The sequence below is a fragment of the Nicotiana tabacum genome, chromosome 8 (assembly GCF_000715075.1).
Source record: "Nicotiana tabacum cultivar K326 chromosome 8, ASM71507v2, whole genome shotgun sequence".
Lineage (NCBI taxonomy): Eukaryota > Viridiplantae > Streptophyta > Magnoliopsida > Solanales > Solanaceae > Nicotiana > Nicotiana tabacum.
The window spans coordinates 120,288,386-120,360,474 of record NC_134087.1 but is presented as its reverse complement, the minus strand read 5'-3'; the positions used below and the strand labels follow the sequence as shown (position 1 = coordinate 120,360,474).

The following is a 72,089-nucleotide window of genomic DNA, read 5'->3' as shown; positions in this document are numbered from 1 at the left end:
GGGCCCATGTGGGCTTAGGCCCATAGTGGGCCAGTTCCACCCTCCAGGACCGTTAAGCCCGGGACCGCTTGGGCCCGACCCGCCAGAACCTGGGACCGCTTGGCCCGACCCATTTAGCCCATTTAGGCCCGGGCCCGAACCACATAACAGCCTTAATTGGAGGTGCTCCCGGTATTTGATCGACCCTTGAGTTATATGTCTCTACCTTTTTGTCATTTTTTTCAATCTTCTTTTCTCCGGTCTCGATCCTTTTGGCGAGCTCTTCGAGCATTATCATAATTGCGGGGTCAGTCCCTAAGCCACTTTCATTGGGCCTCTCTAGCACTGGTTCAGCACGCCGAGTGTTTACTGGTTCGGCTGTGTTTGGACTTCTATTCTGACTCTGGAGTTGAGCGATGGCGACTTGTTGGGCTTGTAACATTTTGAATATTACCTGTAGGCTGACTCCTCCTTCTTCCATTCCTCGTGTTCTTTAGCCATCGGGTCGGGCTTCCCTGCGTGCATTCCCTACGGGGTCTGCACCTGAATCCGTGTTTAGAGCGTTATGCGAGTTGATATCCATCAGCTCCATATTTGGCATTTCCTCAGGGTTTATGGTTGGTGCACCGACCCCTATACCGCTATTTTCTCCAAGACCCTCATCCTCGTGAATAGGTACACTTTGTGTGCTAGACATGTTTAAGCCTGAAATCAAAGAATCTTTGACAATAAAAAGTGTGAAGAATAATGTGTGTTATCAGAAAACTAGCACTAAAATAATCGCTATTATCTTTAGCCCTACGGTAGGCGCCAAACTGTTTACCTCGAAAAATGGGTGCAATAATTAAATATGATTTGTGGTTTTAAAGATATGTGATTTATTCTAATACTAGTGAATATACAAGTAATATGAGGTTTAAGTAAGAAGAATTGATGAATCAAACCAGTGTTGCTAGAGCAATAAGGACCCCGAGCTCGATTGTATCAGAGGCCTCGAGGTGAGCTAAGAGCAATGAAATATCAACAATAATGTAAAAGCAATAATGCTGAAGAACACTTATTAAGCACGGTAAACAAGAAAAGCAGAGTAGAATATTCTATTGTAGTGAGTAATATATCTTTTACAAATGATTGAGGTCCCCTTTATATAGGAGGAGAAAACCCCAATATAGTACATTCATAATTGTGGTAAATAATTTTATTGGTACAGGTGTATAACCACCTAGTACGGACCTATAACAATTCGTACAAATCTTATACTTTGATATATGCCTTGATCCACGTATCCCTGAGAAATTCCCGCTCTTTCTTGAGTGCCTTTGAGATTGTACTACCCTCGATATAAGTCGTGCCAGGCCTCCGACCTACTCCCTCGAGTTGTGTGTCCTTCAGCCGGGTTGATCCCCGCTTCGAGTTGCCCGGGCTTGGACTCACAGCCCAATTTAAGACTTCGAAATCGGGCTCCTTGATTTTGACCGTATACACCTTTGCCTCGTAATGATCTATTTGACTAGCTTCAAGGAGCGAGGGTGTTCTCCAAGATTTATTTGAGGTCAGAGTATCACCAGTTGAAGATTAAGGACTCGAACATTCTTAAGATAGCTTTCAGGACCCATTATGGTCATTATGAGTTCCTCATGGTGTCTTTTGGGCTGACCAATGCCCCAGCAACATTCATGCATTTGATGAATAGCGTGTTTCGGCCTTATTTCGACTCGTTTGTTATTGTCTTCATTGATGATATCCTGGTGCACTCTCGTAGCCAAGAGGAGAACGCCCAGCATTTGAGGGTTGTTGTATTGTAACGGACGAGGGAGGATAAGTTTTATGCCAAGTTCTCCAAGTGTGAGTTTTGGCTCAGTTCAGTGGCGTTCTTGGGGCATGTGGTGTCTAGTGAGGGTATTTAGGTTGATCCGAAGAAGATAGAGGTGGTTCAAAGTTGGCCCAGACTGTCCTCAACCACGGTGATTCAGAGCTTTCTTGTTTTGGATAGTTATTACTGTTGGTTCGTTTAGGGTTTCTCATCCATTGCATCGCCCATGACCAAATTGACCCAAAAGGGTGCTCCTTTCAGGTGGTCGGATGAGTGTGAGGCGAGATTTCAGAAGCTCAAGACTGCCTGGACCATAGCTCCAGTATTAGTTCTGCCATCATCTTCGGGTTCCTATATAGTATATTGTGATACTTCTCGGGTCCATATTGGGTGTGTTTTGATGCAGAAGGGTAGAGTAATTATTTATGCTTCGCGCCAGTTGAAGCCCCATGAGAAGAACTACCTTGTTCATAATTTGGAGTTGGCTGCCATTGTTCACGCATTGAAGATTTGGATGCACTATCTATATGGTGTGTCTTGTGAGGTATTTACTGATTATCGGAGCCTCCAGCACTTGTTCAAGCAGAAGGATCTCAATTTGAGGCAGCGGAGATGGTTGGAGCTACTAAAGGACTATGATATTACCATTTTGTACCATCTGGGAAAGGCTAATGTGGTGGCCGATGGCTTGAGTAGAAAGGTAGTGAGTATGGGTAGTCTTGCATTCCTTCATGTTGGTGAGAGACCCCTTGCAGTTGATGTTCAGGCTTTGGCCAAACAGTTCGTAAGATTGGATATTTTGGAGCCTAGTCGGGTCCTAGCTTGTGTGGTTTCTCGGTCTTTCTTATTCGATCGCATCAGAGAGCGCCAGTATGATGATCCTTATTTGCTTGTCCTCAAGGACATGGTTTAGCACAGTGATGACAGAGATGTGACTATTGGTGATGATGGGGTATTGAGGATGCAGGGTCAGATATGTGTGCCCAATGTAGATGGGCTTCGGGAGTTGATTCTTGAGGAGGCCCACAGCTCGCAGTATTCCATTCATCCGGGTGCCGCGAAGATGTATTCGAATTTGAGACAGCACTATTGGTAGAGGAGGATGAAGAAAGATATAGTTGAGTTTGTGGCTCGGTGTCTCAACTGTCAGCAGGTGAAATATGAGCATTAGAGACCAGGTGGCTTGCTTTAGAAGGTGCATCCAGTATTTCTTGTTTATATGCTTCGGAAGTATATCGGTGATCCATCTCATGTTCTGGATTTCAGCACGGTTTAGTTGGATGGTGATTTGACTTATGATATGGAGCCGGTGGTTATTTTGGGGCGTTAGGTTCGAAAGTTGAGAACAAAGGATATAGCTTCATTGAAGATGCACTGGAGAGGTCAGCCCGTAGAGGAGGCTACTTGGGAGTCCGAGCCAGAGATGTAGAGCAGATACCCATACCTATTTTTCCAGGTACGTTTCTAGACCAGTTCGAGGACGAACGTACGTTTAAGAGGGGGATGATGTAACGACCCGACCGGTCATTTCGAGAGTTAAAACCTCGTTCCCCTATTTCCTACTTCTTTTATTTTCTACAACTATATTATGATATACCGGGTTAGTTGGTTCGGGTCTAGAGTGAATTGAGACACATAGTCTCTTAATTAAAAGTTTAAGTTGGAAAAGTTGACCGTATGTTGACTTATATGTAAACGACCTCAAATTTGAATTTTGATGTCTCTGTTAGATCCATTAGGTGATTTTGGACTTAACAGCACGTCTAGAATGTGATTTGGAGGTTCGTAGTAGAATTAGGCTTGAATTGGCAAAAATTAGAATTTTGGCGATTTTGGCCGGTAGTGGAAATTTTGATATCGAGGTCGGATTGAATTTTTGGAAGTTGGAGTAGGTTCATGGTGTCATTTCTTACTTGTGTGCAAAATTTGAGGTCATTCGGACGTGGTTTGGTAGGTTTTGGCATCATTGATGGAATTCAAAAGTTTAGAAGTTCTTTAGGCTTGAATGATTGAATCCGGGTGTAATTTGGTGTTTTGGTGTTGTTTTGAGTGATTCGAAGGTTCGACTAAGTTCGTACAATGTTATAGGACCTGTTGGTATGTTTGGTTGTGGTCCCGAGGGCCTCGGGGTGTTTTCAGGTGGTTGATGGCTTGATTTGAGTTGAGGAAATGCAACTAGAGTGTTGATGCTACTGGTGTAACCGCACCTGCGGAGTAGGAACCGCAGGTGAGAGCCCGCAGAAGCGATGAAAGGGTCGCACATGCGACTAAGGAAGATCTGGGCAGAGGACGTAGGTGCGACGGAATTCATGCACCTGCGATGGTCGTAGAAGCAGACTTCAGGGCGCAGATGTGAGCTTGGACCGCAGGTGCGATGTGACTTCTGCACCTGCGATAAGCGCAGATGCAGTCTTTTGATCGCAGAAGTGGAGGCAGTGTTTAAGTGATTCTCTGCAAAAGCGGAGCTTGGTCCGCAGATGCGGCTCCACAGATGTAGAAATTGAGCCGCAGATGCGAAAAACCTTGGCAGAGCATATAAAAACGGGACTTCAAGATATTTCACCATTTTTAACATTTTGAACTAGGGCTTAGGCGATTTTGAAGAGGATTTTCGAGGAGAATTCTGAGGTAAGTTTCTTGTGCTTGAATTTGATCATAAATCTAGTTTCCCCATTGATTTTTCCACCTAGATTGTGCGGTGTTAAGGTGAAATTTGGAAGATTGGGGCTTGAGAATTGGAGAGTGGATTTTGGGGATTTGGGTGACCAATGAGGTCGGATTTTGATAAATTTGGTATAGTTAGACTTATGAGTGAATGGACTTTCGGGTTTTGTGACTTTTGTCGGATTTCGAGACTTAGGCCGAGGGGCGAGTTTGAGTCGATTTTGGCTCTAATTTGGTAGTTTTCTTGTGGAATTGATCCCTTTAGCCTATATTAATTGTATTTTATTACTTGTTGCTAGATTCGGGATGTTTGGAGGCTAATTTGAGAGGCAAGGGCATTGCGGAGTAGGATTTTGCTCGGTTCAAGGTAAGTAACGCTTTCAAACTTAGTTCTGAGGGTTCGAAGCTCCAAATTATGTGTTATATGGATGGTATTGAGGTAACGCACTTGCCAAGTGACGAGCGTGCGAGTGTGCACCGTGAAAGTTATGACCCAGGTGATTCCATGGCACCATTTAGTGACTCTATCCTCTTGATATCCATGTTTTCATCATGTAATAAAGTAATTGAGCTATAAATCATGCTAGATAACATGTTTAGGCTTTATGCCGGTATTGTTGGGACCCTTAGTGGTTGTTTCTTGCTGTCGTCTCACTATTTTCATTGATATTCCGTACTCAGTCATGTTCATGCATTTTTATATCATGTCTCAATCTCAGTTACTTATTGATTCATCACATCATTGTTCTGGGTTTGTTTTCGTGACATTCTGAGCGCATGGGTGAGACTGGAGAGATTAATGACTGAGTGACACCGAGAGCCTGATTATGAGTGACAGTTATAGGATCGGGCTACACGCCGCAGCGGTTATATTGATGATTATGATAGCATTTGGACTGTAGGAGCCCCTCCAGAGTCTATAACATACCCCAGTGAGCGCGGATGATATTATTGAGGGATGGATTTTCTTGGACATGGATTTGACCGAAGTACTTGATACCTTGAGATGGATCTTCTCCACAGGGTTGGATTGCCCTTTTCCTCGGTATTGGATGACTTATAGTCAGTGTTGTATATATTCTGGGATGGATGTTTCCTAGGCCGGATGGCTGTATACAGTACCAAGTGGTTGAGCACTTGAGAGTGAGAGCATATGGTGTATTTCATATAGTATGTACATTGGCATATAGAGATAGTTGAGTTATATACCTTACACTGTTCAGATCTGCATTTACTGTATTGCTTTGAGCTATCTATTTAACTTGAAAGCATGCCTACGTTTCTGCACATTTATTTCTATTATATTTGCTGCAGTTGAGTTCGTCACTACCTTTCATTCCAAAGTTTGGACTTGTTACTTACTGAGTTGGTGTGCTTACATTACTCCCTACACCTCATGTGTAGATCCAGGCGACTCAATTCACGGCGGCGGTTGCTGATTGAGACCCTAGAGTTTGGAGACTATCAAGGTAGCTGCACAGTGTATGCGAGCCTTGACTCTCATCTTTTATCATTTGATGTAATTTCAGTTGTTTTCATTAGACATTGTAGTGGATTGTATTCCGAGTAGACGTTCATGTACTTAGTGACACCCCGGTTTTGGTTTGGATTATATCACACTTAGGGATTTGTTATGTTTTCAAAGGATTTCCTTTAATGTTAACTGCTTTCGTCATTATTTTCAAGGTTATTTTACTGTGTTGGGTTTTTGAGTTGAGGCAGGCCAAATTCCACGATAGGCACCATTATAATAGTTGATTTTGGGGTCATAACCGTTTTGATCACGCGAGCGAGTTCATATTATATTTTTAGACTTATATGGATGTTTGGTTTGGAGCCCCGAAGGCTCGGATGAGTTCTAGACATGTATCGCAATGGTTTTGGACTTAAAATGATCAGCTGGTGTGCTGGCGCTCTGTTATCGCAATTACGAGCACCAGCCTCGCAATTGCGAAGGTGACAGTATGGCGTCAGATGTCTCAAATGTGACTTCCCCTTCGTATTTGCGAAGGTAGTAGGACTTTAGCTTTGTTCGCAATTGCGAACAAATGTTCACTTTTGTGATGCTGGCCAGTTCACAATTGTGAAGCCTTTTCTGGAAATAATGAGGATGCATGAGACTGTCAGGGTTTGCAAATGCGAGCCCTGGTCCGCAATTGCAAGGGTTCACAAATGCAAATCTTGTGTCGCAAATGCGACATCTGCAGATGGTTGAAGGAATAGGAAACGGGACTTTTGAAAACATTCTCTCATTTTTGAACCCTAGACTCGGTAGAAGGCGACTTGGAGAGGGGAGTTTTACCTACAAACTTTGGGTGAGTGATTCTAATCTATTTGTAATCATATTCCATTAACATATCTTAGATTTTAACATCAAAATTAAGTGAATCAAAGTGAAAATTTGTGAAACCTTGTTATGTTTTTGAAAGATAAGAAATTGTGTTTTGAGAGTCAATAAGGACTTGGATTTTGAAACTAATCACATATATTAACTTGTAGGGTCATGGGTAGTCGGAATCTACCATTGGTCATAGGTTTTGACCGGGCAATCACTGAGTTGACTTTTGTTGACCTTTTGGAAAAAAGTGTAAAGATCTTAGCTTTATCTGTTGTAAATGATTTTCCTAGCATTGTTTCATGATATTAAGTCGATTTTGGTTAGATTTGAGCCGTGTGGAGGCAAATTTTAAGGAAAAAGCTATTTCTGAGTGTTGAATTGTCCTAGTTGAGGTAAGTATCTTGCCTAACTTTGTGTGGGGGAACTACCCTTTAGGATTGATATAGATTGATTCATTTGTGCTATGTGAAAGCCGTGTCCGCATGGTGATAAGTGGGTACACAGGTTGTACGTAGTATTTGAAAGGTTTAGGCTACTTAGACTTTTTCCCATGATTTAATTGAATTATAGTATCATGTTCTAAATTCTCATAGTCAATCTATTCTTTCTTGAGCTAATCTATCCTTGCATGCCTTAAATGATTTCATTAACACTTGTCCTACATCCTAATTGATAAATTGCTCTCATGCTTTAGTTGAACTTGTTGCCTCTATTATTGTCACATGTTATCTCTTTTATTGTTGATTATCATTATTTGAAATTATTGTTCGTGTTATCTCTTACATTATTGATTGTCAATACTTGAAGTTATTGTTCATGTTATCTCTTTCCTTGTTGATTTCCATTATTTAATGCCATTGTTATACATTATCTCTTCCCCTGTGAGTCATTCTTATTTAATAACGTGGTTATACATTATCTCACATTGTTGAGTTATTGGTGTTGAAGTGGTGAAAGTCCTTATCACGTTGAGGCGAAATTGTTATTGTTGAAACATCTTCCTTGTTAAGAATTTTTACATTCATTATTAGTGTTGATATTCTTGTACACATTGTGGTGGAGCCATGGGCTATTGTTGTGAAAACATTGATATTGTTGATTGTTGGCAAGTTGTGATATACGGGCACTTGTGGTGTGAGTTGTTATTGTGATATGATATTGACGCGCATGCGGCGGCATAAGGCTTGGGATTAATGTGCATGCGACGGTATAAGGTGGGACTTATGTGTTTATTGCTTATAGGGGAATACGTGAAGCCACACGGCATCATTAGGAGGGCTAAAGTGCGTGTAGCTATTTCAGAAAAATTGTTTTCAAAACCTATTTCAAATGTAAGACTCACGCGACGGTATAAGGAAAGATTGTGAATGTGAATACGAGGCAGTACCTCAGTTGTGATTCTTGATATGTATACATGGGGTGATACCTCATTGTGATTCTTGTTGTTTGTCTCATGTTGCAAAGAGTTTGGTGGGAACATTTCTTGCTGTTTTGTTCTTCCTTGTTCTAGTAGTTATTGTTTGTATATGATCATTGTGGTCCTCTTTAGTTGCTTCTTTCATGTTCTTTCCTTGTTAAATTTCTAAAATTAGTTTATGCTATTATCTTGTTTTGTATCGGTTATTTCTCCACTTTCCATTATTTGTTCTTATTACGTTTTTATACTGTTTATTTTATCCTAGTTGGTGTCTTGACTTGCCCTCGTCACTACTCTACTGAGAATAGGCTTGATACATATTGGGTATTATTGTGGTGTATTCAAACTATGTTTCCACACATTTTTGTATAGATCCAGGTACGTCCACTCGTGTCGGTCGATAGTGATCATTTGTTAGTTGCTTTACGGAGAATTCAAGGTATGTCTGCTCGATGTCCGCAGGCCTCAAAGTCACCTTCCCTTATTCTTATTTACTATTGTATTTTTTTTCAAACAGTGATGTAGTAGTTACTCTAGTTTTACTTTGTAAATCTTAGGACTATGTTCCACCGTTCTTGGGGAGTGTTTTGTTGTTGATTCTAGTTTTGGAAGTTTATATCAGATGTTCAGACTTGTTTTAGTATTCTGTTAATTATTTCTGTCAAGCTATTATTAACTATTAGGCTTACGTAGTCGTAGAGACTAGTACAGAGGGAAATTGGGGTCGTGACAAGTCGGTATCAGAGCTAGGTTCATAGGTCTTACGAGTTATAAGAAGGTTTATCAGAGTCTTGCGGATCGGTACGGAGACATCTGTACTTATCTTTGAGAGGCTACGGAACTGTTAGGAAAAACTTCACTTTTTTGATTCCTTATTGTGCGAAATGGTTGACTTTGAAAGCTAAATCTTTGACTTTTTATTTTCTCACAGTTGGTGAGAACATGCGCTACCAGACTCGACGATCAGACACTCGCGCCCCTTGCTAGATCCACGATAGGTCAGGGCCGAGGCAGAGGCCTAGGAGGGGCACGTGGTGTAGCTAGAGCACCTGCTCAAGCTGTGACCAAGAAGCCACTAGTAGCTCTAGTTGGGGGATAGGCACCCGAGGCGCCTGTTGCCACCCCAGCACTTCAAGAGACCCTCACAAGTTCTTGAGCATGTTCGGTAACTTAGCTCAAACGGGGTTGATTCCACTTGCACCGGCCATATCTTAGGCTTGGGGAGGGGCTCAGACTCTCGCGGCACGTACCCCAGAGTAGTAGGTCCAGGTTGATTTGGTCCTAGAGGTCATACCGGTACATCCTGTTGCTCCGGTTCAACTCGTGGTTAGGGCAGCAACATTAGAGGAGGAGGTGCTTAGACTTGAGAGATTCAAGAAGTACCACCCTCCTACTTTCAGTGGTTTAGCTTTAGAGGATGCACATGGTTTTCTTGAGGAATGTCACCGTATTCTCTACACCATGGATATTGTGGAGATGAGCGGAGTTGCTTTTACTACATTCTAGCTATTAGGAGCAGCATATCTGTGGTGGCACGTGTACGAAGAGGGTAAGCCCAGCCTATGCAGCTTCACATACATGGACTCGATTTAAAGAGTTGTTCTTGAGAGAGTTTGTTCCTCAGACCCTTCAGGATGCATGACATAGAGTTTGGCCAGTTGTGCCACGGGTACTATGATAGTGTTAGAGTATGTTGTCCGATTCAATGATTTGTCAAGACATGCACCTGCCTTGGTTTCTACAGTTAGAGAGCGAGTCTGTCAATTTATCGAGGGCTCAACTATGGTATTAGGTTTAGCATGGATCGAGAGTTGGAGACAGATACCCATATCAACAGGTGGTAGAGATTGCACAGAGGTTGGAGGGTATGCAGGGCCGTGAGAGAGAGAACAGGGAGGCCAAGAGGCCTTGTGGTACAGAAGGATTTAATGGTGGTCACGCTGCAGCTGCAACCCGTCATAGTAGAGGCTATGTGAGTCATCCAGTTCACTCAGTACTTCCAACTTCTAGTGGTGCTCTGGTTGTTCCGAGGTCTCAGGTTGCAAACTTTGCTCAGCCACTCTCTAGTGCACCTCCTACACAGGGTGCCTTCAATGTTCAGTCCATCCGACCAGGCCCGAGCCAGTCCTAGCAGTACTAAGAGCTTTCTTTGAGTATGGTGATACCCTTCACATGGTTAGAGACTGCCCCAAATTCAGGAGGGGTGCACCTCCACAAACAACTCAGGTTCCACGGGTTCAGTCGAGTCCATAGACTTCTCAGGCCATGATTGCTGCCCCAATTGCTGCTCCACCTGCACAGCCAGCTAGGGGTGGGGACGGGTGGGTAGAGATCACCCTAGAGGGGGAGGTCATGCCAGATTCTATTCTTTTCCAAATAGGACAAAAGCAGTTGCTTCAGACTTAGTCATTACAAGTATGGTTTCGGTTTTCCATAAAGATGCATTAGTCTTATTTGATTCGGGATCCAATTATTTGTATATATCACCTTACTTTGCTCCGTATTTGGATACATCTCGTGAATCTTTGAGTTTTCCTATCTAGGTGTCCATGCCTATAGGAGATTCTATTGTTGTGAACCGTGTGTATCGGTCGTATTTAGTTGTTATTGATAGTTTTGAGACCAGAGTTCATCTATTGTTACTTAGTATGGTATACTTTGATGTTATCTTGGGCATGGACTTGTTGTCACCCTATCATTCTATTCTAGATTGTCACGCCAAGACTGTGACGCTGGCTATGCTAGGTTTACCATAGTTAGAGTGGAGGGGTGCATTAGATTATGTTCCTGGCAGAGTTGTATCATTTCTAAAGGCTCAACAAATAGTTGAAAAGGGGTGGGATGATTATCTAGCCTTTGTGAGAGATGTCAGTGCTGATACCCCTACCGTTGAGTCTTATTAGTCGTTTTGTGTAATTGCATCCCGTTACCCTTTTTTGTGCTTCACACATGTGTGTTTATGATTTATGACTTGCGGGGTTGGTTAGTTTCATCCCGGGAAGCTTTTGGTTTCATTTGGACCCCTTGATTCTTGACTTAGAAGTTTGAATTGGAAAATGTTGACCAAACTTTGACTTTTGTGAAAATGACCTCGGAAGTATGTTTTGATGACTCCGATAGCTTCGTATCATGATTTGAACTTGGGCGTATGCCCGAACTTGATTTTGGAAGTTCGTAGGTTGATTTATGTTGATTTGCCGAAATTTAATAATTTGAATTTAAAAATTTTGACCGTAAGTTGACTTTTAGCTATCGAGCTCGAAATTTGATTTTGGGACTTCGAATAGGTCCGTTATGGTATTTGGAACTTGTCTGCAAAAATTGGTGTCGTTTGGAGTTGATTTGATAGGATTCGGACGTTTAGTTGTAATTTTAGAAATCCTTGAACTTTACTTTGAAATTCATGCATTTTAGAGTTCAATACGTAGTTTTATATGTTATTTTTGTGTTTTGATCACGCGAGCGAGTTCGTATGATGTTTTTAGACTTGTGTGGATGTTTAGTTTGGAGCCTCGAGGGTTCTGATGAGTTCCGGACATGTATTGGAATGGTTTTGGACTTAAAATGAACTGCTGGTTTATTGGTGCTCTATTATCGTAATTGCAAGCACCAACCTCACAATTGTGAAGGTGACAGTAGGGGGTCAAATGTCGCAAATGCGACTTCGCCTTTGCATTTATGAAGGCATTATGACTTTAGCTTTGTTCGCAATTGCGAACAAATGTTTGCTTTTGCGATGGTGGCAAGTTCTCAATTACGAAGCCTTTTCTCGCAACTGTGAGGCATGAGGCTGTCAGGGTTCGCAAATGCGATCCCTGACCCACAATTGCGAGGGTTCGCATGTCGCAAATGCGACATCTGCAGCTAGTTAAAGGGCTGGGAGAGGGGAGTTTTGAAAATATTCTCTCATTTTTGAATCCAAGACTCGGTAGAAGGCGATTTGGAGAGGGGATTTTCACCTACAAACCTTGGATAAGTGATTCTAATCTGTTTCTAATCATATTCCATCAACATATATAAGATTTTAACATCAAAATCATGTGAATCAAAGTGAAAATTTGATAAACCTTGTCAACTTTTTGAAAAGTAAGAAATTGTTATAAAATAACGACTGTAAAGTAAATAAACTAAAGACAAGTATAGAGAGAAACTGATAAATTATTCAACTTTCAAACTGATATCCAAAATAAACTGAAATCTTCACTATTTATAGAAGAAAAGAAGTTGTTGTGTAAGCTGCTACTGCAAGCTGTTGTGTAAGTGATAACTAGGAAATATGATGCATTTTTACATTCTTTCTTGCTAAATTTTTGACTAGAAATATGCACAAAATAGTCCCAAAGGCTCACAAGTTGTGCTTGATTGCAGTTTTGATCAACAAGGTGACAAGATGTCAAAAACCAGCTCAAAAAGGAGTGAAACTTGCATAAGTACCAAAATAAGACAAAGCTTAGTCAAACAAGGCCAGTGCGGCCGCACACCATTTTGTGCAGTCCGCACAAGTGAAGTTCAGAGAGGTTGTTACTCAGGCCAAAAGGCAATGCGGACGCAAGGGGTTTTATGCGGTCCGTATTAGGATCATTGCGGCCGCATTTGATTTAGTGCGGTTCGTGGAGCCCAGGTTCAGAGAGATAGTGTTTTGGAAGTTGAAGCTCAATGCGGTCCGCGGTCTTTTTTGTGCAAACCGCAGTGGAAGCCATCGCGGCCGTACTCGATTTCGTGCAGTCCGCATTGCCCAAGTTCAGAGAGCTGAGTATTCAAGTTCAGAGCCTTAGTGCGGCCGCACTCATTTTTGTGCGGTCCGCACTAGCCCCGTAAGGGTATTTTTGTCCAGATTTTTCAGCCTAGTATAAATAGATTCTTTTCTCATTTTTAGGTCATTAGATAGTTTGTACTGAGAGCTGCGCTCGTGACTTCGTTCCTTTTAGCTATTTTGAGTAATTTTAGCGTGATTTCAATATTGAATCTTCAAGTTTAATTTAGCAATTAATTATTATGGGTTTTTCTTCATCTATTTCCGTGTTTTCTTCTCTAATTATGAGTAGCTAGACTCATAAGCTAGGGTTGTGGCTCAACCCTACTGTGGGTAATTGATGGGTCTTATGTTTTGATGCTTGATTGTCTATGGGTGTTTGATATTTGGGGGTAATTTAGGGTTTTAATTGTGAATTAGTGGTTGCAAGCACTAGTTTATGCCTAGTAGACTTTGGCTCTTCTTGAGAAAGAGAGCCTAACTCCATGAAATTAGTCCAACAAGGAATTAGGGCATACTCAAGAGATTGATAGCCCCAATTAAAGGGTTATACCTAGATATAGTAATACCCGACTTGAACCTTGATTGCCTGCACAAATTTGCATACCCAATTGTTCTTGAGAAACAATTCGGGCAAAATCACTCGAACTACCGAGAGGTGTAGAGTGAGTAGAATCGTGCAATGGTTATATCATACTTCCCAAATGTGACAATCTAGCTTTAGACTCAAGAATCCATCAATTGACCACCTAGGCGAAAGTCGCTACCCTAGTGCCTTTTAATCATTGGAACAACTCGCAATAGTTTAACCTTAGCTTATTTTAGTTTAATTGAGCATTGTAGTTTTATAAAATTAGAATCATAATCAAAACCAAAAAATGTGTAGAAGTGCAATTTAGAGCAAATATGCAACTCCGCTTTAGATAGACACCCGACTCCAATATCTAACTCCTTGTGAAAATCGATCCCGACCTTAATCGGGTAAAAGCTGCTTCGACCTCTCTCGCTACTCAATAGTAGTGCAGGGTTGGCCTCGATCACTTTTTGGCGCCGTTATCGGGGAGCTATCGGTTTTGGCTATCTATCTAGATAGTTTTGTATATTGTTCTTATTTTCTTCTATGTTACTAATTTGTTTGTGTCGCAACTTCAGATACAAAATGGCAGCAAATTTAAACAATGCACCTCTTGGAGATCTTCCGTCGGGGGAGGAAGTAGATGACAATGTTGAAGATGAGGTCCATATTGTGCCTCGAGGACAAAGTAGAGGCCGCCAGGCCAATGATAATATTCCAGACCCTCCCCTGCCACCTCCAAGAGTGGCTCCTCGAGTGCTTCCAAACCAAGGCTATGCAAGTGCAATTGTCCCGCCCCGGATTCGGGCAGGCAATTTTCAAATTACCAATATGATGTTGACATTGCTGGAGCAGCGTGGGTATTTCAGGGCGCTGCCAATCAAAATGCTTACAAACATCTCAAGGGGTTCGTGGATACCTGTTGGGGGAACAAGCAAACTAATTTGTCCGAGGATGCACTTCGGTTGAGACTCGTCCCATTCTCACTTAAAGGGAAGGCATTGGATTGGCTTGAGCGACTTCGCAACCATTCCATCACTACTTGGGATGAGTTGGCGGACAAGTTCATTGCAAAAATTTTCTCACTGGGGCATATGACAGCATTGAGAGATAAGATATTGGCCTTTAAGCAGGAGCCTACCGAACCTTTACATGAGGTTTGGGAGCGTTATAGAATAATGGTAAAGGAATGCCCCAACAATGATATGACTGAGGCGATGAACCAACAGACTTTCTACCGGGGCATTAACACGACAAATCAATGCATAGTGAACCAACTTGCTGGAGGCAACTTTATGAAGGTCTTATGATGAGGCTTGTGACATTCTTAACGAGATGGCTGACACTTTTTCTGCTTGACAAAGGAGAGCCAATGTGCCCCAGGGTGACCCCATGGCTACTCATTTGCACAAAGAGTTACATGATCATGGGCAGGCTATAGCTGAGTTGACAACTACAATGAACCAACTAGCAAAAACACAATTTCAACAAGTCCAAAATCCTCGCCAAGTGAATGCCATGGAGGGTGTCAACATGCTTATCAACAAAAGAAGACAAAGAGGTTAACAGAACCAAGGGAATTCGAAACAATTCGACAATGATTGTGGTGGATTTCAAGATGATAGTTATGATGGATAGAGTGAAGAGGTGCAATACGTGAACAATTATCAAGTACAAAGGGAAAATTCTTCCAACCAACAACAATGGAGACCCCAAGGCAATTGGGCAATCAACAACAATAAGGCAATGGTAATTGGGGGAACAACAACCAAAATAACAACTGGGGTAATCAGAACAACAATCAAAACAATTAAGGAAATTGGAATGGTAACAATAACAATTGGGGTGGTAACAACAATTAAGGTGGATGGAATAATGGAAACCAAGGAAATCGGGGGCAAGGCTTTCAATGGCCCCCAATGTACCAACAACCGAACAATACACCCCCATTTCCATCCCAAGGTCCTAGTTCTTCTAGCAATAATATAGGTAGAATTGAAATGATGTTCGAACAAATGATGAAAAAGAATGTAGATTCTGATGCACAGTTGGCTTTCCACAATACCTCAATCAGAAACTTGGAGGTGCAGTTAGGCCAAATCTCACAGTCTTTGAATACTCATCCTAAGGGGGCTCTACCTAGTGATACAGTGGTTAACCCAAAGGGTGGGAACAATCATGTTATGGCGGTAACTACAAGAAGTGGGAGAGGCGGTGATGTGAATGCCTCCAAACAAAAGCAAATTTTGAGTGATGAAGTTGAGTTGCAAAAAGATAAAGTTCCTTTGGTGGTTGAAAATGTGATTGATGACAATGTGAACGAAGAAGTGAGGATTGATATTCAAGATGCCTAGGTGGAAACTCAAAATGACGTGAACCCGTCTAGGGAACACGTAATAGACATGCCGGAGCTGGTGGTGCCTAAAGCCAAGGTACCTTTGCCAAGGCCACCTCCACCTTATCCTCAAAGGCTCGCAAAGTAGAAAAAATGAGAATCAGTTTAAAAAGTTCATTAACATGATGAAGAGCCTAACCATTAATGTGCCTTTGGTGGAGGCACTTGAACAAATGCCAGGTTATACTAAATTCATGAAGGACTTGATGACAAAGAAGCGGTACATGGATTGTGAAACTATAAAGATGACTCACCAAGTTAGTGTAATAGTGCATTCAATGGTCCCGAAGCTTGAAGATCCCGGTGCTTTCACCATTCCTTGCACCATTGGGAGTGCGGACTTTGCTAAGGCTCTACGTGATTTGGGGGCTAGTATCAATTTGATGCCCTACTCAGTTTTTAAGACTTTGGATATTGGGCAACCAAGGCCGACTTTCATGAGATTGCATATGTTGGATTGAACGATGAAGAGACCATTGGGTATTATTGATGATGTTCTTGTCCAGGTGGACAAATTTATATTGTCAGCTGACTTTGTGATCTTGGATTGTGAGGTGGATTATGAAGTTCCTATCATTTTGGGGAGACCTTTCCTTGCTACTAGGAAGGCCTTAGTTGATGGGGAAGCAGGGGAACTCACCTTCCGGGTGGGTGATGAAAAAGTGGTCTTTCATGTGTGTAAGTCAATGAAGCAGCCCAACAGTTCCGAGGTATGCTCTTTTATGGACCTTCTCACGGCAATGATAGTTGATGACACTAGTGCAATAATCAATGTGGAGGACTCTCTTGAGGTCGTATTGTTGAATCTTGATGTCAATGATGATGAGGGCCGAGTGGAGTGTGTGAATGCTTTACATGGAATGGGATCTTACTCTTATGAGCCTAGGAAACTCTCTTTGGACCTTGAAAATAGGAAGACTCCACCAACAAAACCTTCAATTGAGGAGTCTCCAGTGTTGGAGTTGAAACCACTGCCTCCACACCTCAGGTATGAGTTCTTAGGCCCTAGTTCTACTTTGCCAGTTATTCTTTCCTCTTGTCTTACTAACATGCAGGTTGATGCCACATTGGCGGTGCTTCAAAAGTGAAAAAAGGTAATTGGATGGACTTTAGCTGATATTCGGGGAATAAGCCCCGCATTCTGTATGAACAAGATTATTCTGGAAGATGATGCAAAGCCCTCCTTGGACCATCAAAGGAGGTTGAACGAGGCAATGCAAGAAGTTGTGAAAAAGGAGGTGATCAAGTGGTTGGATATCGGGGTTGTGTACCCCATCTCTGATAGCTCTTGGACTTCACCGGTGCAATGTGTACCGAAGAAGGGTGGCATGACTGTGGTTGCAAATTCACAAAATAAGTTGATTCCCACCAGAATCGTCACTGGTTGGAGGGTATGCATGGACTACCGCAAGTTGAATAAAGTGACCCGTAAGGATCACTTTCCATTGCCTTTTCTTGATCAGATGTTAGATCGACTTGCTGGGCGTGCCTTCTACTATTTCTTGGATGGGTATTCTGGGTACAACCAAATCTTGATTGCTCCGGAAGATCAAGAAAAGACCACATTCACTTGTCCATATGGCACTTTTGCCTTTTCTAGGATGCCTTTTGGGCTGTGTAATGCACCGGCTACATTCTAGCGGTGTATGATGGCCATTTTCACCAATATAGTGGAAGACATTTTGGAGGTGTTCATGGACGACTTTAGTGTTGTGGGTGATTCATTTGATGAGTGCTTGAAGAATCTTGATAGAGTTTTGGCCCGTTGTGAAGAAACCAATCTTGTTCTCAATTGAGAGAAATGCCATTTTATGGTGGAAGTGGGCATAGTTCTTGGGCATAAAATTTCAAAGCATGGTATTGAGGTAGACAAAGCAAAAATTGATGTGATTTCAGGGCTCCCTCCCCCTACCTCTGTCAAGGGAGTTAGAAGTTTTCTTGGGTATGCGGGGTTCTACTGGAGATTTATCAAAGACTTTTCGAAGGTAGTGAATCCTTTATGCAAGCTATTGGAAAAAGATGCCAAGTTCATGTTTGATGAAAAATGTATACAAACCTTTGAACTTCTCAAGCATAAGTTGACTACCACTCCTATCATTACCGCACCTAATTGGAGCTTTCCCTTTGAGCTCATGTGTGAAGCGAGTGATGTTGCGGTTTGGGAGGTTTTGGGTCAAAGAGTGAACAAAATATTTCACCTGGTGTACTATGCGAGCAAGACAATGAATGATGCTCAAGTGAACTACACAGTGACCGAGAAAGAACTTTTGGCTATTGTGTTTGCAATGGAGAAATTTTGGTCGTATCTCATGGGTGCCAAGGTCATAATCCATACCGACCATGCCGCACTCCGGTTCTTTATGATTAAGAAGGATTCCAAAGCTAGACTGATTTGATGGGTCTTGTTACTTCAAGCATTTGATTTGGAGATAGTGGACCGGAAGGGTAGTGAAAATCAAGTGACAGACCACTTGTCCCGCTTGGAGGAAGCGGGAAGGCCTCGTGATGGCCTAGATATCAATGATTCATTTCCCGACGAACAACTCCTTTTGACGTCGGTGAATGGTATGCCATGGTTTGCGGATGTTGCTAATTTCCGTGTGAGCTCTCTTCTAACCAAAGGAAGAAGCTCAAACGGGGTAGTTTGGATTTCTATTGGGATGAGCCGTACTTGTTCAAGATTTGCACAGATGGTGTGATCCGAAGGTGTGTCCCGGAGGAAGAGCAATTGAGTATCTTGGAGGTCTATCATTCCTCTCCCTATGGTGGCCATCACGGCGGGGCGAGGACGGCTTCCAAAGTTCTTAGTTACGGATTTTATTGGCCAACTTTGTACAAAGATGCAAGTGAACTAGTGAAGAGGTGTGATAAATGTCAAAGAGCGGGTGGAATTTCGAAGAAAGATGAGATGCCTCTCAATACCATTCTTGAGGTTGATATTTTTGATGTATGGGGCATTGATTTTATGGGCCCGTTTATTAGCTCGTGTGGGAACACATACATTCTTGTGGCATTGATGTATGTGGGTTGATATTTTTGATGTATGGGGCATTGATTTTATGGGCCCGTTTGTTAGCTCGTGTGGGAACACATACATTCTTGTGGCGGTGGACTATGTTTCAAAGTGGGTTGAAGCCGTGGCTTTGCCCAACAATGAATCCCGGAGTGTTGTTGCATTTCTCAAGAAGAGAATTTTTACAAGGTTTGGTACTCTTCGTGCGATAATAAGTGATGGGGGGTCTCATTTTTGCAATAGAGCTTTTGACACTTTGCTTGCAAAGTATGGTGTCAATCATAAAGTTTCTACTCCCTATCATCCTCAAGCAAGTGGTCAAGTTGAAGTCTCCAATAGGGAAATCAAGAGCATATTGTCAAAGACGGTCGATGCTAATAGGACCGATTGGTCAAAGAAGTTGGATGACGCTCTATGAGCTTATAGGACGGCTTACAAGACTCTGATTGGTATGTCTCCGTATCGGTTGGTGTTTGGGAAAGCTTGCCATCTATCGGTTGAGTTAGAGTACAAGGCCATGTGGGCTTTGAGAAAGTTGAATCTTGAATGGGATTGGCAGCAAATCTTTGTGTGGAGCAGCTTAATGAACTTGATGAATTCTGATTCTATGCCTACTCCAGTTCGTCCTTGTACAAGGACAAGATAAAGTACCTTTATGATAAATATGCTTGTAGAAAGGAGTTCAAAGTGGGTGATTTGGTTCTCTTGTTCAACTCTCGGTTACGTCTGTTTTCAGGAAAGCTTAAGTCAAAATGGAGTGGACCTTTTGAAGTGGTGTTTGTGACCCCGTTTGGTGCACTTGATTTGAAGAACAAAAATGGGAAAGTTTTCAGAGTGAATGAGCATAGGGTCAAGCCCTACTTGGGAAAATTGATGACCGCCACGTGGTGGCACTTCTTCATCTCAAATGATTTGATGATAACCTGTGTCGTGCCGCGACGTTAAATCAGGCGCTTCTTGGGAGGCAACCCATGTGTTCTTCTTCTTCTTATTTTTCTTTGATTTTCATTGTAGTATAGGATTTATTTTTGGACTAAATGGTTGTGAGATGCTACAGGATTATGTTGATGCAGTGCAGGACAAAGTTGAAAAAAATTGTTCAAGTCTCTGAAGTTTGCAATGCGGACCGCACTACATTTTGTGCGACCGCAAGGAACTTAGTGCAGGGGCACAAAATCAGTGCAGACCGCACTGATGATAGATGTAAAAACCAACTCTCTAAAGTTTGCCACCGCGACCACATTACATTTTGTGCGGTCCACGGTGGACCACTGCGGTCGTGAAGCATTTTGTGCGGACCGTAGTGGTTGCCTTCTCAAACTTGTATAAATTTCGTGTGGTGCGGACCGCACTGCATTTTGTGCAGTCCGCGGTGGGTAGGTAAGCTGGGCCCCAAGACTTTTTCTATAAATAGTACATGAGGCCCACCGGTTGAACTTTTCGATCCTTTACTCTCAAAGCCCTAGAAATCACTGTTCATCAGTAAAATTGCATGAATTCATCTGCATAGTCTCGATTAATCTTCAGTACTTCTCACATCTTGTAACTTTAACTTCTTTTTAGTTATTTAATTTATTTAGTTTCTGTTTTTCTTGTGTTTTCTTCTTGCCTTTCTTGTATTTCTTTCGATTTGGTAGCATAGGTTAGTTTATTTCTTGTTTAAATTAGGATTAGGTAGTTAAAACATGGGGCAAACACTTAGGGACTCTTTAATTAGTGAAAATTGGAATTAAATTGAACATTTCATGAACCCTAGTTGATGCTATGCTTTGGTACTCAGTGCGGACTGCAGTGGAATTTAGTGCGGTCCGCGGTGCCCTTGTGCGGTCCGCAATGGTATTTTGTGCGGACCGCATAGATAAAAGTTATGATACCTGATCATTGAGGACCGCGACCGCATTGCATTTTATGCGGTCCGCGGTGCCTCAATGTGGGCATTGCCATTTTGTGCGGTCCGCGGTGCATTTATTCAGGGAGTGGGTAGTCTGAACCCCACCTCTGTGCGGACCGCGATGCCATTTTGTGCGGTCCGCATTGGCCTCTCTGCGGCCGCACTACATTTTGTGCGGTCCACACTCTGCAAGTTTGAACTATCTGCAATATGTTTCTGCAACTGTGAATCACAATGCTTTTCTAGATACTAACAAGTCTAATGAATGTCGTTTGCATACAAAGGTGAGACAAAGAGGCAAGGGTGCTAAACAAGCAGGTAGAGGAGAGTCCTCCCGGGTTGGGAAACAAAAGATGATAAAGTTGACCCCCCAAGCCCGACAAAACATAAAAACACAAGTAAACTCATCAGAGCTGCTAATAGGGCTATTGGTCAGTTGAGGAGTGAGTACGAGCCCTCCCAGGAGGCCTCATTAGATTCAGTGCCAGAGTACATTGCTGACTGGCCAGAGAGAAACAGACTGAGAGACACTCCTCCACCTTCCCCCACTGCCCAAGCTTCAGTGCGTGTATCTTCTGAGTCGTCTGAGGGCTCAGCTACTGGTAGTGGAAATGAATACTCCACCTCTCCCACAGCTTCATTATCCGGAGATGGTGCAGAAAGAGAAGAAGAGGCAGTAGGAAATGAAGAGACAGTAGGAGAAGGGGGTGAACCTCAGGTGGGAGGAATAGCGAGAACTAGAAACCCGGAGGTGTGGCAAGATCATTTTGTGAGTGAGATGGCCTACCATAAGTTCAGAGAATGGTGGCTTGTGAGGAAATTGATTCCGGAGAGAAGTTTTGTGGATAGAGACCTCTTGCCTCACAACCCCAATGTGAGAAGATAGTTTAGAAGGAGAGTGGGACGGGAGTACTTCTTAAGCAACTGTGTGGATGCAAACGAGCACCTGGTTAAGAAATTCTACACCAATGCTGCCCACATCAAGAAGGGCACCAAAGTGACCAAGGTGCAGAATTTGAAAGTGTTATTTGATGGGAAAGCAATAAATGACTACTTGGGCTTCAATGATGAGGATGAATCATTGTATCTAGAGAAGATGACATTAGATGAGGCGGCCCGTCCTTGGTTAGCACAGTACTTGGCAATCCCAGGTACCACCCCCGATTGGTTGAATGCGGGAGTGAAGATCTTAAGGAGAAGTTTGAATTTCGAGGCTAAGGGGTGGGAGACATTCGTGTGCAGCAGACTGAACCCCACTACCCACAACAACTCACTCCCTCTTCACCAGGCGGTACTGGTAGCATCAATTATGGCGGGGTACCCGATTAACATCGGGAATGTGATGTCTCGGGTTATTACGGAGGTAGTGAGTGAAGGTGACAGAAACTACCCCTTCCCCAGCTTCTTAACCATGTACTTCAGGGACCTAGAGGTAGAAAAGAGGAAATTTGATGTCGAAGTGAAAGCAAAGGCACCGTTCTCATGGTACATCATGCAGGGTGATGATAACCCTAAAAGCAAGAACTACAAGAGAATAGCCACTACTTCAACTGGCCAGTCTGAAAATCCAGTAGTGGTAGTGGCTCCTACTCATCCTTCTTCCACCTCAGCGGACATGCCCCCCGGTCCATCCACTTCGGCAGTTCCAGACATACCCTCCACCCCGGCCTACCTAGTGACTGCCCACCGTCTAAGCTAGGCCCTTCTCAGCATCAACAACTGGATGCAGACAACTTCCTCTAAGTTGTTTGTCCTTACGTCTACCATGGCAGCTCAGTTGGCACCTCCGCCTCCACAGGTCCCACAGGCTATTGAGGACGCCCTCAAGGATATTCTGAACAACCAGAAGAAAATCCTTGACACTCAGAAAGTGCTTACAGAGGCTGTGGATTCTCATGGGAAAGCTCTCAAGGAGATTGCTAGGGAGGCCAAGAAGATGAGGAAGACGCGGGATTCCAAGGAGTCCGCGAAGGAGTTACGAGTTGAGGTTGACAGGTTGAAGGCAGATCACCTGCCTTTGGATTTATTGCTAGATGACCCGGTGCCAGTAGCCTGTCCCCAGCCAGTGCAGTCGAAGAGGCCTCCCAAGAGGAAGAGGGTGATTCCCCGTGCAGATGACGCAGTCATACAGTTGGAGGACCCCTAGGGAGATTCCTCCAACCAGCCCCAGGAGTTAGCCTAGGCCTCAGTCCAGGTCTAGGCACAGGTCCCAGCAGAGCCACAGGTCATAGGGAGCCAGTCTCAGGTTCCCGAGCTTACAGAGGACCCAGGGACCACTTAGGATCCCATACAGGCAGACGGGCCATAGGGAGTTTCTGTATCCTCTTCCCTTTATTTATGGTGCTTATTTTGCTTAGTAAGGACAATGCCAACTTTCATTTGAGGGGGTAGGCCCTACTTTGATTTGTCGGATGACTGTATATATATGACAAATTTTATTATCTCTTTCTTTCCTTTTTCATCTTTGGTATGTATGTAATTTAAACACTTCATTACATTTTTCGTACTTTTCATTTTGGGTTTGTATATAAAAGTTATGTTACATTGTATATATTCATCCCCCTTATTGTATATTCGATCAAACCCCTCTTGTATATATTCATTTTACTTTCCGAAAATATTCTTTCTTTGCTTCTTATTTGTGTTCGTAGCTTCTTGTTTTGGATTTTTGCAATAAGCCTTTGATTTTCTTAATGCCAAGGTTCTTTCCAAAGGTGGAATTTGTGTGAACCGGGTGGCTCTTCCCGATGATGGACGGCATGACTACTTTCTTAAGGGTTTGAGTCTGTTTTTCCTTTTTTTTGCTTTTTAGTAGTTAGTGGTTAAGAGTGCCTCAAGCAAAACTTCACTTGAGCCTAGTACATTTGCCTTTGATCTTATGGTCAAAAACAAATCGTTGTGTATAGGATGGTGAAAGTTGTGACCTTGAGACTCTTATGTTGGCCGATAATCATCAAGTGGTTTTTCGGAACCATTGTGTGCTCAAATCTTATCTAATGTTGTTGTGGGCCCCCGACTCTATGTCTTTAGCTATCCCATAGCTTGTGTGGTGAGAAATTTGCATCGCAAGTCCAAGTCCCGAGCCATTGGTCTAGAACTTGCCCTGAATGTTTGTTGAGGCGAAACCCTAAGTGAATTTTGACTTGAGACATGATTATAGGCTCTACTTGATCCAAATGATAGCTTGAACACTTCCATAGCCTACCAATGATAAAATCCCTAGTCAACCCTTTTGAGCCTTAGACCTTTTTCCTTCAAGAACCAGAATACAAGCCTTTACCCGTTCTAAAAGATATCCTCTCTTGGCACCTAATCTTTTCTTAGTACATGGCAAAAGTATAAGTTTGGGAGAAGAGACTAGGATTGAAACAAAGTGGTAAAAAGGCACAAAATGAAGAAAAGGAAAGACAATGAAAAAGAAAGAAAAGCAAAAAAGACAAAAAGAATGTTCAATATAGAAATGAATAAAGGGATTCAAGAAAAGCAAAGAATGAAAGGTGTGGAAAGTTGAGAAAGGAGAAAAGATTTGAAATGAACAAGAAAGAGTGACAATGTGTCTATCTAACCCCTTAGAAAGAAGTGAAATGACTTAGAAAGTCAAGTGAATGTGTGCCAAAACGAAACAAAAGAAGTGCTTAAGGGAAGATGGAACCTACTTAGACTAAACATTTCCTACCCTGAACCAAAAACCTTCACTATGTCTCCACAAAAGCCCTATATGATCTTGAGTTGAATGAAGCTTACATTAGTGGTGACTCACATAAAGGGCAAGCATATGGTACTTAGAGCCGGATTTGTGACTTTTCCTTGAGAGAGATGAGTGAGTTTTCATTAACCTCGTTCTGAGTGCCACTATCCCAAAGGTGAGGTTTGCTTAGGGAGAGTTGAGGATTTGTGAGTTTGGGTTCCACAATGACCAAAGTAATAGAAAGAGTTCTTGGATGTGTTGAGTCAACTCTTGATGCTCTTGTGTCACACTTAATCCATGGTGGTTTAAAGAGTAAATGACGTTAATGATTCATTTGTATTGAGGGCAATTGTTAGTCCTAATTGATGCTAGATGAGGTCACTTTAGGACAACTTAATTCTCTTGGATTTTCTCTTAAGGGGTGGGTCTTATTTTGTTTGCTTAAGTACAAGCAAAATATTAAGTTTGGGGGAGTTGACAACTAGGAAATATGATGCATTTTTACACTCCTTGCTTAAGTTTTGATTAGAAATGTGCACAAAATAGTCCCAAAGGCTCACAAGTTGTGCTTGATTGCAGGTTTGATCAACAAGGTGACAAGATGTCAAAAACTAGCTCAAAAAGGAGTGAAACTTGCACAAGTACCAAAACAAGACAAAGCTCAGTCAAACAGGGCCAGTGCGGCCGCACACCATTCTGTGTGGTCCGCACAAGTGAAGTTCAGAAAGGTTGTTATTCAGGCCAAAAGGCAATGTGGCCGCAAGGGGTCTTGTGCGGTCCGCATTAGGATCATTGCGGCCGCACTCGATTTAGTGCGGTCCGTGGAGACAAGGTTCAGAGAGATGGTGTTTTGGAGGTTGAAGCTCAATGCGGTCCGCGGTCCTTTTTGTGCGGACCACAATGGAAGCCACCGCGGCCGCACTCAATTTTATGCAGTCCGCATTGCCCAAGTTCAGAGAGCTGAGTATTCAAGTTCAGAGCCTTAGTGCAGCCGCACTCATTTTTGTGCGGTCCGCACTAGCCCCGTAGGGGTATTTTTGTCCAGATTTTTCAGCCTAGTATAAATTGATTTTTTCCCCATTTTTAGGTCATTAGATAGTTTGTACTGAGAGCTGCGCTCGTGACTTCGTTCCTTTTAGCTATTTTGAGTAATTTTAGCGTGATTTCAACATTGAATCTTCAAGTTTAATTTAGCAATTAATTATTATGGGTTTTTCTTCATCTATTTCCGTGTTTTCTTCTCTAATTATGAGTAGCTAGACTCATAAGCTAGGGTTGTGGCTCAACCCTACTTTCAAACTTACTCGCATTTTAGCTTTTTTGGTAAAAGTGTTTGATATTTGGGGCTAATTTAGGGTTTTAATTGTGAATTAGTGGTTGCAAACACTAGTTTATGCCTAGTAGACTTTGGCTCTTCTTGAGAAAGAGAGCCTAAGTCCATGAAATTAGTCCAACAAGGAATTAGGGCGTACTTAAGAGATTGATAGCCACAATTAAAGGGTTATACCTAGATATATTAATACCCGACTTGAACCTTGATTGCCTGCACAAATTTGCATACCCAATTGTTCTTGAGAAAGACAATTCGGGCAAAATCACTCGAACTACCGAGAGGTGTAGAGTGAGTAGAATCGTGCAATGGTTATATCATACTCTCCAAATGTGACAATCTAGCTTTAGACTCAAGAATCCGTCAATTGACCACCTAGGCGAAAGTCGCTACCCTAGTGCCTTTTAATCATTTGAACAACTCGCAATAGTTTAACCTTAGGTTATTTTAGTTTAATTGAGCATTGTAGTTTTATAAAATTAGAATCATAATAAAAAACAAAAAATGTATAGAAGTGCAATTTAGAGCAAATACGCAACTCCGCTTTAGATAGACACCTGACTCCAATATCTAGCTCCCTGTGGAAATCGATCCCGACCTTAATCGGGTAAAAGCTGCTTTGACCTCTCTCGACACTTCTCAATAGTAGTGCAGGGTTGACCTCGATTAGTAAGTTGCATGTAAGCTGCTACTGCAAGCTACTGTGTAAGCTACTTGTAAGTTGTTTCTGCAAGCTGCTGTGTAAGCTGCTATTGTAAGCCGTTATGCAAGCTACTTGTAAGTTGCTATTGTACCATGTATCGATAATCTTCTACCGGGGATAGTATTTATCCATAACGGAGTACTAAATGAACATCCATAATATAATATATATTTATAACACTCCCCCTTGGATGTTCATTAAAAGATAATGAGCCTCATTAAAACCTTACTAGGAAAAACCCCGTGGGAAAAAATTCTAGTGAAGGAAAAAGAGTACACATATTTAGTAATATGCATTGCTAAGTGCCTCATTAAAAACCTTATAAGGAAAACCTCGTGGGAAAAACCCTTAGTAAGGAAAAAAGAGCGCATCGCGTATTTTACTCCCCCTGATGAAAACCTTGTTTCAAATATTTGAGTCTCCGCATTCCAATCTTGTATATCATCTTCTTAAAAGCTAAAGTTGGCATAGATTTAGTGAATACATCTGCTAGATTGTCACTTGAACAGATTTGCTGCACATCAATGTCACCATTTTTTCTGAAGATTGTGTGTGTAGAATAATTTTTGGTGATTCATTCTATCTCCTTTTATAAATCCTCCCTTCAATTGGGCTATGCATTCAGCATTGTCTTCGTATAAAATTGTGGGTCTTTTCTCATATTCCAAACCATATTTTTCTCGAATAAAATGAATTATTGATCTCAATCCTACGCATTCCCTACTTGCTTTATGAATAGCTATTATCTCAGCATGATTTGAAGAAGTAGCAACAATACATTGCTTTGTGGAGCGCCATGATATGATAGTACTTCCACATGTAAACACATACCGGATTGAGATCTAGCTTTATGGGGATCAAATAAATAACCTGCATCAGCATAACCAACAAGATCTGTACTATCTTTGTTGCATAAAACAAACCCATATCAAGAGTTCCCCTTAAATCGCAATATATGCTTAATCACGTTCCAATGTGCTAGTGTAGGAGAAAACTATATCTTGCTAGTAAATTAACAAAAAATGTTATATCAAGCCTCGTAGCATTAGCAAGATACATTAGTACACCAATTGCACTGAGATAGGGTACTTCGGGACCAAGGAGTTCCTCATCCTCTTCTGGAGGTCGGAACAAATCCTTAGTCACTTCAAGTGATCGAACAACCATTGATGTACTCAATGTGTGTGCTTTGTCCATGTAAAAGTGTTTTACGACCCTTTCTGTATAAGCAGATTGATGGATAAAGATCCCGTCTGCTAAATGTTCAATTTGTAGACCAAGACAAAGTTTTGTCAAGATCTTTCATCTCAAATTCTTTCTTAAGATGTTCAATTGCCTTTTGGAGCTCTTCTAGAGTTACAACAAGATTTATGTCATCAACATAAACAGCAAGTATAACAAATTATGAAGCCATTTTCTTTATAAAAATACACGGACAAATAACATCATTTATGTAACCCTCTTTTAGCAAATATTCACTGAGGCGATTATACCACATGCACCCAGATTGCTTTAAACCATACAAAGATCTTTGTAATCTGATTGAGTACATCTCCTGAGATTTTGAATATGTTTTAGGCATTTTAAATCCTTCAGGGATTTTCATGTAAATTTCATTATCAAGCGACCCGTACAGATAAGCTGTAACCACATCCATTAGATGTATTTCAAGCCTTTCACGTAAGTCTAAACAGATGAGATATTGAAATGTTATGGCATCTATAACGGGTGAATATGTTTCTTCATAATCGACTTCAGGTCGTTGTGAGAATCCTTGTGCGACAAGGCGGGCCTTGTATCTTTCAACTTCATTTTTATCATTCCTTTTTCGCACAAAACCCATTTATGACCAACTGGGTTTATACCAGCATGTGTTTGGACTACTGGTCCAAAGACCTTTTTTTAGCAAGTGACTTCAATTCTGATTGAATTGCCTCTTGCCATTTTGGCCAATCAGATCTTCGTCGATATTCTTCGACCGATCGGGGTTCAAGATCCTCAATATATTGCATAATGTTTAGTGCAACATTATATGCAAAAAATATTATCCACCACTATTTCAGATCGATTTAAATTAATCCCATCACCAGTAGAACTTATTAAAAGTTCCTCACTCACTTGAGTCTCGGGTTCATTAATTTCTTTAGGAATCTCAGAACTAATCAGATCTTGGGTCTCTTCAGGAGATCCCTTCATAGTATTATTTTGATCATTTGTTGATTTTCTTTTTCTAGGATGTCGATCCTTAGAACCCAAAGGCCTACCATGCTTCAGGCGTGCTTTGGGTTCACTAGCTCTCATGCTTAGTAGATGGTCCTACTGGGACATCAATTCAGATAGACACATTCTCTACAGGGATATGTGACTTAGTTATCCTTTTCAAATCAGTAAATGCATCTGGCATTTGATTTGCTATATTCTGTAAATGGATGATATTCTAGACCTCCTAATTACATATAGGGGTACGTGGATCAAAATGAGATAATGATGAAACTTTCCACATAATTTCTCTTTTGATTTCCTTTTTATCTCCCCCTAATTGTGGAAAATTTGTTTCATCAAATCGATAATTTGCAAATCGAGCAGTAAATAAATCTCCCGTCAATGATTCAAGATAGCGAATAATAGAGGGTGATTCAAACCCAATATATATTCTTAACCTTCTCTGTGGGTCTATCTTACTACGTTGTGGTGGTGGTACTGGCGCATATACAACACATCCAATAATTCATAGATGGGAAATATTTGGTTCATGACCAAAAACTAATTGTGATAGAGAATATTATTATAATGTGTCGGTCTGAGACGAATAAGTGATGTTGCATGCAAGATAGTGTGGCTCCAAACAGTAGTGGGCAATTTTGTTTTCATAAGTAGTGGTCTTGCTATCAATTGCAGGCGTTTAATAAATGACTCTGCAAGGCCATTTTGAGTATGAACATAAGCTACATGATGTTCAACTTTTATCCCAATTGATAGACAATAATCATCAAAAGCTTGAGATGAGAATTCTCCAGCATTATCTAGGCGCATAGCCTTTATAGGATAATCTGAAAATTGCGCCCTTAATCGAATTGTTTGGTCTAATAGCTTTGCAAACGCCAGGTTGCAAGATGATAGTAGGCACACATGAGACCATCTTGAATATGCATCTATTAGGACCATAAAATATCTAAACAACTCACTTGGTGGGTGAATAAGTCCACATATATCCCCATGTATACACTCTAAAAAGGTAGGGAATTCCATGCCAACCTTCATTGATGATGATCTAGTGATTATTTTGCCTTGATAACAAGCATCACAAGAAAATTCATCATTTATAAGAATCTTCAGGTTCTTTAGTGGATGCCCACTCGAATTTTCAATAATTCGTCTCATCATTATTGATCCAGGATGGCCCAAACGGCCATGCCAAAGCACAAAAGTATTTGAATCAGTAAACTTCTGGTTTACGATAGAGTGTGCTTCAACTGTACTAATCTTTGAATAGTATAAGCCAGAAGATAAAGTTGGTAACTTTTCTACAATGCATTTCTGGCCAGAAATATTCTTTATAATACAAAGATATTCCACGTTCATTTCATCTATTGTCTCAACATAATACCCATTTCGGTGGATATCTATAAAACTCAACAAGTTTCTTCGGGACTTGGAGGAGAATAATGCATTGTCTATAATAAATTTTGTTCCCTTAGAGAGAAATATAATGGTTCTTCCAGAGCCTTCAATCAAATTTATATTACCAGAAATTGTTGAAACATTTGCTTTTTCCTTATGCAAATAAGAAAAGTATTTCTAATTATTGAATATGGCATGAGTTGTTCCACTATCAATTTCAGAAATATCTTCATGATTGGTCTTTGATACAAACATAATTTGAGGATTATTCATATTCTTCAAAATAACATAAACAAAATAAATATTATAGTAAATATCATTATCAAAGCATAATTTTTACATAACCATACTAACTAATACAAACAACAGAAATTTAAATTTCTACAGATGCATCAGCGATCACATGACTTGTTTCTCCTTCTGGGAGTGCAAAGTAATCAGCTACATCCAAATTCATGAAGTCAACACTATCTTCAGAAATAAAATTTACTTCAGCATTTTTCTCTATCTTCTTTAGGGAGGCTTGATAAAGCTCAACCGGGTGCTTTAGCATACGACAGGTACGTGACCAGTGTCATTTTCCTCCACATCTATATCATGCATTTTCTGCATTTGTTGCTTGCACCGCTTCATGCTTTTGTTCCTTCCTTTTCCACTGTTGGTAGTTAGGAGGGTTATTTGGTGCATTATTATTACCATGATTAGATTTTCTTCCTCGAACACGGCCATGACCATGACTGGGGCCACGACCTCTTCCATGCTTAGTTTGGTGGAAGTTCGTCTCATTCACTTCAGGGAATGGACAAGAACTAGTTGGTCGGCTTTCATGGTTTTTCATTAATAGCCCATTATGTTGCTCGGCTACAAGAAGATATGAGATAAGTTCGGAATACTTTTTGAATCCCTTCTCTCAATATTGCTGCGGTAGGAGCATATTTGAGGCATGAAAAGTGGTGAAAGTTTTCTCCACCATATCATGATCAGTAATATTATCACCACATAATTTCAATTGGGAATAATTCTAAACATAGCAGAATTATACTCACTGATAGATTTAAAGTCTTGTAGCCTTAAATGGGTCCAGTCATAACGTGCCCGTGGAAGAACGACCATCTTCAGGTGGTCATCTATCTTTCAAATTATTTCACAGTATGACTGGATCTTTAACAGTAAGATATTCCATTTTCAGGCTCTCATCAAGGTGATGGCGTAGGAATATCATTGCTTTGGCATGATCTTGGTTTGATACCTGATTTTTGTCCTTGATGGTGTCTGCCAGACCCATCGCATCAAGATGAATTTTAGCATCAAGCACCCAAGACATGTAGATTTTGCCCGATATATCCAGGGCTACAAATTCAAGTTTAGAAAGCTTTGATATTATTTAGAAAAAGAAAGTTCGTACCTGTGATACTTTCAAAATATTTGCTCGAGATGACAGAGTCTCGTGCTTATAATGTGTTATAAAATAAAGACTATAAAGTAAAGACAAGTATAGAGAGAAACTGATATATTATTCGAATTCAAACTGATGTACATAATGAACTGAAATCTCTTCTATTTATAGAAGAAAGGAAGCTGCTGTGTAAGCTGCTACTGCAAGCTGCTGTGTAAGCTGCTACTATACCAGATATAGATAATCTTCTATCGGGGGTAATATTTATCCATAACGGAGTATTAAATGAACATCCATAATATAATATATATTTATAACAAAAAATGAGTTTTGAGAGTCGATTTGAACTCAGATTTTGAAACTAATCACATATATGAACTCGTGGGGTCATGGATAGTCGGAATCAACTATTGGACCCGGGTTTTGATCGGGCGAGCCCCGGGTTGACTTTTTGGGAAAAGTGTAAAGATCTTAGTTTTATTTATTGTAATTGATTTTCCTAGCATAGTTTGATGATATTAAGTCAATTGTGGTTAGATTTGAGCCGTGTGGAGGTGAATTTTATGAGAAAATTAATAACAACACAATAGGGGTCCAAGAATTACTAAAAAAATCAAGAAACGTGTGGAAGGTAAAGAAAATAAAGAAACAAAAAAGAAGGCAGAAGTTAAAGATAGGTTGAATTCAAGAAAGAGTTTCTTCTTGTGACTTAACGATTAATATATAAGGTATCTCAGAGAAATTTTGTTGTGAAACTTGTGTTAGAACAATTTGATTATTTGGTTGTCATTGATTTCCTTATTTGGTCCCATTAGTACTTTAACGGTGTTCAGATTACTTTACTATTTTATCACATGTTATTCCTTGTTTTCATTTACTGATCCTTACTTCCATTATTAGCTTCATACTGATATACTGCATAGGTCATTATGACTAGAAGGTGTCTTGACTTGTACCTCGTCACTGTTTCACCGAGGTTAGTCTTGGTACTTACTAGGTACCGACTGTGGTGTACTTATACTACATTTCTGCATATTTTTGTGCAGATTCAGGTATTGGAGATAACAGACTCAGGCAGAGTTAACTTCTTGATCACGAGGATTTAAGGTAGAACTACTTGGTCGTCGTAGTCCCTTGGGGTCATTTTCCTTTTGAATGTACTGTCAATTTGTTATCCAAACAGTATTGTATTTTAATTTTGAGATATTCAAGCCATCTAGAGTTCGTGACTCTGTATTACCTAGTCTTAAGAGGTTGTTGTGATTATAGTCATGTAGGCTTGTTTCACCTTTATTCCGGTACTTACATTAAACTCTGCTTTAAAAATATCATTGTTAAACTGGCTTAACTATTGTAAGTAATCAGCTTACCTAGTCTTAGAGACTAGGTGCCATCACGACGCCTAAGGCAGATTTAGGTCGTTACAAGTCATAAGTCGAGCAGTAGCTCTAATCAAGGTCTCATTTTTCTTGAAGATATCTTTGATAAGTTCAGGGAAATCTGAATTGCCATACTGTATAGATTCAAATCTAAAAGGCTTATCTGAGATAGTGGTGTGTCCATTCTCTAGATTTGGGAGGAGCGAGTAATGGTCAGAGTGATTGTATGGAAGGTGACTGACAGTAGACTCAGGATAGACCTCTATCCAATCATCTGCAGCAAAACAACTGTCTAGCCTTTCGAGAATGAGGTCCTTTCCTAGAGTACCTTTTGTTACTCCAAGTAAACATATTCCCTTTGAAGCCTAAATCCACAAGTTTGTACTAGTTTAGACATTTCCAGAAGTTATTTCTCCTATTGTGGTTTATTCTATTACCCCCAAACTTATCTCTAGTTTTGAATACCTCATTAAAATCACCTCCTACCAGCTAACTACCCATGAACACAAAGGCTATATCAACTAAAATGTCTCTCGATTTTATCCTATCATAATACATATTACTAGCATATATCGTGAAAAAAATCCAAGAGGTAGGAGGGAAATATACCTTAGCCATGACATGCACTCCTTGGGGGGTGGTTGAGATTTTATCTGGCTTTAGGAGGTTTTCATTCCACATTACCATAATGCCACCAGATTTACTTTGAGCAGGGATTAGATTTATGCAGAGAACTTAGCTCAGTAGTGAGATGTTTGTGGTCGGTCGTGTGTGTTCCCTGCAGAACTAGCATCACAGGATTATGGAGTTTGACCATTGATGCATAATGTCTATAGAACTCCAAGTTATTCTCTCTTTGGGAATTCTATATAGTAAAGTTCATCAAAATATTTTGTTTTGACGAGGCCTTCCTCTTGACTCCCACCCCCTTCCTCTTCAACATTGTCTTCTGAATGTCCATTCCTAGTACCAGGTCTAGGATTGCTATGAGTTCTTATTGGAAATTAGTGCGTTCAGAGCTCTAGTCTGCAACTTGAGAGTTTCTAAGGAACAGAGCAATAAGAATTTCACTGAACAGCTTGTTTAACTCTATCTATGGTGCTTTTGCATCAGTACTACCCTTGTCTTTTGTACACCTAGCTTTGCTAGTATGTTTTCGAAATCTTTGGACTCCTATAGTAAGTTCAGGGTTTGGTTTAGTACCCTCCGTTTTAGTTCCACTGAAGATATATGGTATTATTGGGGTTGCATTTTTGGTGATGGCGAGGAGGTCACTTTCGATTTCCATAATGGTGGCCAGACGACAAAGGAAGAAAACATTGGCAGAGTTGCCAGGTCCTTTTGTAGGAAAAATGGTAATGTTTGGCACACCTGACCTATCAATAGATTGAGCTCCTCAGTGGAGAGGTTCTTTTTTCCCTCTGAATATTGGGTCTAGACTAGGATGGAAAGTCATAGTTGGTGGCTAAAGTTGGCCAAGCCATGATTCATCCCTGACATTACCCATTATGCAAGATAAAAAGGATTTCGAACTCGAATGAACATTGGATGGCACCTATCATGAAATCGAATGTTTGGCATGCCTTTACATTGCCATCTCTAGCTAAGATCTCAACATATGATTGGGGGGCAGGGGAGATAATACAAGGGACAGAGGAGATAGTGCTTCTGTCGTAATTTCTTTTTTGTTGTTCCCATTATCTGATTCCTTGAGAGCTCCACTAAGAATTTTGCTTAAGGTAGTGGCTAAAGCTTTTGAATAGAGATTAAAAGATAGACCTGCCTTATTAAGGTGTGTGTTTGTGGGTACACTCTGATCCATGAATACTGGTGAAATTACTGGAAATGTCATTTTAGGGTTAGTAAAATAATGATTCTGGGGTGTATGCACTTGATTTTTCATGGATTGTGATGAAAGCCTAGCACCGAAGAGAACCCTAGAAGTAGGCATATCAGTGTCATAGGTAATGTGAGAGAGAGCCGTGTGAGTGGGGGGTAGGTATTGGGAGAAGGGCTTTATTTGGCGGTCCCACTTTAGATTTGGCCCTAGTTGACTCTATCTCTTTTCATGGATGGGCTAAGATGCTAGAGTGCGTCAGGGCATTGCATTTAGTAGGGACAAATTTTGAATTTTTGGATTGCCCCATCTTAGTAGAGATGCCCTTTTCATTAACATCTTTTGAAAAGAAATCTTCATGAATATATTGATTGGGATCATTTCGGGCGGGATCTAATTTCTTTTTGCCCTAACTCTCTGTTTGATCTTTGGATTTTTGGCTTTAGTCCTTATTTACTTTCATTCTAAACCGTATTGGGGGGATCTTTTGAATGTCCAACAGTTTAGACTTCAGACAGTCCTTCTTTCATAATTTTGTGGATTGGATTACCCTTGTGCCTGAATTTATGAGTTTCAAAGAACTTACATGTTGAGGCGTTGTACGTTTTTACCTGAGGTGGTTGTTTCATTATCAGTGGATATGACATAGGCTTTGAGTTTTCGTTACCCATGTGTTTATTTCTTTTGTTTCTAGGGAAATTGAATGTTTTCCATTTACAATATTCCTCGGAAGGTTCGACTTGTATTGGGTATTTAGAATTTCCTATTGTGGATGCAATTGTTTGATAGGTGTAATGTCTTATAACATGACCTATCTGCCCTCATCCATTTCAAAGAATTCTTTTCCTTCATATATGATTGCTTGAGTATGTAAACCTATGATTACTGAGGTTATTACTGGGGTTTTCACTAGTACTTGAATACAAATCTCTGCATATCTTCCTCTCATGGTAGATGATGTGCATGCATATATTTTTAGGAGTGTTCCCACTCTTCCCCACTTTTTCAAGGATTTCTCGATCATAAAATTTAGTGGAAAGTTGGGAAAATCTGATCCATAAGGCCGTGGAGGAAAGTTTCATTGCATCTGATACAAAATCAAGCTCTCATCTCCTAATTAAAAAGAAATGGCATGTTATAAACCATGACACTTCATATAGAGCTTTTGTCACACTTCTTCAAGGCTGAATTCGACAGTGAAAAAGTCTAAAGCCCAAATCAATAAGATCTAGTTGTTCCACTGGTTTCCACATCTCAATTAGTTTCGCTTTCAACATTTGATGTAGAATTTTCCTTTCGAGCATTTTGATGATGAGTGATTTTCCTCCATGGTTGGTATATTCTATTCTTGTCTTCATTGGACAAAGGAATGGGTACATATAGCTTGATCAGACTTGGTCTTGTGAATACTCTAGGTAGTAGATATTTGAGGTGGATAATTTTTCCAAACGAGTACTTCTAATGAGTATTTTGTGCGGGGATCCTCTTCCATTTGGTTTCCAAAATGGATCATTAGGGAACCAGGCTATTCACGAGTAAAGGAGTTATTAGGGATGGCAATTGGGGCAGGGCGAGGCAAACCTTAAACGGGGCGGGGCAAGGGTAGATTTTAATGGGGTGGGGTGGGGCAGGGCAGGGCAAAATATTATTTTTGAAATTTTTTGATAGAGCAGGGCGAGGCAGGGCAAACCACAGTTGTATAGACTATCTGGTTGATTTTAGTATTTGAACGGTTCACGGTCTTCTTTCTAGGCAATGAGAGATGTTGCCCAATTCGATTATCTACAAATTCCTGCATTTTAAAATGAATATGCATTATTTTCATTGAAAGAAAAATAATCTAACTGCTTTTGTAAAAGATAGACCGTATAATCCTTTCTTTATTGTTTATCTTAGAGAAAACGTTATTTAATATGACTATTGAGAGTGAAAAAGAAGCACAAAATGATCAACCAAAGTTAAGTCTAGCTGAATTCAACTTTGGATATCGGTTATCGACTTCTTATCCAAATTGATAGAATCATTCTTAATGTTATCCAGTTAACAATCTATCAATAAAAATAATGAATACACCATACTATATGTCACCGTTTTTGGAGTGGAATATTAATATAAGGGGAATTTAGTCTTTGATAAATTATACTATAACATTGATAAAAAATTATATTATATTCAATCAATATGCATAAACAACTAAACAATATTTTAAATATTCCAATAGAAAGTTGAAAAGGTAAAAGAAATTAAAAGCATAATGCAAAATAAAAAATAAAGAAAAAACATAAAAATGAGTCTAAAGGGAGCAGGGCAAAATTTTGACAAAAGGCTAATTGGGGCAGGGCAGGGCGGGTCAAAATTTTAGCGGGTCAAGGCTTGCCTTGTCGCGCCCTACCTTGCCCTGCCCTATTTACAATCCTAGGGGTTATTCTTTGCAAGGTGTAGTGATGAAGCCATATTACAAGTGTGTGTGTGGTTAGAGAAAATATAGAGAGTGGTTAAAACCTCTCTCTGAAGTAACTATTTCGTGCGTTATCTAGTCTCTTATATAAATAAGCTTTTAGAAATTTTAAAGCTTATCACGTCGGCATCACTGCAGGAACACATCAACATCACAGCTAGAGACTTTTGGAGGCTTTTGACATTAAGTTTTTCTTTTTTCCCTTTTAGTTTTATAGTTTATTAGTTCTGGGATTGTAGTTTATCATGAATATTGCAACAACAACAATAACTATCCAGTAAAATCTCATATAGTGGGGTCTGGGGAGGGTAATATGTACGCAGACCTTACCCCTGACGTGATACGCGGAACCTTGGTTCGTGAATTTTCCAGTTGGAATTCCTACATTTAGTATTTAGTAGTTTCATTCGACAGCTAAAATTCATGCTTTTGACGTAGCATCGGGTGTTCACTTGGAAAACCTTTCTATAGTGCCCCATTTCCTATGATATCCAAACCCGAAATATGGTGCTTTTGCTGTGCCATTGAGAAAGGAAAGCGCACTCAATCAATTACCATGTCGTGTCGTAAGACAAAAAGTCATCCGCAGGAGTGCTCAGAAAGTTATCATGAATATTGGCGTTTAATAATTATTTTTTTATTAATAAAAATTACTAGTCTTGTTTTTTTAAAATTTTGTGCATAATTACTTGAGTGTGTGACCAACAGTTAAGTTTTATTTTACTATTTATATTATGCTTGGGAAAGGCATGCGTAAATTATAGATGAATTAAAGAGAGTATATTTTTGAACTCATATCTCGAGGAATGATTTCGTGATTAGAATACGAATTTAGTGAGTGGTATCAGTTCATATTTCATTACTAGAAGCTCATGTAGAGGCACCTACGGCAGGATCGTCATTTAAAAGTCTTGCTCAATTATATGTTGTGATTTGTGCACACGAAATCATTGAAGCTGTGATTTGTGCACACTAAATAGCTCAAAAATATCCTCCGTTTGTTTTTTGTGCAAAAAATATCTCTGCCGTCTATGTTTTGGTCCAAAAATACCCCTAAACCGTTAGTTTTATCATTGAAGCTGACATGATAGTCCAACTGAATTAGAATTGCTTACATGGTCGTCCACCTAAGCAATCCATATGTGAAAATTATTTTTTCGAAAATTTTATTTTTCCAGAATTTTTTAATAAAATATAAAATTAACATTTATTCTGAAAAAAGTAAAAAAATTCGAAAAAAATATTTATTTTGGAATTTTTTAATTAAAATACAAAATTAACACTTATTCCGAAAAAAAAGTAAAAAAAATTACGAAAAAATTATTCTTGATTCGGGTTTATGAGTTTTTTAATAAAAACTCATAAACCCGAATCAAGAATAATTTTTTCGTAAATTTTTTGCTTTTTTCGGAATAAGTGTTAATTTTGTATTTTAATTAAACCCACCCTACCATTAATAAACTTGATGGAATTGCCCCTAACCCTGACGGATCTATACCGTGGGAGCTGACCCCTTCAAATTTTTCCATGTCAGCTGCCAAGTCACTCGACCCCACCAAATTAAAACTCCACGGACCCCATTACAATCTCAATTGACAAAGAATTAGGGCTCACACGACCCCAATCCTATTTTCCTCACACCCCTATGCGCATTTATAAGTAAAACTTGATTGGATGGATAGACTTCAATTAAATTATTCAGGGAAAGAATAATAGAGATGAGTTTGTCTTTGTTGTGTTTTTAGTTGTACCAATTGGTACAAATGGATTAGAAGCCAAATAAAATATTCCAACACATATACCACGAATATGAAAGAGAGATAGATTTAATTACTAGCTTTTTAACCATTTCAATTGGAATATATATTTAAATCATGTAAAATAATTGACTGCAAGTATATAAATGAAAGAGAAATCAAACATTCAGTGGCAGAGCTAAAGAACAGGAAAATTAATTAAAGTATAAAGAGATATCAGTGTATTCCATTGAAGTAAAATAAATTCTACTTATAGAGATTGTTTAACGAATTTGGGTTGTAGATTATGTATTATAATAAGTTATGTATTTATTAATAAATCCATCTGAAAATTGGGCGAAGATGGAAGCAACATCCACCGACAACGACATCATCATAAAATCAACTATTTTCTTCTTCCATCTTAAAAATCAACCATTTGCTTTTAGGAAGTAATTCTAGGGCTCAGTACTCTTAAAACCCACAAGTTTTCGCTACCCATTTTCCACATCAATCAATGGCGGCTCAGTCATTTACCAGAAAATCCCGCCGTTATTAATTCGCAACAATCGCCGGCGGATTCCAATAATAAAACCTCCCAATCAGATCTATCTCTGACACCGTTGATCCAGCCTTACTTCGATGTACCTTCGTTGTTTTTTCCTGCGGCACCGCCAACACTGGTAGTGGGTGAAAGAAATATTTTGAAGCGGGTTGATGAAGGGTCACTGGTGGGCGACGGGTGATGTAATGGGGTCTGTGGAATTTTAATTTGGTGGGGTCGAGTGACTTGGTAGCCGACATGGAAAAAATTGAAGGGGTCAGTTGCAACCGTGTAGATCCGTTAGGGTTGGAGGCAATTCTATCAAGTTTGTTAACTGTAGGGTGGGTTTTGGACGTAAAATAAAATGGAGGATAAAGTGTACTATTTACAATAGTACAGGAGTAATAATGACCTTTTTCCCTTATAAGAATTAGAAGTACACATAACGCAACCTCCTCAAATATTTGAATTTAGATTGATTGGCATAGAGAATTTAGAGTACATGGAGAAAAATATATCCAAATAAAGAATTGATTTTATATCTGTCGATGTAACTTAATATGTAGAGAAGTTTCTAATATTTCCTATGTGAAATTTTTTCGGTATAATCATATCTAACAATCCCAATTTTATTTTCTTATATTGGAAAGACAAAAGCATCATGTTTCAAAGTCTTACCAGATTATTACATTTGTGTATGGAGATGAAGAAGTTTAGACATAAACAAAAGAGAACAAACTTTTCACTTTTTAGTAAAATGTATATATTCAAGTTATCATCACGTTGATGGACACCTATACCAATTTGTATTGACACTATAAGTATGTTACAAGACTAGGAATTTAGTTTATCATTTGCTTTAGCTTATAGTATAACTTTTGTAGTTGGTATATGGATTTTAAAATATTAATCCACTCTAATAATATTTTTTAATCTAATGTATCCGAAGAGACACTATAATTTTATTTATAAGAAACAGACTTGTAAAGCAAATACTGAAAGTAAACCCAAAGAATAATGCAAGTACGACATTGGTTGTATTTCTTGTCTTTGAGCATACTCAATCTTTAAGTGAGTGAAATTTGGATTAACTACCTTACCAATTAAATAATATGGTTTGCCTAAAAACAAATGAGAATATCTTATTAAGAATTAAAAGAATATAGAATATGACTTTCTCAAGTAGATGTATTTTGGATTGATTGGCATAAAGAATTTGAGGACAACAAGGAAAAAGTTCAAAGGAAAGGCTGACTTTAATTTTTTTTTTTAAATTTTTTTTAATCATGGAAAGGCTGAATTGATATGGTGTGTCTTAACTCTTAATTAAAAAATTGTGAAACACAAGAAACTTAACATGTTTTTAAAACATAAAGCCTTTAAGGGTTGTAATATTTCTCTGTGAAAAATTTACATTGTAATATAAGCTATCAAACGACCCTTAATTTTGTGTTCTTCACTTTAAAAAACAAAAGCATCATATTTCGAATTTTTTAGCAATCATTGCAAATCTGTATAATTGGGACCATGAGCCCAAACGTGAAAAATGAAATGAAGGGTGATGAACAAGTTAGAGACAGAGACAAAAATTATTTTTTTTATAAAAAAGGCAACTTGTGATCATATTGTTGCCCTTTTATTGGAAATTTATAAAAAAAAATTATATTTCATGCTATGTTATCTCTCATACATATATCCTACTAAAAGTAATACAATAACTACTCATATTATTTACTGGTACAAATGCTTTAATTTTCAAAAACGAGTTAAATTTAGATGGAAAATGATAACATTTCTTATACTTCTCAAACTTAAATTACTTCTCTCTAATTTCTATATCTACGTTACGTATGTTCTTAAGATATCATATGAAAATAAAGTGTTAAATAATTTTTGTCTATTTATAGTAATGCGTTTGTTATCCTCTTGGAATGAAAAAATTATACTTCAAGGTTTATTGTGGGGTGCTTACTCTACTCTCCAAAAAAAAAAAAAGTTACTTTTATGCAAAAGAAAAATGAAGCAAGAAGTAATTATATTTTCTAAGTATTAATAGTATTTATATTTTAAAAGCTCAGCTTAGTGAAGATGAATGTTAGGTTCGGTGCTATATTACTGGACAAGTACGTTCACATCAAGAATTAACGCTAATCTAGCAAGGTACTTTTTGTGAACTCAACTAGCTTTATGCACCGGTTCCGAAGAATACATATAGTATTTTTTAGATCATTTTTTTTTCCAATAATAATTAATTGTGATGTTCAAATCAATTTGCATAAATTTCAACTAATTTACTTGATAAGTGCTATATCACTTAATTATCATTATCCATCAATACTTACACAAATATGAATAATACAATCGTTGTTGGAGTTTTAATTTTAGTTTTCGAAAAGTCATTTTAATTTTTCAACCATAAAGTCACTATCTTAGGAAATTTTACTTCAACTTTTATAAGTCAACCGTACAAATCGTTTTGTATTATCACATAAGTTAAAGTTAAATTACAAAATAATTATCTATAATTGATATTCATTAATTATGTAAACTAAATTAAACGGCTAGAATTGCTTAAACTACATTATTAGTATAAAATTCTATACCTATTATTACACATAGCTTCAATTTTTCTTAAAACTTCTCCTGCTCCTTCTTTATACCAGTTGCGTCGCATTTCCATAAAGTGAAAAATCATTAGCATAAAGGTAATAAAATCTTTAAAAGAAATTACATCACCAGAAAGAAAAAGAAGTAATTATAACTACTCCAATCCTAAAAATTGCCACCTTAATTTAATTTCCATTTTTTCTCCTCATCCCACTGTTACTATAGTCCAGTTCTCTATCTTCCCAAACCTACCCACCCCCCATATCTTCATTCTTCGTATCCCCCGACCTTTTTACATAGATTTAGAGAGAGAGAGAGGGAGAGAGAGTGACACTGTTTACTTACCTATACTACATATATTATATTTATATAGAACACACTCTTCAACGCCGATCGATTGTGCTTTTCACCGGTAAGTTTCTCTATTGCTGTCTGTTGAACATATTACATATGTATAATCTGTGTAATTGGAGGATTTTATACGTATTTAGGGGCATGAAATAAGGTATATGCCTTCGGTTAATTCGCCATAGGAGAGATCTTCTATGGGGCCCAAGAAGCGAACCGTCGCTCCTCGCTCCAAACCCTCAATTTCACCGGCGGCGGTTCCGTCTGTCTCCGACGATGGGTCGCCGCCGTCGGCGCTTGATGCTGAGCAAAAGCTAGTTTTAATAAATCCTTCAATTTCGAACGGATCGTTGAGTAAAAACGGTGCCGTACTGGTATTTGATTGTGAGAACAACGGCTCATCGTCGTCGGCTGCTTCTTATGCTTCGATTAAGCTTGAATGCGAGCGTGCCCTAACGTCCCTGAGACGCGGGAACCATACAAAAGCCCTAAGATTGATGAAGGACTTGTCCACTAAGCATGAAAGTTCGCCTTATTCGGCCTTGATTCACCGTGTCCAGGGCACAGTTTGTGTGAAGGTTGCCTCTATTATTGATGATCCTAATGCGAAGCAGAGGCATTTGAGGAATGCGATTGAGAGTGCTAGGAGAGCAGTGTCGCTGTCTCCGTACTCTATTGAGTTTGCGCATTTCTATGCTAATTTGTTGTATGAAGCAGCGAATGACGGGAAGGAGTACGAGGAAGTCGTGCAGGAGTGTGAAAGAGCATTGGCAATTGAAAACCCCATTGATCCTGCGAAAGAGAGCTTACAGGAGGAGAGTCAACAGAAGATCTCCCCTGCTGAAGCTCGAATATCTCATATACGCGGTGAGCTTCAAAATTTGATTCAGAAGTCAAATTTTGCTTCCATTTCTTCTTGGATGAAGAATATAGGAACTGGGGAGGAGAAATTCAGGTTAATTCCAATTAGGAGGGTGTCTGAGGACCCAATGGAATTGAGGTTGGTTCAGGCTAGAAGGCCTAATGAAATTAAGAAGGCAACTAAGACACCTGAAGAGAGGAGGAAGGAGATTGAGGTTCGGGTAGCTGCCGCTAGGCTGTTACAGCAGAAGTCAGGAACTGTCAAATCACAGAATGAGGTAGATAAAGATTTGGATTCAACAGCAGGATCTGGGCAGAGAGCAGGTGAGAGGAGGAAGAGTGGAAATGCAAGGAAGACTGCTTCTTCCACGGAGAGAAGGAATTTGGTGCAATCATATTGGAATTCCATGAGTTTGGATGTTAAGAAAGAATTGCTTAGTATTAGAATTTCAGATCTTAAGGCACATTTTAGTTCGTCTAAGGATCGTTTGGCTATTGAAGTGCTATCTGAGGCTCTTGCATTTGCCAAGACAAATAAAACTTGGAAATTCTGGACATGTTGCCGCTGCAGTGAAAAATTTGCAAACTCAGAATCACACATTCATCATGTTGTGCATGATCACATGGGTGCTTTGCTGCCTAAAATGCAATCAGTTTTGCCTCAAAGTGTGGAGAAAGAGTGGGCTGAGATGCTTCTGAACTGCTCTTGGAAACCATTAGATGTTAATGCAGCAGTGGAAATACTTGATAAACAATCAAGATCTCAGGGTCATGGTTTTCTAGATGAGTCCTATGAAAGAGATGATGGAGAGGGGTCAAAGGATGACTTTTTGGAGGCTTTCTGCCATGAAGACGAGTGGGGCACATCACCTAGAAGGAGGAAATTAGGGGATAGACCCAACAGAGATATGGTTGAGAGTAGAAAAAATGATAAGATCTCAGACATTGACTTTATGGATTGTGATGGAGAGGGTGGTCCGAAGATTCATTTACTTCCTGAAGGCTTGCCGCTGTCTGATGACCCTGAGCGAGTAAAGCTTCTTGAAAGAATCCATGCTGTGTTTGAGACTCTTATCAAAAATAAATATCTTGCTTCAAGTCACCTCAGCAAGGTTATTCACTTTGCAGTGGAAGAGCTTCAGGGTCTTGCTTTTGGCTCTAAACTTCTTAACTGCAATATTGATCAGAGTCCTTTGTGCATATGCTTTTTGGGTCCCGAAGAACTTAAAAAAATACTAAAATACTTACAAGAACTTTCTCATTCTTGTGGCTTAGGTAGATATCCTGAGAGAACTGGTTTTCTGGACGAAACAAGCAATGGTTGTCATGGATTTGACGATCTAGAGAAAATAGTTTTCAGTGAGGATGACACATGTTTGTTGTTTGATAAGCAGTTCCTGCAACACAATCTTTCTCCCAGCTCGTGTCCTAATGCAGTTTCTAATGATAGACCTGCAGCAATTTTGTCTGGTAATCAGTACCAAAATGGAGTTATAATTGATTCAGATGCATTACTGTCCTGGTTATTCACTGGTCCATCAAGTGTGGAAGCACTAGCATCATGGACACGTGCAAGAAAAGAGAAAGCTCAACAGGGTATGGAAATTCTTCGATTGCTTGAGAAGGAGTATTACGACCTACAGGGTTTGTGTGAGAGAAAATCTGAGCACCTAAGTTACGAGGAAGCACTGCAGGCAGTAGAAGATCTTTGCTTAGAAGAGGGTAAAAAAAGAGAACATGAAATAGAATTTGTCCGGCAAAGCTATGATTCTGTCTTGCGGAAGCGACGAGAGGAGCTCATAGAAAGTGACAACGAAGTTACGATTATCAGTAGGTTTGAGTTGGATGCTATATCAAATGTTCTGAAGGAAGCAGAATCTCTCAATGTAAATCAATTCGGATTCGAGGAAACATACGGTGGTGGAACATCTCAATTTTGTGACTTGGAATCTGGCGAAGAGGATGATTGGAGACTGAAAGACTATCTGCATCAGGTGGACTCTAGCGTGGAAGTTGCAATACAGAGACAGAAGGAACATGTTTCCATTGAGGTTGGTGCATCAGTTACCGTGTAGTGTTCCTTTTTCGATTTTCTGTGTTGCTTTCTTGCCTTCTGAACTTACAATTTCATGGGTGCAGTTGAGCAAAATTGATGGTCGAATCATGCGGATGGTTACAGGGATGCAACAGTTGGAAGTGAAGCTTGAGCCTGCATCTGCCCAAGATTACCGGCAGATTTTAGTGCCTCTATTGAAGTCATTTATGCGGGTATCTACTGTTTTGAAGCACTTATGCTGCTCTTAGGATCTTTTACCGCTGTTTGCCTTCCTATCCTCTTGTCGTTTAGCCTTTGTCTTTCTTCTTCTGAATTCTGATTAGGATGATTGTTTTTTCTCATTTTTAGGCACACTTGGAGGACGTGGCTGAGAAGGATGCAACTGAGAAGTCTGATGCTGCAAGGGATGCTTTTCTGGCTGAACTTGTTCGTGATTCTGCGAAGAGTTCAAGTGGGGGCAATGAGAAGTCTAAACATGCCCATGAAAAGACAAAGGACAAGAAAAAAAACAAAGAGTATCGAAGAGCAAAGGATTCAAAGGTTTGAGCTGTGGGTCAAACTTTGGTATCTGAAGCAGTTGTTTATGTATAATGCTGGGAGGAGGTATAACATGTTTCCTCTTTCTTGTGCAGCCTAACAGTGGTAACGAAACGCATGTGCTTCGCCATGAGATTGTGGAAGATGTGTATGTCTCTTTCTAAAGACCTATTTCTCCATTGACATACACTCTAGTTATGCTTCTGAGCAAACCCTCTACAACCTTTAATTCATTTCGCTGGTATGTTTTGGTGCAGCTCATTTGCTGCTCATGATGGCGATGATCAAGACAGTCAAATTCCTCAAATTGGTAATTCCTTAAATCTACAGGAGGAGGAGTACAGACGTATGATTGAGCTTGAAGCCGAGGAAAGGAAGCTTGAAGAGACTTTAGAGTATCAAAGAAGAATTGAGAATGAGGCTAAGCTGAAGCATCTGGCCGAGCAACACAAGAAATCTGCAAGAACAATTCAAGAGAATATGGGTGCAGCTATGAATCTTGAAACTTGCCCTTATCAAAAAATGTATCCTGACATTTACTTGAATTGTTGTGATATTGATCAGAAAATCAGTGAGCAATTGAAGAGTAGCGAGAAGGTTAACACTCTGATTCTAGGCTTTCTTCTGTTAGAACCTTTGACATTCTGATTTCTCATGCTGTTAAAACTAAGGCCTTGAAATGTCTTGATGGTACACCTTGACGATGCTGCTAATATCTTTTATACCTATGAAGTGATTGTAACATATGACTTTCCTTGATGCAGAACAATGTACTTCCAAACAGTTTAGAAGGTCCTTCAAAGAACTTTCCAGAAGTAATGGCGCAAAGAGATGGTATGGCTCTTGACTAGTGACTGGAATAATTTATACTTCCAAAGTAATCTGTACCGCAAGGTTCCAGAGTTAGGATGATGTCATCTGAACATGCTATCATTTTTTCTCTTATTCTGGATTGTCAAACAAAGAGAGTCCAGAGGATGGTGTATTGATAGCTGATAAACGATCTGCAAGAAAAGGCAGGCGCCAGAAAGGTTCGACTAAATTTAGTGAGGGGAAGTATCAATCTGGTTCTTCTGAAAGGGAAAATACTGCAGTTAGTGAATCAAGAGCTCTGGATTCTTCACATGGTGAGTATGTATTTAGCTGCTTCTTGTTTCTGTATGGTGACCTCTTTTACTTCTCCAACTTGAATGGGTGGTTGATGCTTTTGCAGTTTTCTGCTAGTCGCTGTTATTTTTACCTGTAAAGGAGTTCATAGTGTCAGAATCACAGATTTCCTGGTTGTTAAAAAAAGCTGGTAGTCTCAGAAAGCATTTATTGTTGTAAAATAGGAATTATGTACTTTAAAAAGTTTCTGTGTACCTTTTTTTCCTTGCATTCATTTTTTGGTTCCTTTTTACCTATAATAAAAGTGGAAAATATTGTGGTTGAATCCTTGCCAAGTTTTGAAGGTAGAGAGGGGCTGAGCAATGCCTGGCACTATATGTATATCCCTTATTTACCAAAAAATATAATCCATGTCTTGGTGCATTCAGTCTGTTGGCAGTTTCTCTGGAAATTTTTGGGTTTCCTCCTCCATGCTTGCTTGAGTTTAGTCTTTGCTTTAGCATCCAGAAACTGCTAGAAACAGAAGACAGGCGTATGCAGAGGGCAGCAATACTTGATTTATTTTTATTTCTCTGGCTTTTATTTGTGTAGGTTTTTCGCAGGCTTGTTGGTCTTCTACCTTTTAACATGCTTTAGTAGTTACTTCAGAGTTTAGGGAAAGCTTCTAGTATAGGTGTATAAAAATGATGATCTTTTTGGATTCAGTTAGAATTCTACTACTCCTTATTGACTCTCCTGTATTCCAGAAAATATCCAGTAATCTAAACGTACTTATCGTGGCCCTTGAGTGACAGTTTGCCAAATGAAAATGAACAGTTGCATTTTGACGGGGTTCGAATCAATGAAAACTTAGCTCAAGATAGGGCACAATGGAAGAAAAAAATTCATATAGGTGATACTTATTAGTTGAGAATAGGTCTTATACTTGTAAAGAAATTCTACTACTATTATTATTGTTATTATTATTATAGTGTGTGTGTGTGTATTAACTTCTTTTTTACTTTCACTTTTATTTTATTTTGGTATGACGGTGATATAAGATAAGCTTAAAGAAAGATGTGAGGATTCATATAGCTGGCCCCAACGGGACTGAGGTGTAATAGTTGTTGTTGCTGCATGTTAAAGGGGATTTCATACATGCTCGATGACTTTAACGTACCCCATGAGTGACTGCATTCAGGAAGTGTCTGTTTTATAGTTTAAATTCCTTCTTGCTTTTTTTTAATCACTTAGTGTTTAGTTGTTTGCTATATGCGCAAATGAATGTGGGCTCAATGGCAGTGCCTATTACTTTGGAAAAAGCTTTGGGATTGTTGAAGAATGATATTCTCGTGATAACTCCGCCTGTGTCGTAGTTAGTGTCTTCTCTATAACACAGCCGGTCCCAAGCCCGGAGAAAGGAGGAGGGTCGTTTTGTTGACCCATTGACTTGAAACACAAGTAATTTTTTTTTTTTTAAATATTGAAACAGAGAGTTCATTGTTCATTTCATCAAAGATAGATTGACTTGGTTTAAATGTTATGACGGCTTCTAGGATTGGTACTTTATTGGTCGATTCACAGTTATAAGCTGTCTTTTGTAAAGTTGGACCACATACAGTAATTGAATATTTGAAACAAAGAAATCAACATCCAAGCTATTTACTGTTGGTATCAGAAACAGTGATTGGTCACCCCAGTCATCTCTTCCATTTCTTCATTGTTTTACTTTAGAGGAGTAAGTCATCTTGGTTACAGATGAATGATATTGTAATTGTCGCATTACTTGACCATATACTCAAGTTGGCATGTTACGCTGTTGCTAAACTGTGAGAACAAATTTAGTACCAGCTCTATGATCCTTTGGCTAAAAAATCTTTGGAGTCACTTTTATAAAAGAAAAACATTTGGAGTTATTTGGCCAAGTTGAGATCCTATCCCCTTTACTGCCCCCCTCTATAGAAATTAGAAGAAAAAGAGCCAAGCTGGTGCCCCCTCTATAGAAATTAGAAGAAAAAGAGCCAAGCTGGTTGGTGGCAATATGTGCTGTGCCAATATTTTTCCTTTAAAATTCAACTACAAAACTGTTCTATGCTCTGCTCTGTTGAAGTGAACTAAATTCACTACCATTTAATTTCGATCTAGAAAAGAATGGTACCAGAGATAGTGGAACAAAGACATTGAGACAGCTACATGTGGAGGAGGATGATGAAGAAAGGTTCCAAGCTGACCTTAAGAGAGCTGTACGCCAAAGTCTTGGTATGTCTATTATCTTTCTTCGCCGATAACAAGCTCCCCAAGATAGTTTTAATTTTTGTTAACTTAGGCTGTCTCTATTTTGTTTTATTAGTAGTCTACGATGTTCCCTATCTGTATCAAATTCACTGCTTAAGCTTGATGATTAGAAGGACTACTTATCTACCCTCTGTTTCTCCTATCTTCTCTCAAATTGAGACCCTCTCAAATGGTTATGAATTCTGAAGGAGAATGGCAAGCTAGTTTGAGTCTTGAGAAGTGGTGGTGGCGGCTTAGGTTTTTCCATTTGTCTTGAAGAGTTAACTGCTTTATATTTTCCCTCTCCTGAATGTTCAAGTGACTTCTCCCTCGTTCTCTCTTTTTATGTCAGACGCATTCCATGCACATCAGAAATTACCCTTGAAGGCAAGTTCAGGGGCACAGAGGATGTTCTCTGAAACCAGGGATATGGGTGGTGAAATAAGCGTTGGGAATGTCAATGAAATGGATGTATATGGCACTGGGCTAAAGAATGAAATTGGAGAATACAATTGCTTTCTAAATGTCATTATACAGGTTAGCGTTTACAAGTGCTAGTTCACTTTGTATATCGTGTTTCAAAATTTCTTGAATATCAAGTGTGTTCTCTTTTCCCCGTTTTAGTCATTGTGGCATCTAAGACAATTTCGAGATGAATTTTTGAGAAGAACACCATCAGAGCATGATCATGTTGGTGACCCATGTGTGGTATGCGCTTTATATGACATATTTACTGCTCTGAGCATGGCTTCTACTGAGATGCGAAGAGAGGCTGTTGCTCCTTCTACTTTGAGAATTGCCCTCAGCAACCTTTATCCCGATAGTAATTTCTTCCAGGAGGTAATATGAAACTCTGTTGAGCACCCTCATATATTTCTAGGAGACAGCTTCTTTGATTTCAATTAACAAAATATTGACTCACAGGCTCAAATGAATGATGCTTCTGAAGTACTGGGTGTGATATTTGATTGCCTACATCGGTCATTTATATCAACCTCAGGTGTTTCGGATACTGAATCTGCAGATAGCAGCTGTATGGGCTCTTGGGATTGCTCAAGTAGTGCTTGTATTGTGCATTCTCTTTTCGGAATGGATATTTTTGAGCAGATGAACTGCTACAATTGTGGATTGGAGTCCAGACATCTGAAGTACACATCGTTCTTTCATAATATTAATGCCAGCGCTCTCCGAACAATGAAGGCATGTTCTTTGAGGCAATTTTGTGATGGCACATTAGTTTCCGTTCAGTAAATTAATCTTTTGAAGTTCAGCAAGACATTTTCTGGATAATGCGCAATTTGCTTTACTGTTATTGCGGGTTATTTGCTTTCTCAACAGTTTACGGAGTTTTTTGTTCTTTCTTTCAGGTTATGTGTCCAGAAAGCTCGTTTGATGAGCTTCTGAATCTTGTTGAGATGAACCATCAGTTGGCTTGCGATCCCGAGGTTGGTGGATGTGAGAAGCTTAACTATATTCATCACATTCTCTCTGCTCCGCCACATGTTTTCACAACGGGTAACTATATTTTCTGCCCCCCTCCATTTTGGTTGCCATGGGTGATGGAAGAATCTTCGGAGAATCATATTTGTTTCTCATGTAATTTGTTTTCCCCCCATGCAGTTTTAGGTTGGCAGAATACTTGTGAGAGTGTAGATGACATAAAAGCAACATTATCAGCTTTATCTACTGAAGTGGACATTGGCATCCTTTATCGCGGTCTTGATCCGAAAAACAAGCATTACTTAGTTTCTGTGGTAAATGTTTGGTATTCTTTTGTCTGCTGTTTCCTTCTATGTATTTCTAGGGGCATTAAAGTATTTAAATTTCTCTGTACTAGCTCGAAACAAAATATAATCAAGTCACTGAAACTCAATATTCAACTCCATCCATATTTCAGATACTCAATTTCCTGCTCCTATTTTGATAACTCTCTCATGTTTCTTGTAAATGTTATATTGTAGTTTCAGCTCATTTACTTGGTTCATAAAACCATGTCAATTGTTTATTGCTTTTAAAATATCATGTGCAAGCTGGTTCATCCTTCTTTTTTATCATTTCAACTAATTGATGAGTACTTTTTGTCATCTTTCATGAAGAGAAGTACTTTTGTGATTGTTTCTTTTTTGTACATAACGCCTTATTTTCTTGAAGATGAGTAAAGGTGACTATTTGATCAGGCCGAGTTCATTTTATTCCATTTTTCGGTATTATCTTGTTTGTTTCAAGAACATTGTCTATATTGTTCTCCAGTCTGAGCTTGGGCCAATTACAGATCTCAAATATAAAGCTTCTTTTTGGTTTGGGTATTATCTTGTTTGTTTCAAGAACATTGTCTATATGGTTCTCCAGTCTGAACTTGGGCCAGTTACAGATCTCAAATATAAAAGCTTTTTTTTTTTTGGGGGGGGGGGGGGGGGTTTCTCCTATGCGGATATTTTCTGTACTAATCCTAATATGCTTGAGCTTTATGTTTCTTTGCTCATCTGGATATGCTTAAGCTAAAGTATATCTTTCATGTTGCTGAGTATAAGGATTACTTTGTTGTACGAAAAAAGTAGAGTAGGAATACTTACTATGTGAGGTACTTTTGGTTATTGAACCATCTTCTGTTTGTATTCTAACAAGTGTATTTAATTCTGGTGTGGGATGTGTCTAAAGATGGATGATCTTATTGCTTGATATTTATTTCAGGTTTGCTACTATGGACAGCATTATCACTGTTTTGCCTACAGTCGTGATCGTGGACAGTGGATCATGTATGATGACAAAACCGTGAAGGTAATATTCTGTTTCTTCTCATTTTTCTTTCTTATTTTTTAATAAGATTCTGTTATTATGGATATTTTATATACAGGTAATTGGTGGCTGGGATGATGTTCTAGTTATGTGTGAAAGAGGGCATTTGCAACCGCAGGTCCTTTTCTTCGAAGCTGTAAACTAGTCCAGCTAAAAGCTGATCTGGATTTTCGCTTGTTTCTTTGAAGCTGTAATATATTTCAGCTTAGAAAATACACCTCCATATACTGCAATGAAGATGTGCCATTGGGCTTCTCCATTCAATCGTCAAAGGCAAGATGATACTTGTGCACTGATGTTATTCAATTGACCTGCAAAGTTACAAAATCATGTGAGAAACTGTACTATACTGTCAGAAGTTTGTTGGGATGAAGAGAAAGTAAAGCAATTGGTCTGCTACCAAGGAAAACTTCTTCGAATTTGTGTATTACGATGGAGTTTTTCAGAGGATAGGAAAGAAAAGTGTAAGTTTTGGTGCGCTTGATACCTGGTAGCATCGGCAGAGTCAAGTTTTTGCAGCATCCGGAAATTTTGGAATCCTTACAATAATAAGGTGGCGTGGTTGAAGAAAGAAGTACTACCCACCAGTTACCTGGTCACGAGGAACGTATAGATGTTTGATTTCGCATTGGTAACTTAACCTGCTATTGCCAGATATTGCTTCTGTACACAGGAAATTCTAGGTAATGATCATATATCTTCCTTTTTCAATGTAAGCAGGTCTGTATAGATTGGTCTTTTAAGTGATGCAGCGAATAGTAACTCTTCATTTATTTTGTTTTTCCCTCTTTGAGGAAAAAAGAATTTTGAGTGCCCAGAGGTTATGGGAACTTTGTATTACGGATGTCTACGATAATTTAATGAAAGGGAAGACCTATGTTTGTTCTTCAAGCCGAAAAGCACCTCAGTAATTCAAACTTTCCCGTTTGACTTTTTTTAAATTCCAGCTTGAGCTTCCGTCTTTTTTTTTTTTTCTTTTTTTTGTTGCCGATCATGGTAGATTAACATGTTTGCCTAAGTTTCTCCGAGGCTAAAAGTACTCTCTTTAAAAGTTTTTATCAAAGTTGAAGTGTTTGACTAATAGTTTGTTTGGCTAAGCTTCTAAAATTAACTTATTTTGAGAAGATTTTTTTTTAAAAGTACTTTTGGTGAGAAGCAGTTTGTGTCTGAGTAATTAATTTGAAAAGTACTTCTGAGCAATAATTAGTGTTTGGCCAAGCTTTTAAAAGTGTTTAAAGTGTTTTTTTTCAAAAATATTTTTCAAAAAAGTGCTTTTTGGATAGAACCTACTTTTTTTTTACTTCTCCAAAATTGCTTTTACTAACACTTTTTTTCAAAAAAAAAATCACTTTTGAGTAAAAAAAAGAAGTGCTTTTGAGTAGAAGAAAAAAAAGTGTTTTTGAGTAGAAACAACAAAAGTTTTGGAGAAGCAGAAAAAAATTGTCTCTCCCCAAAAGTACTTTCTTGAAAACACTTTTGAGAAAAATATACTTATCAAAAGTTTGGTCAAACATTAATTAATACTCAGAAGTACTTTTCAAATTAATTAGTCAAACACAAATTATTTTTCACCATTTCTTTTGAGAAAAATACTTCTCAAAATAAGTTGATTTTAGAAGCTTGACCAAATATGCTATAATTATGGGGTTCCGATATTTGTTTTTCTTTTCTTCTTAATGTCTTGTTGTGTTTTTAATTGTATTTTCTTCAGGGAGAATTACACAAAAATACAGTTTACCTACATACGTTGCAGCAGAATAACCCAGTTACAACTTTGCAAATCTGTAGCCCATTAACAACAGGCCAAAGTTTGAAAAATAAGCATTTTTTTTTATTCTACAGATCTTCAAGCACGAAAATTCGGTGATTTTTTATTCTTCTTCCCCAAGTTTGTATATATTCCTATTCCATCTACAAAAATTCAAATTCATATATAATGCAACTTGAAAACCTTAAATTTTCTTCTTTTCCAAGTTCCAAATAGTATAAATAAAAAATAAAAATTGAAAAAACTATTGGACGTTCATGAATTTGCAAATAAATCAACAAGAAAAGTCGATTTATATATAGATTGAACATATAAAATTTTAATTTTAGATTTAACTACACATGTGCATTACATGTATAATGATGTATAACTTTGTATAAACTTGTATATACAATCTCTAATAATGTATACCAGAAAAATAAGACAAAGAAAAAAAGAAGAAAAGTGTCAAACATCCATGGATGCCTATTATACACGTACAATGTATATACACACTTATACATTAAATATCTAATTTATACAACGTTGTATGCATATATACACACTTATACATATTTATACAATATTGTATAAGTGTGTATAAATACTACCTGTACAAATTTACACTAGAAAATACCTTCTGTCCATCACCACATTACAGTTTTCGGTGGTTGTTGGTGTTACATTTTTCCGTCGAGGTTTTGGCATTCAAATCTGGGTTTCACCAGTAGCAAAAGATGAAACAAAAACTAAGAGAAATAAGAAAATATGAGACGAGGTCGCCGGAGATGCTCTTTTAGGCAAGATCTGATACTTTTAGGCCAGATCTGATAGTTTTTGGACTGATATGCCAATTTTTTTTGTGGTTCCTTAACCTCTCTTTTGTCAATTAACTCAAAAATCGAAATCTAATTGACATAGAATGCGAGGATTATCACGAGTGTGTACAAAAAAGTTCTATAATTTAGGGAGAACGAAGAGAGAGGCAAGTGAAGAGAGATTGAGTATGCTGGGAAAGAAGAAAGAAGAAAAGAAAAAACCCTAGAAGTATGTCTTTAATAATGGGCTAAACACCGAAAAGTTTCTTTCAAATTATATACAACCTAGGTCAAACCGGATAAAGACTTCAAACCTAGACCACTTTTAATTGGACTGCTATGCCAAGTGGTTAAATACGTAATTCTTTCTTTTCTTAATGCCTTGCAAAGGATGTTGACAAGTATATTTATTACTTGAGTAAACCATGTCAACTTTATATTGTTAAAGTAGTTTGTTTCCCTAAACATACTTTTTTGATAATTGTGGTATTTGGAATAGTTTGCACGCAGACAAATAGGAATAAATTACTTGTGTTTTTGTTTCGTTGAAATTTGAATATGAGATCTTAAATTCTCAACTCACTTTATTAATCTCTAAATTACACTCTTGGGTTTATCTTAGTTTCTTTCCCTATTCAAATAAACAACCTAATTTTTCATCTCCAGATTGCTATAATCATATAAGATCTTAAAGTTGTGTGAGGTCAATAAAGTTGAAATAGTGTCGTAACCATTAAACAATTTGGATTTGGTTTGGGTTGTCTTACCATAAAATATTTTAGTTAATTCTTCAAATAGTCACTCAATTTGATAAATTTTATCTAGCAAAGTTACTCTTTTTTGTTCCAGAACAAAAAAGTTACTGAACTATTTATTTGTTTCTCCAAAAGCCATACACATCGATAAAGAATATAAGAACCATGAAAAGATAAATTTATCCTTTAATGTAAAAAAAATTTATTCGTTTTATCTAACCATGAAAATATCGATTATTTTTATATGTAGAAACTCAAGGCTCCCCCCCCCCCCACAAACCCTTTAGATCTCAAAATCCTACCGTTGGAAAACAAAATCATATTTTTAGAAATAATAATAAAGAAAGTTTATCTATTTACAGTCTAAAAAGTTTTTAAAGTTTAATCTATTTTTTGGTAGTCAAACAAGTCTCTTTTCAGATTTAAATTAATATTAAAAATGTTGATAGGTATTGTTCTTCTTATCACTCTAAATAATTGTCTTAGAACATATTTTCTACTTGTTTACCGTGAAAATAGTAATAATAATTAAATTTGTTGATGAGACTCTAAAAATACGTGATCCATTTTTATGCTAGTTTGTTAAGCAGTTGATGCTAAATATATGAGATTTAGAGACGAAATAAAGTAAAGGAGGGAGCTACGATCAAACCGATAGGTTGGTTATTTGGGGGCCTCGGACTTGCCGATTTGGGGCCTCGAGGTTGATCCCGGGCTCGGCTACGAGCTATTGAGGGTAATTGCTATGTGACTAACAGTTATAATGAGATTGACGGAGGCTCTTTATAGCCAATGATAAGCAATAAATGATGAACAAATGTGGAGATAATAAATGAGAGCAATAATATCAAGAGAGTATGTTAGAAAGTGAGATAGAGGGTTCCTGTATATTTTTCTTGTGGAGTAACTGAAAAACGACCAACCCTTACAAAGTGATAGGAATCCCCTTTATATATAAGGAAAATCCCATCATAGTACAACAAGCATTAATGACAAGGATATGGAGATGTGACCACTAAATGACACCCGGACTCGGGTTTTAGAGTAGCTCCCTAGGTTCTGTCAGTCCTAGCCATGTGCCTTGGGAACTCCCCGTTTCCTCCGTGGCTATGATTGACATTATCATAAGATCGAGTGTCGACGAACCTCGAGGGAGGAATCTCGATCGTAGCCTTGTAGCCCCGGGACTTCGAGACGGTCTCTTGAAGGTGCTTTGATAATGAGAAATGGAACCCTCCGATTTCACCGTATATAGATAGTCCCCGCGTTTCTTAGAGAGGAGCGATAACAAATGGTTTTGACACCTAACACTTCGGACTTCCCGCAGTGATGTTACGCCGACGATATCATACTTACGATGTAAGTCTCCACGATAACCGATACATCCCATGGACTTGTCTTTTCAGCGTCATTCAATATGCTACCGATTCCCATTCTTCAAGGCGACTTTATCGCCGTCGATCCAATTTCCAATGGCACATTGATTGCGCCTGTCGATACGTCTTCTAAAGACATTGATGGCACTGTAGGCCACACTATCATCCCCTATAAATGGGGCCTTTCCATGCTAACTTTTTATTCAAGTGTTTCTCAACATCTTTTCATTCCTTTCTTCTCATCCTCATTATCCTTCTTTTATTGCTACCCGCCATGCCTGGGGTTTCTGATCTTAAGATCTTATGGCGGCGTTCTTACCAGCCGTGCCATGGCCCTTTACTTGGGCTTTGCTGTGCTGACCGAGATTACACTGTCTCGTTGTTGTTGTTGTTGTTATTGTTACGGCTATCACTGCTTTCATCATTAAACCGAGGTGACGAGACGAAGGGGGTCGGCCTGTCCCGACTTGGGGAAATATTTGGACTCTACACCGCTGCTCGGGAAAGTGTTCGGACTACATACCGCTACTCACTCTCCTACCCTGGCCTGGTGCTGCACTTCATCCCTCGGGTCTTTTCCCAAGGGATAAAATGGCGCACCGGCCGTTAAGCTCGCACGGCACGATATCCCGGAAGGTGGACCCGGAGCGGCCGTGCGAGTAGGGTTGAGGCCCACCGAATCTTCAACCTTTGGCTTCGGCGGGCTATGTCTTTTTTTTTTGCCTCTTCTGTATCACCTTCCTCTTCTTTGCCTTCCCGCTTTCCTCTTCTTCATCTTCGCCCTTCGAGATATTGCTCCGAGGGATTGAGCTGGGAACCTATAGGAGGTGGCAGTCGAAGGTATCACCGTCGAGGATGTATGCTCGAGGGGGCGGAGCTTGGAGATGCTGATACCGGATATGAATCTTCGAGAGTAGATTAGGTCCTAGGCTTTCACTGCGTGTGTACCCTCTCGCTTCTTTGCTTCTGTGTAAGAACCCCTCGTAGACCTTTGTAATCATATGTAAGGACCCTTCGTGGGCTTTTGTAATTAAATGTTTCATGAATACGAAGATATTTTCTCCAATTTGTCTTCGATGTTTGCTATATGTGGAGACTCTGAATGCATGGCTCCGTCTGCTGTTGCCAATACCAAACCCGGGTGCGAGTATTCTTTTTGGCCTTTGGCCGAGTAATATGGCCTTGCGCGGAACCCTTTGCGATCCCTTAGATTGAACCCGAATCGGGCCGATGGACTCGGGTCGCTGGGACCTTGACTTCGAGTATAATGAAACTAACATTTTGGGCCTTGGAATCATGGTTTATTAGTTAAACTCTGCGGTAACCTTTGAGAAAAAATTTTCTCGGAGGCCCGTGGACAGGAGCTGCCATTGATCTCTCGAGGGCAGTCCCCGAATGGAGGTTCGTTCAAATTCGGACCACTTGGAAACTCGCTCTAGGCTTAGCGTAAATAGCCTTAGGGTGCTGTAGATAGATTTTGAAAAAGGGTTTGTCCGATCTCAGGCGGTACCCCGGGGCCAGGCCCATACGAGTGCGGTTTAAATGCTTATTTCCTTGGAGCCTGAAGCCCCCGAGGTCGAGTACCACCTCGGGTCTTATAATGGTGTCACTGGCTTTCTGGAGCCTAACCTTGTTCTGATAGAGGTCCTCGAGGTCGGGTACCACCTCGGGACTGGATAAGAAGTTATTGGCTTCTTGGAGCCTAACCTTATTCTGGTGGAGGTCCTTGAGGTCGGGTACCACCTCAGGAATGGAGAAGAAGTTATTGGCTTCTTGGAGCCTAACAAGAGGTCCTCGAATTGGGTACCACCTCAGGACTGGAGAAGAAGTTATTGGCTTCTTGGAGCCTAACCTTGTTCTGGTGGAGGTCCTCGAGGTCGGGTACCACCTCAGGACTGGAGAAGGTTTTATTGGCTTCTTGGAGCCTAACCTTATTCTGATGGAGGTCCTCGAGGTCGGGTATTACCTCAGGACTGGCGATGTTGTTTTTAGCCGGTTTTGAGGCAAACAGACCGTCGTTGTTTCTTCCAAATATATTCGTGGAAGTTTTTTGCTCTTTAGGGGATCCCACCACTTTTAGCAGTTGCCCTTCTTTTTCTGCACCAGCCTTTCACTACTCCGACACTAACGCACTTGCACATATTTCCGCTTTTGTTCTCTAATTTCGTCATAGCCACGGCTGCTATGTCAGGGTCTGTCCGACATGGAGGGGAGAGCTCTGCCTTCTGCATTCAGGACCAACGAGAGTATGCATTGAAGGTTGCTTCTTTGATAGGAGAAAAATATCTTGGGTTAGTGAGAAAAGACTGCGGATGGGAGGAAAAGGTAGCACCACAGATACTTCCCCCGGGTGAGGGCATGACGGACCGTGCCGATGGATTCCTGAATGTGTACATTATCCTTTCACATTGGGCCCCCTTGACAGGGTTGTGCTCAACTTCTGCCTAGAATATCGGGTTACCTTGGCGCAGATCCATCTGTCATTTTGGCGAACAGTGCTGATGATGAGATTTTTCGCGGAGAAGGCGGGGCTTGACTTTACTCCTAGTCACCTTATCAGGTTGTAGTGGCCCTTCCACCATCGAGGTCTGCTGACCTTACGATGCCAATCAACCATGCCCTTTGTTGTTGACGATGAGGAAGATGAAGATCGGGGATGAATGAGTCGTTTTATCCGAGTGCGAACCGCTAACATTATCCACGTGGAGCTTATGCCATTCCCTGAGGAATGGAATTATAAACGTAAGTGATGCATTTCGAGCTTTCTCAGTTTTGCCTATAGCGAGAACTAGTTTCGTAATCATCTCTCCCTTTCGAGGCGAGGTCGTGCTCCTCCAAAGAGGGGGAAGGGTTGCCGACTTCCGGGCTGAAGAACGATAACAATGAACGAAAGGTTCTTTCACAGGGCGATGGCGCTCAAAGTAAGGTAGAGCGGGATCGGGGCTTCGGAGCGGAATCATCATATGAGCTTGTCGTGTTCGCAGCTCCCGGTTCTAGAAAAAGGGTTTCTCTGTTGCTGTCACCTTCTTTTTTTGTTGATAACATTTCGGGAGATGCTAGAAACTCGGGGCTGCATACACCGAGCGACCGTGCTTTGATTAGAGTAGGCTCTTTCAGGGCCAAAGGGACTAGATTGGCAGGTGTGCATTCGGCCTTTGAGGAAGCCCAGTGGCTTCACTTTGCGGTGAGTTTTGGCACAGGTTTTTCGAGCTTTGCGCCTTCCCTTCCTTATCGAGCTTTAATTTGCAGGCATTCGACAAGCTTATGTCTGGGTTGCTTCGTTGTGAAGCCAGGCTACGGAAAGCTCTGGATGAGGAGAGATCCTTGAGGCTCCTTTGTGACGAAAAGGAAATCGAGCTGGTACACTTGCAGTATGAGGTGGGTCGGAGCCTGAATTACGAGAACCACCTGAAGGAGCATGCAGTTTTCTGTCCCGGATGAGTGTGCATTCCGCCTCCTGGTTCCAAGGGCTAATACTTAGTTTATTTCAGTTGCAGAAAAAGATGGAGGCCCTGGAGTGCCTTCGAGATGAAGTTGGCTGGGCCAGGCATGAGCATGATGAATTGAAAGCTCGGACGGAGGTTCAGGCTTTAGAGGGGAAGGATGCTCTGGCCAAAGTTCCTATTTTTGAAGCTCAACTTTGCATAGCTTGTGACAATGCTTTGGTTCAGATAGAAATGATTGCAAAGCTCGAGTCTGAGCTTCCAAAAATCAGGGCTGAGATCGTCGATGCTCGGGCAGAAGCTGCGATGAGCTGGACTAAGGCTGGCCGGGAGGTGGCGATATATTCAAAGGACGCTGTCGATGCTCAAGCTGAGCTGAGAAGGATCCACAACCGTGAAGGGATGGTTGAAGAATATGCTCGCTACAAATCTCGAAGAAAGACCCTCAAAGAGATCTGTGCTAGGGGCTTCGCCCTCTCGGAGGAATTGACGTTAGCAAGGGCGGACGAGCGTGATGCTCGGTTGCTTTTGCCCGATGCCGAAGAAAGCGAAGATGAGGCCGACAGGCTGTAGCCCCTGCGGGGCATAGATTTTGCCATATGTATGTAGCATTTTCGAAGTACGTTTATAGACGGAGATTGTACTTTTTCGCACATGTGTATGAAAGAAAATCTTGCAGCTTTATTCCTTTCGTATCCTCTTCTATCTCGATTCTGACCAGGCGGTATGGTTTTTGCATTGGTAGGAATCCTCAGAGTAGTGATGTGGCCCCGGGGCTTATTGGATTGGCTCGTAGGCTCTTACTCACTTAGACATACTTGGGCCACCTACTTTGGGCTCAGTCCCCGAGTCGGGCATCGACTCGAGCTTATTTGACCTTTGAATAGCCGAATTTTAGGCTGGCGACAATGGCTCTTATGCTTTTGGTAGATGCAACCCTTTAATGTATGCGGGCTGGCGACAATGGCTCTAACACCTTGGGTCGAAGTGACCTTTTATGCATGTAGCCTTGAGGCTCATTAGGTTGGCGACAATGACTCTTACGCTTTTCCCTTAGGCATATGTAGTTAACTATTTTGGGTTCAGTTTCGAATCGGGTTACGACTTGAGCTCATTTTGATGCTCAAGTTTTCAGATTTCAAGCTGGCGACAATGGCTTTTATGCTTTAGGTCGATGTGACCTTTTGTGTGTATGGCCCTGAGGCTCATTAGGCTGGAGACAATGGCTCTTATGCTTTGCCCTTAGGCATATGCAGTTAACTATTTTGGGTCCAGTCTCCGAATCGGGTTATGACTCAAGCTCATTTTGACCCTCAAGTTTTCAAATTTCAAGCTGGCAATAATGGCTCTTACATTTTAGGTCGATGTGACCTTTTCTGTGGCCCTAAGGATCATTAGTCTGGCGATAATGGCTCTTACGCGCTTGGTCAATGCGACCATTTATGTAAGCTTTATTTTCCCCTCGTTAAGGACTTTTGAAGTAAATTTTACCTGACTCATCATCGGTTTGGGAAGAACCTTAATTTCGAGTAACTTGCGGCGATATTCGAGCACCTCGGGAGGTTTGTCTTGGAGGTTGAGTAGCTCGAAGCCTGTGATTTGGAGCTGACATGGTCGAAGCTCTTTTGCCTATGCCGAGGGTAGCCTGTTTAACCGGTTCTTTTCGAAGTAGATTCGGAGTAATTTAAAGCCCTGTGTAGGCTTGCGAAAATGGCTCTTACGCATTGTAGCGACGGTCGGGCGTCCCCGAGTCGTGTTAGTTCGGCTGGTACAGCTATGTGACTGGAGTCACTTGTGTTTGGCTGGAGCCTTTGAGTCCCGAGTGAAGTAGTTTCGGCATCTATATCGAGGGTATGCCCTTTTAGGGGTCTTACAAGTTCGATATATAGCCAAAACTTTGGGATCGAGTCTATGCCTTTAGTGAGGTCTTACAAGTTTTACATTCTGTTGAGGTCTTACAGTTTTGCATGCCGTTGAGGTCTTACAGGTTTTACATGTCGTTGAGGTCTTACAGTTTTGCATGCCGTTGAGGTCTTATAGGTTTTACATGTCGTTGAGGTCTTACAGTTTTGCATGCCGTTGAGGTCTTACAGGTTTTACATGTCGTTGAGGTCTTACAGTTTTAGATACTAGGTACAAGTATTGTTCATGCCTTGCTTGAGGTCTTACAGATATGATCACTGCCTTATGTAGCTCTTACAGGACCGAGTCTACCCGCTCGGGGTCTTATGGCCTCGGGTTTTGATAAGTCGATGGAGGTGGCACTTGACGGAAATCCCTGAGCCATCGAGAGTTCCTTGACTTGGGAGCCATTTTTTTCAAACTTTGTATTGCCTCGTCGAAGGGTTACGATTTTGGAGATCCCGACCCTGAGGCCGTGCATTTTTTTTTTTTGAGATTTTGATGCCAGTCCCCGAGTATTCGGGGTACTTTCTGGCATTGGAGATGTTTAGTGATTTCCGCGTTGCCTTATCTGAGGGCTTACAATTTTTGAGTCCCGACCCGAAGGTCGTTTAGGTGTTGAATTGTTGACACTAGTCCCCGAGTGTTCGGGATGTTTTCGACGGAGGAGTTGCTTTTGCAAAGGTGCCGAGCCTCTTTTGGAGCGTGAGATGCTTTGATAACAAATATTCTTCAATTATTTGGTACATGTGTACATATTTTTGCCGTTGGGGGCCCGACTATATGGACACGATTCGTTCGACCATTTGGCTCGGTACATCATTTTCCTATAGGGGCCCGATTCGGCGTCTCTTGGATTTTTCGAGCGGATAACCTTCGGGGCGGGGGATGCCCCTTAGTGTTCGAGGTTGATTGCAAAAGAAGCCTCGGACATTTGTTGAATCTCCCTTAGGCAACATGCAGATGTTGCCTCGTTAAAAACCTTGCAGGTAAAACCTTTTTCGGGATAAAAACTCGGTCGAAGGAAAAGAGTGCAACAGATGCTTTAAAACCTCAAGGTCTTCGAGCTGGGTTAATGTTCTGACTGCTTTTCGATTGGGCACCTGCATAAGGGTTAGTCTGAAATACGAAATGAAAAGGGAGATGTCTATACCTTAGTGTGAGACGCGTTGGCGATGTTTTGAGGATCGATATGTTCCAATCACTCATTATGAGGACGCAGTACGATCCTTTATTTCGTTTAATTGGGCTTAATCGGGGGTGTGCCTTGATTACCCTTTAGCTCTTTTGCGAGCGGAGGTATGGGTACCGGTGCCACGTCATGCACCGGGAACATTTCCCTCGCCGTATGTTGTTCCCCGTAGACGGTTTTAATTCCATCCTTCGTTGGTAATCTCATCATTTGGTGGAGAGTGGATGGTACTGCCCTCATGCAGTGTATCCACGGCCATCCGAACAAGGCATTATACCTCATGTCTCCTTCGATGACATGGTATTTGGCGTTTTGGGTCGTGTCGGCCACGGTGACTGGGAGTGTCACTTCTCCTTTTGTTGTTTCACTTGCCATGTTGAATCCATTGAGGACTCGAGTGGCAGGCAAGGTTTGGTCAAGCAGTCCGAGCTGCTCTATCACCCTCGACTTGATAATGTTGGCCGACCTACCTGGATCCACGAGTACATATTTTATTTGAAAAGAATTTACAAGGAAAGAGATTACCAGTGCGTCATTGTGAGGTTTAGACAAGGTCTCGGTGTCCTCTTCGCTGAAAGTGAGGGCGTCCTTAGGAATATATCCCCAGGTCCGCTTTTCTCTGGTGATGGATATTTTTGTCCTTCTCATTATGGGTTCCTGCGGGGCATCGACGCCTCCCAAGATCATGTAGATGACATGTTGTGGCTTGTTTGCTTCATTCTTCTTGGCTGCCTCTCTTTCCCGGAACTGATTTTTGGCTCGGTCGCTAAGGAATTCCCGGAGATGACCTTTGTTAAGTAGTCGAGCTACCTCTTCTCGGAGTTGGTGGCAATCCTCGGTCCTGTGTCCATGAGTGTTGTGAAACTCGCACACTAAGTTATGATTCCTTTGCGAAGGATCTGATTGTACAGGCCTGGGCCACCTGACGTCTCTGATCTTATTGATGGCGAACATGATGTCCGATACATCAACATTGAAGTTCTATTCTGACAAGTGAGGTGCCCCCGTTGGCCCTGCGTTCCTATCGAATCTAGCTCTATTAATGAGTCCCCGAGGATCCTGTCATTGGTCTATCCTTCAATCATTGCGAGGTGAGTTGCGCCTCGGGGCGTTCCTCCTGTCTTCGGTGTACGGTTGGTATCTTTATTTGTTTGTCTTTGGCTCCTTCGCCAAGAGCCTGCTCGGATATACTAAGCCCGAGGGGGCTCCCAACTGGTCGTCTTCGGCCCTGATCTTCGACTGGTACCGGTTGTGGACGTCAGACCAGTCACGACAGGATATTTGATCAAATTCTATTTCAACTATTTTGAAGCCGCCAAGCTTTGTTCGTTCAGATCTTGAGTGAAATCCTGCACTGCCTAGTCGTCGAAGACTAGCGGTAGTTCCATCCGTTCCATTTGGAAGCGAGATACGAACTCTCGCATCATTTCGTTCTCTCTTTGCTTAATCTTGAAAACGTAGGATTTCCTCATTGCTACTTTGATGGAACCGACATGTGCCTTTATAAAGGATTCTGCTAGCATGGATAATGAATCTATGGAGTTAGGAGCCAAGTTGTGATACCACATCATGGCCCCCTTCGAGAGTGTTTCCCCGAACATTTTCAGTAATACAAACTCGATCTTGTCGTTCTTTATATCGTTGCCCTTTACCGCGCAAGTGTAGGCAGTAACGTGTTCGTTGGGATCTGAGGTCCCGTTGTACTTCGGGAGTTCTGGCATTCTGAACTTCTTTGGGATGGGTTTCGGGGCCATTTCTTCGGGGAACGGCCTTTGTATGAACTCTTCGAATCCACGCCTTTCAGGAAGGGAGGTGCGCCCGATATTTGGTTGACCCTGGAGTTGTAAGTTTCGACCTTTTTGTCGTAGGCTTCTATCATCTTCTCCCTCGACTCGATCCTCCTAGTGAGGTCCTCGAGCATTTTTACGATGGCGGGATCGGTCATCGACCCGTTATTGCTTGATCTCTCCAGTACTTTTTCAGCTGGGGGAGCTGTCCCCGGTGCTACCGTACTAGGAGTTTTCTAGTGACTTTGCAGCTGAGCAATAACTAGTTGTTGTGCCTGCAACATTTCAAAAATAACGTGAAGGGTAACCTCCCGTTCTTCCCTCGCCGGGGTTTCCTGAGCTTCTTGTCGATCTCCTTGGTGCACACTCCTGTTGGTGTGTGAGCTGGCGTCGATGCGTTGAGCATCGCGCGAGACCCCATCTACTGGAATTGGGTCCGGTGCGTCCTCAGGGTTTCGTGGTGGCACACCAACACTTGGAACAACCACATCGTTCTCTCCGTGGTCCTCAAAATTGTTGTTTTCACCTCCATTCACTAAGTTAGACATTTTGACTTGAAATCGAAGATCTTGGACAAGAAAAAGCGTGAAAGATAACTTGTGTTATTGGACGAAACCAACAAGAAAATAATCACTATTATTTTTAGCCCCACGGTGGGCGCCAAGCTATTTACCGTGAAAATGGTAATAACAATTAAATTTATTAATGGGACTCTAAAAATACGTGATCTATTTTTATGCTAGTTTGTTAAGTAGTTGATGCTAAGTATATGAGATTTAGAGACGAAATAAAGTAAAGCAGGGAGCTATGATCAAACCGATAGGTTGGTTACTTGGGGGCCTCGGACTTGCCGATTTGGGGCCTCCAGGTTGATCTCGGGCTCGGCTACAAGCTATCGAGGGTAATTGCTATGTGACTAATAGTTATAATGAGATTGACAGAGGCTCTTTATAGCCAATGATAAGCAATAAATGATGAACAAATGTGGAGATAATAAATGAGAGCAATACTATCAAGAGAGTATTTAGAAAGTGAGATAGAGAGTTCATGTATGTTTTTCTTGTGGAGTAACTGAAAAACTACCAACCCTTACAAAATGATAGAGATCCCCTTTATATATGAGGAAAATCCCATCATAGTACAACAAGCGTTAATGACAAAGATATGGAGATGTGACCACTAGATAACACCTAGACTCGGGTCTTAGAGTAGCTCCCTAGGTTCTGTCAGTCCTAGCTATATGCCTTGAAAACTCCTTGTTTCCGCCGTGGCTGTGGTTGACATTATCACAAGATCGAGTGTCGACGAACCTCGAGGGAGAAATCTCGATCGTAGCCTTGAAGCCCCGAGACTTCGAGATGGTCTCCCGAGGTGCTTTGATAATGAGAAATGGGACCCTCCAATTTCACCGTATATAGATATCACGTATTTTAGAGATTGATACTATATATATAATTTTTTTTATAAATTGAAACCAATATATGAGTTATTCTTTTGCATAATTAGTGTATGGAAGTCAATCTCTCTCTCTCTTTTTTTCTTTTCTTTTTTGAGAAACTAAGTTGACTTTGAAAACCAAAAAGTAAAGCTAAACATGTTTAAAAGTTTGGCTCTAAAACCACATAACTCCATATAAATACCACCGCAAAACATTGAGTTTTCCTGTTTTAGAGATTGTTTACCTCGAAAATACGAGTAACAATTAAATTTGATTAGTGGTTTTAAAGATACGTGATTTAGTTCAATACCAATTAATAATCAAGAAATATGAAGTAGAAATGAAAGATAGAAGTGAATCAAACCAATGTTACTCAGCCGTAGTGATCTCGAACTTAGTGACCTCTAAGTGGCTTAGGGCAATAAGAACAATTAAGTAAGAAAAGTAAAGTAAGAACAGTAAAGCTAAAGGACAATTCTGATGAACAGTAGGCAAAAAATAGAAAGTATATTCTTTTCTCAATGATTAGATGATGTTACAAATGTTTGGGGTCCCCCTTATATAATAGGGGAATCCCTAAATAAGGTATATTTCTATTTACAGTAAGGAATATTCTTGGTACAGCTGTCTAACCGCCTAGTACGGAATCGTACAATCCTATTCTGGGATTTGCGCCATGATCTCTGGGACGTGGCAGAAATCTAGCTCATTCTGTTACAAATCCATAATGGTACTATTTCGGGGTCGAGCATACTTGGCCTAGGTATTCCTTGAACTCCTATATCCGGGCATTGCACTCTATCTTCGAGCTCGAGTCTGATCCACCGGTCTCGAACATGACCTCGCCCGGACTCGGGCCTAGGACGGAACCTTGAGCCCATAAATTTGAGGCATATGATTTTTGTGAGCACGTGATTTTTGCCTCACATGAATTACTCCAAAAGAATTCCCAAAATTAGGTCTTTTCTTTAATTATGTGTAATTCTAGGAATTATTGTGCGATTTTCCTGATTGTTTGCATATGTTTGTGTGCATGTTTAATTTTATTAATGCATTAAAAATTTAAAAAATATAGCATCTGCACTTAGGATTTGACTTTACATTTTTTGGAATTAATTAATAATTAGGTGTTTTACAAAAATGAAAAAATCACAAAAATAACATATCTTTGTATTTTTAGTCAAATTTTGTGATTTTCTTTTAATTTAGTATTTAATTATTTATGATAATTATTATTTAGAGTTAATTAATATTTTTAAGCTAATTTAGGTTTTATAATTTAATTTAGGATTTTAGTTTTAATTTTGAAAAAATAGTTTGGGAATTAAATAGAAAAAGGAAAAGAATTAAATAGAAGAGGGGAAAATAGATTTGGGCCAAAATCCCCAGCCCAAATCAAATACACCCAAAACCCGTCCCAACCCGGTCCGCTCCTTTACCATCCAAACGACGTCGTTTACCGGCCATTCATCTGAGCCGTTAAAGATCGTTCATCCAATGGTCTAGAACGCGCTCCATCGCCCGTATCCGACCCTGACCTATTTTTTAGAGACCGATCCGGTCTCAAAGGTGTCTAAAACGTCGTCATTCCATTTAGTCAGATGATCCAAGCCGTTGATCTTGTTTGATCGAACGGCCTGGATCCAATTCCACCCCCAGTATATAATTGCCCAAACGGACCCCGCCCCCCTCAGAACCCCCCATCTCATCTCTCGTCTCCCTCACCCAAACTCTAGAGACCAGCCGCCACCATACCCTCACCGCCCTAGGGTGGCAGCACCGGCTCCGTTCACCGCCAAATTTACACCCCGGAACCCCTAAACCCCCCTCAGGCCAAATACCCGCTCAGTTTCCTTCGAATCCGTCTAGAACTCTTCGAATATCGAATCTGAGTTCGAGCCTTAGAACACTAAATTCTGACCAGTGCATGAAAGGTCATTTTGTTGGATTTTTGGGCTTATTAAAGCCTGTTTCATCACAAAATAATGACACTCGTTTGTTCTCCACCAAGAACAAACGTTTGTTATTATTTTGGGTTGATTCAGAGTGCCAATTCCAAGTTTGAGCCTGGCCGGTAAGTTTTCTGAGTTTATTATTTATTCTCGATTAGTAATATTCTGTTGTTCATCCTTCCTCATCTCTTTTTCTTTTTCTGATCAATTTCAATTGAAACTCGACCAATCCGTAGGTTTAAAATAGCTTCCGCCCATGGGTTTTGTTGATTGTGAATATGTTATTTGTTTTCTTAATGGTATTATCAGTCATATCTTGTTAATCATTTAGTCGATTTAACTAACATTAATCTAATAATTTAATTAATTTCTTGTTGATAAGAATTGATTAGTGTAAGTTTAATTCAAATGTTTACCTAACTTAAGGAAGCTTCTCAATAGTGGTAGGGTAGAAATTGCATTACTGAATTAATTAAAGGCACTAGGCTAGTGGAGATAATTCAAATGGAAAAGGGGATTGGTAATGGAAATGACACTAATTGATTAATTTAGAAACTAAGTCAGTGGGGATAATTAAAATAGGGAAAGGACACTCGTAATGGGGATTGCACTAATTGGTTGCCTATAAAAAGCTGAAGAATACAGAGAGATAAAAAAGGAGAACATTCTAAGATTCTAAAAATACTGAAAAGGGAGGAGAACAGTCTGGTACTCTAAAATACATAGATTCTGAAACTCTAAAATACTGAAAAGAGTTAAGAGAACATTCTGAGAACTCTAAAGAATAACACTGTTTCATTGAGTTATTGGTGATTTATGAAGTTTCCTTAGGGCTGAAACAAATTCTGGATAGCTGATAGTTGAAATGAGTTGAAATCATCGGGTTAAGGTCTTCTGGTTCATTTGCTTGGATTAAAACTGTTTTCCTGGGCTGTTATTTCATTTTTCTAGGTTTGAAACTGGTTGAAAACTGCTACTGATTGCCTACTGCTATTACTGCTGATTCTTCATTTTTCTTATTTTGTTTACTTCTAGGTACTTCTTGCATCCTGAATCGCATGTGAAGTGCAAATATATGTTCAACATGGAAGACTAATGATAAATGTTGAAATTCAGTTTTTGTCTTTCAAAGATCTTGTGATTGCTATGTAGTTTATGCCTTCTTTACATGTTTTGGTTGGTCATTTATATTTCTGGTTTTTTCTCATTTATAAGATAGCCCGGTGTCATAATTTAGCAAGTTTGGACTTGTAAGTTAGCTGAAGTTCGTTTGTTTGGATGGGAGTATAATGTTTAAATCTCTTGTAGTATAGTTGACTTGTTCACCCTTCTGATTATGGAAACTGCAACGCTAAAGTTAAATCTTATCTCTGTTTCAAGCTACAATCTTCATTTTCTGTTGTATAACTTTCATTTCTATTGAGATATGGATAGCATTAGGGACCTGTCTATGGGATGTAGGGTAGTGTTGTGTTGATTTTCAAGCATTGAGGCCTATTGCTGTGTTTGGGTCACAAGAGTAAAAGCAGGAATGGTCCTGATGCTTGTCTCATTTGGAACTATTAAGCCTTGAATTTTGGGGTCTCATTTGGTCCTATTCGGTTGGTACGTTATCACTTCATGCATGAGTTTGAAATTAGTAGTGGTTCATGTTAAATAATGAAACTGAACAAAATGGCATTTAGTTAGCACATTCATTGTTTGGTATGAAAAGATTTGTATGAAAAGCATGCTGGATCTTGGTTATGTGCCAATGAATTTTTCAAACCATTTCTTAATTGAATTTTGATTTTTCTTGGGGTGGTGATGTTCTCTTGGACTGCTAGGTGACAGAAATTGTTGAGTTTGTTTAATTAGTTGAAGTTCATAAATAATTTCATTAGTTTAATTCCTTGTCTTCCTATAGTTTTCAACTGATTGGTTTTATTTGGTCGAGCGAATGTGGGGGTTCATAGAACTGAGCCTAACATTGGCCCAATTAAGGAATCTCATGATAGACTTGGCAGTTTGTCACATATTTTTTTTGGATCTTCTCGTCCATTTAAATATGGGCTCCTCCCACGCCAAGTCTCAGAAGGCATTCATAAAAAGACTTGTGTATTTCATGGACTTGAATTTGTTTAATTTTGCTAAATCCATCCTTCGTCCTTGCGAGGGCATCTTTGTTGGAACAATTCTCGTTTAATAGCTTAGTCATTTGACGCAGGATCAACTACCAAGTAGACTCGATTTTAAGTAATTAGTACCCCTTCAATGCCTTTCCTTCAACTAGTTTCCTTAAAATGAATTGGGGCAAGCCACATTAGAAAAATAATAATAGTTATGGCCCTCCAAATTTTAGTTTGATTAATCCTTTTAATTTAGAATTGAGGTGTGCTATGCCAAACAAAAATAATAATTGCATGGCCCTCATTTAATTAATCTTTATTGATCCTTAGAATTTGGGGCATGCCGTTTAGTTAAAATTCCATGGCCCTCGCAAATTGCAAACGCGTAGTCATTTCAGGCGCGTTATTTTAATAATTGACTTTCTTAAACCCGGGTGTGCATTTCATATGACCCAAATCCAAATCCTAATAACGTTGAATAAAATATGTTTCGGATTGCGGGTGTATTTCATGTGGCGCGATCCAAAGACATATTTTAGACGATGTTAAATCTTCTTTAAAAAAATGCGGTTAAAAGTAAAAATTTGCACATAGGTTCAAAATGTTCTAAAATCAGATAATTAAGCCAAATATGATAGTTGCGCAACCGTGCTAGAACCACGGAACCCGGGAATGCCTAACACCTTCTCCCGGGTTAACAGAATTCCTTACTCGGATTTCTGGTTCGCGGACTATTAAACAGAGTCAATCTTTTCCTCGATTCGGGATTCAACTGGTGACTTGGGAAACCATAAATCTCCCAAGTGGCGACTCTAAATTCTTTTAATAATAAATCCCGTTTTGATGGTCCTTTAATTGGAAAAACTCCCTTATGCACCCTTCGGAGTGTAGGTAGAAAAAGGAGGTGTGACAGCTCTGGCGACTCTGCTGGGGATCGAACCCGGAATCTCTGGTTCAGGGTTCAAAATTCGAGCTTGGAATAACTGCTATAGTTAGCTTTTATTTATTATCTGATTTTTACGTATTTGAACCTAATGTGCTAAATGTTGCTTTTTACCGCTTTGATATTGCTTGAATTGTATATAAAACTGTTACGAAACCCTCTTCTCTCTGAGTCTTCTAAATCATCTGGGAAGTGTGCACTTCGTGTGACTTCCTTTCTGTTAGAGTCGTATCCCAATTTTAGAAAGAGGCTTGGACAAGTTGCAAAATCGGTAAAGCTTCTGTATTCCTGGTACGCTGCCCCCCCTTCGGCTCGAGTTGTCCGCTCGGGTTAGCTAGGTCTAGAACAATAAACCTAGGTTTTAAACCTAGAATAACTCAGCCTCATGCCGAATCCCTATTAGGAACGTTTGATTGCATCATGTGCATTTGACTTAGGGGACTCAATACAGGGGTTGGGTCCGTCTAGGACAGGTGTACCCATAATTAAAGACCATACTAATGCATATTTTACGTGCTACTTGTGCATTTATTT

At 39.9% G+C, this 72,089-nt stretch overlaps 1 protein-coding gene across 2 annotated transcripts; it reads left to right on the top strand.

Annotated features, from left to right (window-relative positions):
- Positions 1-42,215: 42,215 nt before the first annotated feature.
- On the top strand, positions 42,216-52,993 carry LOC107796036 (uncharacterized). Of its 2 annotated transcripts, XM_075219573.1 has the most exons (16): positions 42,387-42,548; positions 42,628-45,396; positions 45,485-45,613; positions 45,750-45,941; positions 46,034-46,086; positions 46,196-46,535; positions 46,703-46,772; positions 46,904-47,065; positions 49,170-49,283; positions 49,651-49,835; positions 49,923-50,138; positions 50,223-50,498; positions 50,666-50,813; positions 50,919-51,052; positions 51,990-52,076; positions 52,153-52,993. In XM_075219573.1, exons 2-16 carry the CDS (start codon positions 42,682-42,684, stop codon positions 52,237-52,239), a joined length of 4,908 nt encoding a protein of 1,635 aa, XP_075075674.1. In that variant the 5' UTR covers positions 42,387-42,548; positions 42,628-42,681; the 3' UTR covers positions 52,240-52,993. The 2 variants fall into 2 exon arrangements, with proteins under 2 accessions (XP_075075673.1, XP_075075674.1); XM_075219572.1 differs by having other exon boundaries at positions 42,216-45,396.
- The last annotated feature ends 19,096 nt before the right edge of the window (positions 52,994-72,089 follow it).

Excerpts from the sequence above, each read along its gene's own strand:
- LOC107796036 (XM_075219572.1), top strand. The coding sequence starts at position 42,682 with ATGGGGCCCAAGAAGCGAACCGTCGCTCCTCGCTCCAAACCCTCAATT. Across the intron at positions 49,836-49,922 it reads TTCTAAATGTCATTATACAG|TCATTGTGGCATCTAAGACA; the intron begins GTTAGCGTTTAC and ends TCCCCGTTTTAG. Across the intron at positions 52,077-52,152 it reads ATGATGACAAAACCGTGAAG|GTAATTGGTGGCTGGGATGA; the intron begins GTAATATTCTGT and ends TTTTATATACAG.